This window comes from Dama dama, chromosome 14 (assembly GCF_033118175.1).
Source record: "Dama dama isolate Ldn47 chromosome 14, ASM3311817v1, whole genome shotgun sequence".
Taxonomy (NCBI): domain Eukaryota; kingdom Metazoa; phylum Chordata; class Mammalia; order Artiodactyla; family Cervidae; genus Dama; species Dama dama.
The window spans coordinates 11,048,249-11,111,607 of NC_083694.1; the positions used below are offsets into that span (position 1 = coordinate 11,048,249).

Here is a 63,359-nt window from a genome sequence, read left to right on the forward strand (position 1 = left end):
GCTCCTTTTGATCAGTGAGCGTTTTGGGTTGTCTTCCTGGGGACTTCCCACTGAGCTAACACTGGGCAAGGGATCACTGGTATTGATCTTTCTGTTTAATAGGTGTGGATGCTAAAGCTCAGAAGGGTGAAGTACTTGATTAAAGTAAGTAGACTGTGTGTTCAAATTCATTCAGTCTTTCTGCAAAGCACTATTTGCATATGGCTCTTCTGAGGTTTCTTTCTTCCTTCAAGGTTGCCTTGAAGTTGTTTGAACCTGATCCAGGGCTGTGTTATGGGCAGGGGAGAGGAAGGGGGTGAAGAGCATTTGTACCCTGTGTGTTGTCTTGACCACCTCTTTTAAGGGGAGGACCTAGACTTGGGGTGTGCCTGTTTCACCAGTTTGTATGGGAAACAGAGTAGCTCTGTGTCCGTGAGAATATGTAACTTAGACAGTGAAAGAGGCAGGTAGAATGAAGCCTCTGGTGAATACAGTCTCAGCAGGGGTGACCTTGTTCCCAGGGGATGAAAACAAGTTCTTGAGGGATCAAGAAAATCTCGGGTGTTACAGGTTTGTGGTCCTATAAAGGGCCATAGTACATAACCAGCTATAGGGTATCTGAGGTATTAAAATCTTCTGAGGAGGGGACGATAAGAAAAAAAGTCTAAAGTTGGGTGTTAATGAACAAAAGGTTGAGAAATACACCTCTAATGACAATTTCTTCTAGATGAGCATGATTCAAAAGACATCACATACTGTTCAAAGCTTGCAAATCTAATATTGGATCTGGTGCAGCCACTCATGGACTCAGAAAAGGCATTTAGTTTCTTAAAAACAAACCACATTTAAAAAGACATTCTTAAGTAGAAAGAAAAGTACATACATACAGTGACTGGGATCTCTTAGCACCTCTTAGTAGGTTTGGTTCTGTATGCTGTTAACTCTGAAACTAAAGTGTGTGTGTGTGTGTGTGTGTGTGTGTGTGACACAAAGAGAGACAGATAGACAAGACAGATAGCAACTTTTCTGAGATAGAGGACTCTGAAAACTTAGGTTCCACTAGCATGAACTTCACTTGGTAACGAGATTAAGTGGAGTCTAGAATCTCTGGCAGATTCCATCAGTTCAGTTCAGTTCAGTTCAGTCACTCAGTCACGTCCGATTCTTTGCGACCCCATGAACCACAGCACGCCAGGCCTCCCTGTCCATCACCAACTCTCAGAGTTTACCCAAACTCGTCCATCGAGTTGGTGATGTCATCCAGTCTCATCTCATCCTCTATCATCCCCTTCTCCTCCTGCCCCCATTCCCTCCAAACATCAGGGTCTTTTCCAATGAGTCAACTCTTCACATGAGGTGGCCAAAGTATTGGAGTTTCAGCTTCAGCATCAGTCCTTCCAATGAACACCCAGGACTGATCTTTAGGATGGACTGGTTAGATCTCCTTGCAGTCCAAGGGACTCTCAAGAGTCTTCTCTAACATCACAGTTCAAAAGCATCAATTCTTTGGCGCTCAGCTTTCTTCACAGTCCAACTCTCACTAGGTACAAATGAAGCAAGTCATTAGAGACCATGATTTCCTAGCCCTGGAAAACATAACAAGCCCCAATATTTACTGTCATCTATCACATTAGCAAGATGTACTAGTCAAAATTAATCACAGCTGCTGGAAAGCAGATAATTAACATGTCTCGTATTATTCATCCTCTCAGCTTGTGGAGAGCTGATAATGGGGTCTCCGTGTGCTACTTGATTGTTTGCATGTAATTTGAATTCTAATCAGAAAATGCTGAAGGATTCCTGAAACAGTAGATGGCATAATGTACTAGCCTGAGCTTATTGACACAAGATCTAGTGTTTCTTGCTAAATAATCAGTTTCCAAGAAATATTAGATAATAAAATAGATACTGTCTATATAAGCATACTCCCTTGTGGCTCAGACAATAAAGAATCTGCCCACAATGTGGGAGACCCAGGTTCAATCCCTGGGTCAGGAAGATCCTTTGGAGAAGAAAACGACAATCCACTCCAGTAGTCTTGCCTAGAGGACTCCATGGATAGAGGAGCCTGGTGGGATACAGTCTATGAGGTCACAAAGAGTCAGACACAACTGAGTGACCACACTGTCACATAACCATATTTACTGAAATAAAATTATCGTGAAACTTGGTCCTTCAAACACCTTAACATTGGTAGGTGTGATTTCAGAGACAAGACTGTTCATAATGTAACGTAATGTAGATCATAATAATCTGGATTTTTATGAGGTTATTTTGCTTTTTATGAAATCTTGGATGTAGGTTATTATTGTAAGCAATGCAAACTAGTAGGCCTATACTTATCACTCTTCAGTTTGCAGATTAATCGTTACTGTGTTTCATACTTCTCAGGTGATTGAATCATTACATTCTAGGCAGTTAACACTAATTTTATTTAATTTTTTTAGGGCAGTTTTAGGTTCACAGAAAAATTAAGAGGAACGTATAGAGATTTCCTAGTATACTCCGAGTATACTCCTTGCATCCCCATGCATACTCTCCCCCATTATCAACCTCCTCCCCCATAGTGGTGCATTTGTTGCAATTGATATACCTGCACTGACGTATCTTAATTGCCCAGAGTCTGTAATTTACACTACAATTCACTGTTGGTATTATACATTCAATGGATTTGGACAAATGTACAATGACATGTGTCATTATACTATCATACATGGTGTTTTCACTGTTCTAAAACCCCTCTGTTCTCTACCTATTCATCCTCCCTTCTTCCCCCAATTCCTAGAATCTTAACCTTACTGTTTCCATAGTTTTATCTTTTCCAAAATGCCATATAGTTGGATTCACACAATATAAAGCCTTTTAAGATTAGCTTCTTTCACTTAGTAATCAACTCTTAGGGTTGCTCCATGTCTTTTCATGGCTTGATAGCTCATTTCTTTTTAGCACTGAATGATGTTCCATTGTCTGGGTGTACCACAGTTTACCTACTGAAGAACATCTTGGTTGCTTCCAAGTTTGGGCAGTGATGAATAAAGCTGCTGTAAATATCTGTGTGCAGGATTTTGTAAGGGTATACATTTTCACTAATAATACTTTTAATCTCTAGCCTTTCTTTTTGGCAGCCCTACTTCATGCATTTTGCAATTGCATTTTTGGACAACTGCATTGTTGAGAAGTTTGCAAAATGACCAAAATATGTATACATTAAAAACTATTCTTTCTTTCTTTCTTTTAGACTCCTATTTTAGATTCCTGAATTTATTTATTGTAGACTCCTGAAGTAAGCATCTCAAGAGCTTATTTTAAAACATATACTATATATATTATATACATTAAAATAACATATTAGGGGTTGACAAGTGATGTGAAGAATAATGTCAGGGGAATAGAAAGAGGTGGTGATGATAATGTTATTTTATGTAGGGTGATCTGAGAATATCTTTCTAAGACATTTGAGCAGAGAACTGGACTGAGAGTATTCCAGGCCCAGGGATTAGCAAGTGCAAATGCCTCGGGGTATAGGGAGAAGAGAATAATGAGTTCAAAGAAGAGCAAGGAGATCCCAGTGTCTGGAGCAGATGGAAGAGTGATGGTTTTGCTGGTGGTGTTAGAGCAGTAGAAAATGGTAGGAGGAAGATTAATTAGCCTTGTTGTTGAGGTACTGGTGGGTCTCACTGTCCAAAGTAAAGATTTGGGGTTTTTTCCTTGAGTGCTACTGAAATCGCTGGAGAATTCTGAAGAGTGACATAATCGGACACATTTTTAAAAGAATATTCTGGCTCGTGTGTGTGTGTGGGGTGTGTGTGTGTGTGTGTGTGTGTGTGTGTGTGTGTGTGTTGGGGAAATGATGGCAAGTGAAGAGGCAGAGGCCGTACGGCCAGCTAAGAGTCTATTGCAATCGTGCAGGCAAGTGTGACAATAGCTTGGTCAAGTTGTGCCAAAGAAACTGATGACCAGACTGACTGCTGCGTGGCATGTGGGCGCTGACAGAAAGAGCAGAGTTCAGGAAGACTCGAGGATTGGGGTCTGAATTTATGGCCCCAGGGTCACATTGATGATGTCACTGTGGGCACTCAGCGGTGGGAGAGGGACAGCGCTCTAACCTGGAGTGATCATGAGGACTTTGGGAAAACATGGTGGGATTTGAACTGGATATTGAGGGAGGTGCAGAGTTTGTTTAAAGCCAAGAGGAAAGGGGCAGGACGTTAAGGCTAGTGAAACAGGGCCTGAAACAGGGAGGGGAAAGTGCAGAACTTGGAGAAGACAATGGTGTTTCCTGAGATGAAGAAAATTGGGAAGGAATAGTTTTTGAAAGACTGTTAAGAATTCATTTCAAACATATCAGTTTTGTAATGTCTTATTAAACATCTCAGCTATTATGAGTCCTTTCATATTTCATAGTCTTTTTATGTATAATAGTTCTTTGTCAGAAGCAATAAACCAAGAACAGATAGTGTTGTACTCAAAGTACTTTATAATCTCTTTGTCTTTATCTTCTTTAGTTATGATTCACATGTAGATGATGTCACCAATTCCAGATCCCATTAGGAGGTTTTCTAACACACTTTTCTCTCTCACAGTGATTTAGTTGACAATAATTATTTTATTCCATGTTGAACTTTTAAACTGCCTAGTTGTTTTTCAGAATTATCATTACCTCTAATGTTTAGAAAACTTTGTGTAATATTTATCATTTTCTCTTAGAGTCCTGGTTCATTATGTTTTCTTTTAATGTGATTTAGTTTTTGTTTTCCATGAAAATTTGTGTTACTTCATTAAAACCATGAAGCACCTTTAACAGCATTCACTTCTTACTTGTGGAGACCATTCCAGAGGGCCTTCCCATTGCCCTCAGGTGATCTAGATACTGGAATGGAGATCGGCTTCTGATGAAGAATACTTTTTCTAAAACAATGACATCAAAAAACAGATAATAAATTTTGTCCACCTGAGGAAGTCCTACATGTGGATTCCTATAAGTAGGAATTTAACATTGAAGATAAAGCTAAGTTATGATTTTTCTACTTCTAGCTGTGTAGCCTAGAACAAGTTAAATGACTTAACACTTTGGACTCTAAAGCCTGTCTTGTAAAAAAAAAAATAAAGCCTGTCTTGTCTGCTAAACAATAAAGGTAATAATGGAACCAAATTCCTAAATTTGTATGAGATTTAAAGGAGATAATCCACATGAAGAGACTCGCCCATAGTAAATGCTTAGTAAATTATTACTATAATCATCACCACCAAAGATAAAATACCATATCAAATGTGCTTTTAGCATTTACTCCTTGCAAACCACTGATGCGGTCTCTGGTGGATATAAAGATGGAAAATATATTTAGTTCCCTCCAAAAATTTATACTCTAGTTGCTGAAATAAGAGTACTATTTTCAAGAAGAATATGATAATAAAAATATTAAAATGTAGTTCAGTAAAGATAAAACTTATGGCAAAATGGCACAAGATTTATGGCCCATGGATTTCATTGATAATAGTGGTTGAGGGCATTCAGAGGTGAGAGAGATGGCTTTCTAGCCTGGGGTGATCATGAAGCACTTTAGGAAGACACAGTGGGACTTAAACTGGATATTAAGGGAGAAACAGGATTTATTTAAATCCAAGAGAAAAGGGACAGACATTTCATACAGGTGAAATTTAACAGGGAAAAGTGCAAACTGAGAAGAGTCAAGTATGTTTATAGAAACAGTGTTCATAATAGAGAGAGCTATGATTTATATCAAAGTAAAGTAGACTTTTCTGATGAGCTCTTTTTTAAAGGTCTATTGACAAAATAAAGTATAAAAAACTAGAAAGATAAGTGAATAGATGTATGACATAAACAAGAATTAAAGTTTCCCTTGCTAAAGACAAAAAGTTTCAAAATTGTCAGTAAAGAGTGATTCTAAGTACTCCTTATTAAATCTTTTATTTACTTTTCTAAAGGTATAAACATTATGCCTGGGTTTTCAAGACAACTAGACAACCATTTGAGAGTAGAAAAAAGCCTGTGCTTGCCGATAAAAATCTTTAAATTTAAGGTCTTTGGCTTTACTACAAGTTTCAGATCTTTATTTTGGAACTCAAAAGCCAAAACTTTGACCATTTCCTTTTTGGGCTCTGTTTTCTTGAGCTATTATTTGCTGCTGACAAAATAGGAGAGGGTCATAGAAATGCAAGTAAAATGTATTTTTAAAAATTGAGATATAATTGACACATAATATTATATTAGTTTTATGTATACAACATAAATATTTGATATTTGTTTATATTGTGAAATGACCAGCATAATGTGTTTGGTTAACATCCATCACCACATGTAGTAACAAAATTTATTTTTCTTATGAAGAGATCTTATAACGTTTACTCTCTTAGCAACATTCAAATACGCTGTACAGTATTATTGTTATTATTGTTAACTAGTCACCATGCTGTACATTACATCTCTGGGACTTATAAATGGAAGTTTATACCTTTGACCCCTTCACTCATTTCATCCATTTGCGATACCCACAAATTAAAAATCTTGGTTAATATCTCACATATTATTTTTTTGCTACAAATGCCACCTAGTAATGAAGGTCAGATCAACTAAAATATAAAAATAATAACAGATAAGAAAATAATTGGTTGTATTTAATGCAAGCACTAAATTTCCATATTTTGAATATGTAAAATTAGGTGCATATATTTTAATGGTTAGAAATTTTATGCAATGGATCACATGTTTAAGTACTATCACTTTGTTTTTTATTTTTATTACTTTTATTGAAGTATAATTGACACTATTATATTAACTTCAGGTGAATAACATAGTGATTCTACATTTATATATCTTAAAAATTGACCACAATGTCTAGTAACTATCTGTTACCATACAAAGTTATTACAATATTACTGACTATAATTCAATGCTGTACAGTACATCCCAATGACTAATTTATTTTATAGATGAAAGTTTATGCTTAATCTCTTCACCTGTTTCACCCAATTCCCCACACTCCCAGCCCTCTGGCAACCCCCAGTTTGCTTTCTGTATCTGAGTCTGTTTCTGTTATGTCTTTTCTTTTGCTTTTTAGACTCTACATATAAATATTGTATGATATTTGTACAGTATTTGTCTTTGATGACTTATTTCACTTGGCATAAACCCTCTAGATTCATGTCTCAAATGGCAAGATTTCATTCTTTTTTGTGGCTGGGTAATATTCCATTGTTTGTATATATACCACATCTTCTTTATCTGCTTTAAACATTTAAGTTGCTTCCATATCTTGGCAAGGAAATTGCAACCCACTCCAGTATTCTTGCCTAGAGAATCCTGTGGACAGAGGAGCCTGGTAGGCTGCTGTCCACAGGGTTGCATAGAGTTGGACACAACTGAAGCGACTTAGCATGCATGCATGCATTGGAGAAGGAAATGGCAGCCCACTCCAGTGTTCTTGCCTGGAGAATCCCAGGGACAGAGGAGCCTGGTGGGCTGCTGTCTATGGGGTCGCACAGAGTCAGACACCACTGGAGTGACTTAGCAGCAGCAGCAGCATATCTTGGCTATTGTAAATAGTTCTGCAGTGACCATAAGAGTACATTTATCTTTTCAAATTAGTCTTTTTCTTTTCTTTGGATAAATACCTGGAAATGGAATTACTAGATCATCTAGCAATTCTATTTTTAATTTTTTAAGGAATCTCCATACTTTTTTCCCTAGAGGCTGCACCAACTTACATTCCCACCAGCAGTACATGAGAATTCCCTTTTAATCTGCATCCTCATCAGCATCTGTTATTTGCTGTCTTTTTGTCTTATTGATAATAGCCATTCTGTCAGGTATAAAGTGATATATCATTTTGGTTTTGATTTGTATTTCCTGATGATTAGTGATTGTGAGCATCTTTTCATGTGCTTTTGACCATCTGCGTGTCTTCTTTGGAAAAACATCTATTTAGATGCTCTGTTCACTTTTCTTAATATTGAGTTGTGTAAGTTCTTTATATATTTTGGATATCAACATCATTTCCCTTTAAGAAGTTGCCTTTTTATTTCATTGATGGTTTCCTTCATGGTGCAGAAACTTTTTGCTTTGATGTAGTCCATTTTTTAAATATTTGCTTTTGCTTCCTTTGACGGAGGAGACAGACCCAAACAAAATATTTCCAAGACTGATGTCAAAGACCATACTGCCAATGTTTACTTCTAGGAGTTTTATGGTTTGGGTCTTAAAATTAAGGTTTTAGGTCTGTCTAGTCAAAGCTTTGGTTTTTCCAGTAGTCATGTATAGATGTCAGAGTTGGACTATAAAGAAAGCTGAGCACCAAAGAACTGATGCTTTTGAACTGTGGTGTTGGAGAAGATTCCTGAGAGTCCCTTGGACAGAAAGGAGATCCAACCAGTCCATCCTAAAGGAAATCAATCCTGAATATTCATTGGAAGGACTGATGCTGAAGCTCAAACTCCAACCCTTTGGCCACTTGATGTGAAGAATTGACTCATTTGAAAAGACCCTGATGTTGGGAATGACTGAAGGTGGGAGGAGAAGGGGACGACAGAGGATGAGATGGTTGGATGGCATCACCGACTCGATGGGCATGAGTTTGAGTAAACTCCGGGAGTTGGTGATGGACAGGGAGGCCTGGCGTGCTGCTGCAGTCCATCGGGTTGCAAAGAGTCAGATACCACTGAGTGACTGAACTGAACTGAGTCTATTTTTAGTTTATTTTTATATGTAATGTAAGAAAGTGGTCCAGTTTCATTCTTTTGCTTGTAGCTTTTCAATGTTCCCATTGTTATTTGTTGTCATTGTTACTTAATCACTAAGTTGTGTCCAACTCTTTTGTGACACTGTGGACCATATCATGTCAGGCTCCTCTGTCCATGGGATTTCCCAGGCAAGAATATTGGAGTGGGTTGCGTTTTCTTCTCCAGGGTATCTTCCCGACCTAGGGATTGAACCCATATTTCCTGCTTGGCAAACAGATTGTTTACCACTGAGCCACCAAGGAAGCCCTTGTTATACATTCAGTTCAGTTCAGTTCAGTCGCTCAGTCGTGTCCGACTCTTTGCGACCCCATGAATTGCAGCACACCATGCCTCCCCATCCATCACAAACTCCCGCAGTTTGCTCAAGCTCATGCCCATCGAGTCGGTGATGCCATCCAGCCATCTCATCCTCTGTCGTCCCCTTCTCCTCCTGCCCCCAATCCCTCCCAGCATCAGGGTCTTTTCCAACGAGTCAACTCTTCGCATGAGGTGGCCAAAGTATTGGAGTTTCAGCTTCAACATCAGTCCTTTCAATGAACACCCAGGACTGATCTCCTTTAGGATGGACTGGTTGGATCTCCTTGCCGTTGACCGTATATGCATGGTTTTTATTTTTGGGCTCCCTGTTCTGTTGTTTCCATTGATCTATGTATCTGTTTTTGTGCCAGTATCATATAGTTTTGATTACTATAACTTTGTAGTATAAGTTTGAAATTAGGGAGCATGAGAACTCAGCTTTCTTCTTCTTTCTTAAAATTTCTTTTTCTGTTCAGAGTCTGTTTTCAATACAAAATTCTGAGTTATTTCTTTCAATTCCATGAAAAATACCATTGGCATTTTGGAAGGTATGGCATTGAATCTGTAGATTGCTTGGAGGTAGTATGGACATCTTAATGATATTAATGCTTCTAATTCACTAGGACAGTATATTTTTCCATTTGTTTTGGTTGTTTTCACTTTCTTTTGTCAATATTTTATAGTTTTCAGCGTATTGCTCTTCACCTTCTTGGTTCAGTTTATTCCTAAGTATTTTATTCTTTTTTATACAGTTGTACATGGAATTTTCTTAATTTCTCTTTCTGATAGTTTGTTCAGTTCAGTTCAGTTCAGTTGCCCATTTGTGTTCAACTCTTTGCAACCCCATGGACTGCAGCACACCAGGCCTCCCTGTCCATCACCAACTCCCAGAGTTTACTCAAACTCATGTCCATTGAGCGGTGATGCCATCCAACCATCTCATCCTCTGTCACCCCCTTCTCCTCCTGCCTTCAGTCTTTCCCAGCATCAGGGTCTTTTCCACTGAGTCAGTTCTTCACATCAGGTGGCCAAAGTATTGGAGTTTCAACTTCAGCATCAGTCCTTCCAATGAACACCCAGGACTGATCTCCTTTAGGATGTACTAGTTGGAGCTCCTTGTAGTCCAAGGGACTCTCAAGAGTCTTCTCATACACCACAGTTCAAAAGCATCAATTTTTTGGCTCTCAGCTTTCTTTATAGTCCAACTCTGATATCCATACATGACTACTTGAAAAACCATAGCTTTGACTAGATGGACCTTTGTTGGCAAAGTAATGTCTCTGCTTTTTAATATGCTGTCTAGGTTGGTCATAACTTTCCTTCCAAGGAGTAAGCGTCTTTTAATTTCATGGCTGCAGTCACCATCTGCAGTGATTTTGGAGCCCCAAAATATATTGGAAATACAGTCACTATTTCCACTGTTTCCCCATCCATTTGCCATGAAGTGATGGTGCCAGATGTCATGATCTTAGTTTTCTGAAAGTTGAGTTTTAAGCCAGTTTTCACTCTCCTCTTTCACTTTCATCAAGAGGCTCTTTAGTTCTTCTTTGCTTTCTGCCATAAGGGTGGTGTCATCTGCATATCTGAAGTTATTGATATTTCTCCCAGCAATCTTGATTCCAGCTTGTGATTCATCCAGTCTAGAATTTCTCATGATGTACTCTGCATATAAATTAAATAAGCAGGGTGACAATATACAGCCTTGATGTCCTCCTTTCCTGATTTGGAACCAGTCTGTTTCCATGTCCAGTGTATAGAATTATAACAGATTTATGTGTATTTATTTTGATTCTGCCAGTTTACTAATTTATTTATTAGTTCTAATAATTTTTTGATGGAGTCTTTGGGGGTTTTCTGTATATAGCATCATGTCATCTGCAGAGTTACTTCTTCCTTTCCAGTTTGAATGCTTTTTATTACTTTCCTTTTCTGATTGCTGTGGCTAGGACTTCCAGTACAATATTTAATAAAAATGGAAATAGTGGGCATCCTCATCTTTTTCCTGATTTTAGAGGAAATGCTTTCAGCCCTTCACCACTGAATATGATGCTAGCTGTGGGTTTGTTGTATATAAGCTTTATTATGTTGATATATGTTCCTTCTATGCCTAATTTACTATGTGTTATTAACTTATTAAGAGTTTTTTTTAAATCATGAATGGATGTTGAATTATATCAAATGGTTTTTCTGTGCCTATTTATATAATCATATGATTTTAATTATTCATTTTGTTAATATGGTGCATCACATTGTTTGATGTGCCTATATTGAATCATCCTTGCATTTATGCAATAAATATCACTTGATCGTGAATAATCCTTTCAATGTGTTGTTGAATTTGGCATGCTAGTATTTTGTTGAGGATTTCTGAATTTATGTTCCTCAGGGATTTTCACCTGTAATTTTCTTTTCTTTTTTTTAACTTCTTCGATTTGGACAACTGTTTTCTTCGCCAGGTTGGGAAGGTTGTCAGCCATTATATTTTCAGATGTTTTCTGTTGTTTCTTTTTTTCTCTCCTTCTGGGACCCCTATCATGTGAATGTTAGCATGCTTGATGTTGTCCTAGAGAACCCTTAGATTATCTTCATTTTTTGGATTATTATTATTTTTGCTCTTCCAGTAGATTAATTTCCATTTCCCTGTCTTCCAGATTGCTGATCTGTTCTTCTGCATCCTCTAACCTGCTGTTGGTCCCCTGTAGTGTAGTTTTCATTTCAGCTATTGTGTTGTTTAGTTCTGATTGGTCCTTTTTTGTATTTTCTATCTCTTTGCTGAAGTTCTCATTGAGTTCATCCATTCTTCTTCCAAGTTCAGTTAGAATCTTTATGAATATTTATCTCTACTCTTTCCCTGGTAAATTTTATATTTCCATTTTGTTTAGTTCTTTTTCTGAAAGTTTTGTCTTGTTTCTTTTGTTTGGAAGGTATTGTTTTTGTCTCCTCATTTTGCTTAACTCTTTGTGTTTGTTTCTATGTATTAGGCATATGAGGTATGTCTCCCTCTTTACAGTCTTTAAAGAGTAGCCTCATGTAGATGTTGTCCTGTGGGCCCGGTGACAAAGTCCTTTAGTCACCAGAGCCAGCTGCTCCAGGTGTATCTCCTGTGTGGGCTGTGTGTGTCCTTTTGCCGTGGTTGGGCTGTGGTTGCTGCAGGTATGGTGTTTGGCAGGGTTGGCCCTCAGGTCGGTTGGCTGAGAGGTCTGCATGTGATTGCTGTGAGCTTGTTGAAACGTGGGACTGGCCCCCACTGCGACTGGCTCTGAAGCCTTGCTATGGTTGTTGTGAACATGCTGTGGTTGAGGGCTGACCCTCTGGAGCAGCAGCTGCTTTGGAGGGGCCACTGACGCTGGTAGAGGACACCTGCTGGGCGGGGTGGGCTGAGAGCTGCTTTGGAGAGGCCCCCTGGGATGGGTGTGTTGAGCAGGAGAGAACACCTTGGAAGAACACCTGGGTGGGAGCATTTGTTTAACCAAGATGATGGAAAGTAACAGAAATGGCATGTACCAGTGCCAGGCCAGGCAGGTGGAAAGAGAGCAAAAGAAAATGGCACCCACCAGTGCCTCTGTCACGAAGAAAGTTTTATCAGATCCCTGCCACTGCAGCACACTCCCTAAATTAGTTGATCTCCTTGTCTGACCCAGGCAGTTTTCAAGTTGCTTCTTCTGTGCTAGGACACTGTGTAAGTCTGTGCAGACTCTTCAGGAGCAGAATCTTGGTTTTCCACAGCCCTGTGGCTCTCCCTGATGTAAGTCCCACTGGTTTTCAAGGTCTGATGTTAAGGGGCTCATCTTCCTGGTGCAGGTCCCCTGAGCTGGGGAGCCCAGTGTGAAGTGTGGACCCCTTGTTCCTCAGGGGACATCTGCGATTGTGACGTTCCCCGCCCCCACCCCAACCTGTGGGCCACTGCATCGGGAGTGTGTGTTGTGATTATACTGCATCTCTTCTCTTTCTACCCATCTCCATATGGCCTTTTCTTTATATCCTTAATTGTAGAAAATCGGTCCTGCTAGTCCTCAGGTTGTTCTCAGAGATAGTTGTTCTATGTGTGGTTGCGGTTCGTGGTGTCTGTGGGGGGCAGCGCACTCAGGAGCCTCCTACTCTGCCATCTTGATCCACCAGATGTGAAGACTTGTCACTTTAAAAGGAGGACAAATTACTAACCTTTGACTGGCCTTTTATTTAGAAATGTATGAGGTTAGTAAATGGTAAAAGGGCATTTCTTGTGCAGGAAACCATACAGTGGAGAAAAGTCACATAGATCTAAGGGACTTATAAGCATTTTATAATGGCTAGACCATACTGTTTGTGTGTATGTGCCTGTGCGTGAACACACAGCTGTGGAGGGTGGGGAAGGGGGCCAGACGGAGGGAGGGAGAAGGCATGAGAGAGCCAGTAAATGCTGAGGTTAGAGTGGCTTGCAAGGGTAAGAGCTCTGAAGAGACATGTGTCATTGAAGAAGCGATGAGTTACTGCAAAATTGGACCACACTCAGAGTGTTTTTGATGGGAATCACCTCAGAGAGAAGATTGTTTCCATCATTCAGAAGAAAACTGGCAATCCAAGCAAGGGTGGTAGAAACCGTATCTAAGGCAGTCACGATGGAAAGCTGAAGACAGCATCATGAGACATTTAAAGAAGAACAGATGAGATTTCATTACTAATAGGTCTTGGGGACAGGAGAGGAATGAGTCTTGAATGACCTCTGGAGTTTTGGTTAAGGTGACTGGAGAGCATCATTTACTTCACAAATTATTATATATTAATGTGTCAAACTCTTTGTCAGCCTTTCTGAAAGGTTGTAGGCACACAAGGGTAACTGAGAACTTTCTGGAAGAGAAAGGTAAGTGAACATACAAATATATTACAGTTGGTAAGTGATGCAGTCCATCCTGAAAAAGAATTCAGGAGAAAAATAAAGCAGAGATTAATTATAAGGAGAAAAAGTGGCATTCAGTTATAGACACAAAAGTATCAGGAGAGCTCTGGAACTGCCGAATGGGAACTGAGAAATATACGGAGAGGCAGCCAGTATGTGGGGCGCAAGAATTCACCTTAGAATCAGAAATACCTGGGCTTGAATTGCTGCCTGGCTCCATCAGTTGTTAGGTTTATGACTTCAGGTTTCATCACCTAGGTTTATGATTTCAGTTTCATCATCTGAAAAATGGGATTCAGGTCGCCCCCTTTTCTGTGTTATTGAGGATGAGTGATAATAATCTCTTCCATCTTTAGTGCCGTAAGTGACAAAGAGGGTGCAGGGTACACAGTGGTTCTGAAGTGTTGGTGGCCTTGCCCAGTGCTGGTCTGGAGTTCAGGTGGGACTCTCAGCTGGGGGAAGCAGATGATTGGTGATGCTGCAGTAGGGGAGAGACCACTCCAGAGAAGTCTAGCAAGAAGAAAGCATGATGATTGCTAAACATCCTCCTGTTTTCTGAATGGTTGCTCAGTTCAAAAAATTCAGATTATTCAGTTCAGTTTATCTGAATAATTTTCTTGCTTTTGGGAAGACAGGGAATTACTAAAGATAGTAATGTCTTTTGAAATTAAGTCTTTATGTTTTTTTTCCCTTAAAATATGCACATATCAATAACTGTTACATATTGCATACAAAGAACTCTAACTTGTCCATCTTTAGGATGATGACTGTGACCATCCTTACAATATAATTTAATGATGACAGTATTTCGTTTGAGATCTACTTTAAAAATCAGTCATTATTTAGTCACAAAAGAGTCTCCTCAATTTCAGTGGCTGAGTTGTAAGCATGTGACTGACTGAAAGAGGTTGCAGTTTTGGTTTTTAATCGGCAAAATCTTGTTTGATTTATGGGAAAATCGGGTATTTCAGAGTCAGAATGTTCCTAGGTTTAGTTCTGGCTTGGTTTCCTGGTTCCTTGGGGGAATTTGGACAAGTTTCTAATCTCTCTGAACCTCAGTTTTCTCAGGCTTAAAATGTAGTTAATAATAACTTCATTGCACATTTATTGTAAGACTAAAATGAGATGAGAAATGCAGAATGGCCATCGCAGTGCCTGGCACCTAGTAGTGTCCAAGTTCTTTCCCTGGACACAGCACCTCAGCAACTTTTTTGTTTCCTCTTCTCAAAGAATAAGTATCGATGTCACTTTTCACCAATCCTTTGAGTTAATAATAACATTCATTTGTGGCAACTCTGGAAACAAACTGCCACACTAAGACACAGAATCTGAGCTAGCACGTATAGTCCAATTTTAGGTTTAGTTGCTTTGGAGGTAACTTGCGTGAGTCACTGAAGGGCTGGGGTGCTAACAGACAGCTTTACAGCTTAACAGCAGACTGTATTTACCTTGACTGTCTTTTATTATCCGTCTTACTAGCAGAGGTCGATGAGAAAGAACTCAGTTACTGCTGCTGCCAGAAAAACACATCCAAGTGTCTAATAATATAGCTAAATGCATTATTAATTAGAAGCAACAAGACGAGCTATAATCCTGTCAAGAAGTCAAATGATCCAGTAGGTTTTCCCACCTCCTAGGGAAACCCTCTTTCTGTATACCATTCCTTTTAAAGAGTAAGTTTCAAACTAAGTATGTTTATAGATCTGGCAGTTTCTTTTCTTGTATTGAGAAGTTTCCTTTCCTTATTAAGAGTGGAAGCTCTCTAATGAAGGGTGTTTATGACTGTTAGCGCTGCTTATTTACTATCATTGCCCTTCTGCATGCAGCTTATTTCTTCATTTCCCCTCCGCCTTTCTGGCATTTGCTGTCTGAGACCGCTGCTCCCCTGCATTTACAACACTGCTTCTCTTGTTTTACCTTAGCGTGTTTCATTTTATTTTTCTTCTGTATTCCATCTTCAGCTTTCCTCCATTTATGTTCTCACATGCCATTACTCTCTAAAATCCCACACTCTGTCTGAATAACACCCCTTTTAGGCTCACGGTGACCTGCCAGTCACAGTGGTCTGGGCGTCTGATCCATCAACTCACTTCACGCTGCACCTCTGTGGGGCAGTTCCAGGTACTACCTGCTACTGGGTTTTTGTTTTCATGTTAGGACCCCACCACTCAACCACAGGCCCATGTGCTCTTTGGCTCTCACCACTCTCCTTCTCTATACGTGAGGGATAAAAATGCATCGTGGTAGGATTGTTTTGAGGCTCAAGTAAAATAATGGATATCAATATTTTTCGTGAACTCTGAAGACTTCACTGATTATTGAAAAGGAGTTATTCTTTCTAAGCCATTCTGCCCATAAAGTATTCAAATTTGAAAATACCACTGGTCAAATCCTTTTAGTAAACACATCTCTTTGTAGTTAGGTAAATGATCTAACCCTCTAAGTGACTGGTTCCTAGTTTTAAGCAAGACCATAGGACAAAGTGACTGTTATAGGTGCCAGATGTTGGGTGGTGTCTTCAGAAAGTGGCAGATGCTGCTGCATGTATGGCTGACAGATTTTTTTTTTAATGACCGCAGGTGAGAAAGATGCTGCTTGTTAAAATAGATAAAATACACTCATGATTTCCTACTTTATTTTCTCTAAGTTAGTCAGCTGTAGAGCCTAGATTCCTTCAGCACTTCCTTTCTTTGGTTTTTGTTGCTTCTAAAGACATTTTTCACTGTTTGCCTACCTCTGTTCCTCCAGGCTTTCAAAGTGAAGACGCAGCTGTTGCTACTGACTGGCCATGGCTGTGGTCCTGAGCCTGGGCCTCCTGCTCGTTTTCCACCCAGGACAGCGGTGAGAGCATGGGATGCTGCACTGTGAGTACTGTGACCTCCCGCCTCTTGCCAGGCTGACGGCTTGGCTCCTCTTCAGTCTCCTGCCTTTGCTTTCCTGAATATATGCTGACTACTCAGTATGTGTGTTTCAGTTCCTGGCTTAAACATTATATTTGCTAACTGAAGAGAGGAGGTTTCTTCTTATTATTGGAACTTTGGCATCATTACATCAATCAGTTGCCCGGTAATTCTTCTTTCTAGAAGAGACCTAAGCCTCAGTGATGTTTTAAACCCACCTGTGTGAGTTTCTTAGTAGCAGTGCCTAGTGATGGCTATGACAATGTGACAGTGATCTTCCATGCTAAAACTGTCTGTGTAGGTAATGGCACTTTATACTTGAATGCGTATTTTAATATATTTATTGTGCACTTACTTGCCATTTAGCTTATTTGTGGGAGTCCGTACTTATTGTGGTTATGGTATTGGTTAGAAAAATCTTGATTCTAGTCAAGAGGCACTGAAAAAGTTATTTAATTTCTCAAAACTTTGGAGTCAGCCTCAATTAGGGTTGTTAGGACGGAGGAGCACATGAACTGTATAGAGAAGATTCCCTGACCTTTCTCCAGCTGTCCCTGTCCTACCTCTATTGTATTATTTTCTTTCCCTTTCTTTGTAGCATATGTCATAATCTGATGTCATATTCTTTATTTGGTAACGGTTTAAGACAATGCAAGCTCCATGCAGGTAGCCATGTGCTGCTTGGCTTGTTGGTGAATCTCAGGTTCTCTCCTGAGAACCACGTTGACAATTTGACAGGTGCTCTGTACCTGTTGAATGAATGACTAATGTAACCAAACACTTGGCACAATATCCACAGTATACACAGAGTAACTCAATAAATGATCATTATCATTACTGTAAATATCATGATGAGCTTACAGTGAGAATTTAGGAGTCATTTGTCTGTTATTTTTTTCTCTAAGGTTTATGTGAGTGCTTTGGGTTTCTACCCTCTGTTTCCCTGTTAAACAATCTCTGCTTAGGGACTCAGCCATACTAACAACCCCCAGATCTGCATTTCTGCCTCCCTCTGGATTCCCAGGTGTGGCTTGTGGACACTCATTCAGCAGGTCTCTCAGTCCTGCTCACCTTTCCCAGTCTGCCTCTCTCTGTTCATGGCACTGTACCAGCCCTGCTGCTCAAATTAGGATCTTCAGATCAGCCTTGATCTTGCCCTGATTGCCCTTGTCTAACCAGTTCACAGTTTTTCCCTCAAAAACATCTCTTTTTCTCACTTGCCTAGCTCTGACTACATTGCCTCTCATCTGGACTTTGAAGGCAGTTTCATAATATGATTAAATTTTATTGAACACAGTGTCAAGACTTGATATACATTTGAACATAGAGAAGCCTATGAGGTAAATTAAAGTGAAGTGAAAGTCGCTCAGTCGTGTCCAACTCTTTGTGATCCCATGGACTGCAGCCTGCCAGGCTCTTCTGTCCATGGGATTTCCCCAGCAAGAATACTGAAGTAGATTGCCATTTCCTTCTCCAGGTGATCTTCCTGAGACAGGGATTGAACCCGGGTCTCCTGCCTTGGAGGCAAATTCTTTACTGTCTGAATGCCCAGGGATGGGGTATATGTTATTAATGTTACTGTTATTATCATTTTACAGATGCACAGAAAAAAAGTTCAGTGAGGTTAAGTAGTTTCTTAAATTCCCAAAGTCACTCACTGTTGAATTTGAGCTTAGATCTGATTTCAGAGCCTCCACCAGCTTTTATACCTTCCTCATTGCTGCTGAATTCCTCATCCTGAGCACTTGTTTCTGTCTACACTGCCTTTCCCCCTTCCTCTGAATGTTCCCTTAATCACTCTTCAAGAATCATCTTAACACAGCATCTCTTCACCTCTTTCCAAATTCTCCAGGGTAGAAACAGATGTTTCTGCAGGGTTCCACAGCACTATGTCACGTGTCAACCTTGGCCATTATTTTGCATTTTAATTGTCAGCTTACATGTCCTTCATATCAGAAACCTCATCTAATTAGTGTCCATATGTATAGTATTTGTACTCAGTAGGATCTGGATAGGTGTTTTGATTAAAGGAATGCTTCTATAAATACTATTTGTTGGGGAATATAATACTTGGTATTTTATTTTTATAGGAACACTATTCATTTTTTTCTATTAAAATGTGAAATTAACAGTTGGAAATAACTGCCTTTTTTCAATCATTCAACATCTCTTTATTCAGTGGGAAATAGTATTTCAAAATAGCCTGTATAGGCATATTTTTTTCTTGTATATTTTATTTTATTATTAACTTTTTTTTTTTTTAACTGAGGTATAGTTGACATTCTTTACCAACTGAGCTATCTGGGAAGCTGGCTTCCCTGGTGGCTCAGAGGGTAAAGCATCTGCCTGTGATGCGGGAGACCCAGGTTTGATCCCTGGGTCGGGAAGATATCCTGGAGAAGGAAATGGCAACCCACTCCAGTATTCTTGCTTGAAGAATCCCATGGACAGAGGAGCCTGGTGGGCTTCAGTCCACAGGGTCGCAAAGAGTCGGACACGACTGAGTGACTACACTTTCTTTCTTTCTTTCTATAGTTGACATATGGAGAAGGGAACGGCAACCCACTCCAGGTTTCTTGTCTGGAGAATCCCATGGGCAGAGGAGCCTGGTGGGCTACAGTCCATAGGGTCACAGAGAGTCAGACACGACGGAAGCAATTTAGCATGGCACATAGCTGACTTATAATATTATATTACTTTCAAGTGTACGGTATTAGGGATTCAAAATTTTAATACATTCCATTCCATTTGAAGTTATCATAAAGTATTGGCCATGTTCTCTATGCTGTTCAATATATTCTTATAGCTTATTTATTTTATGTATAGTAGTTTGTACCTCTTAGGAAATGACAACCCGTTCAGTATTCTTGCCTGAAAAAAATCCCGTGGACAGAGGAGCCTGGCAGGCTACAGTCCAAAAGGTCACAAAGAGTCAGACTCACCTGAGCAACAGCACGGCACAGTTTGTACCTCTTAGAACTCGCTTTTTAAACTGACTCCCCTTCCCCTTTTGGTTAGCAACTCAAGGAGATTTTATTAAGAAATTCTTTTCCACTTGTCCTCCAAGTTCCCACTTGTGTTTGGTATGTGGTGACCTCTATTTATCCTGATATCTTTGTTCTCTCAGCCTTTTTTCCTGTTCGACTCTATATGCCTGGGCCTATTTTCTCAGAGTTTTGCTTTCTGCTGGTCAACAGGTAATATGTCAGCACTAGTGTTTCATTCTTCACTTAAAAAAAAAGGTATTGTTTAAAAAAAAAAAAAAAAACTTGAAAGCAGATGCTGTTTTTAATCTTTTATGATCATGATGGAAATTTCAGGCCCTAGATATGGGAGGACTATTTTGGGGCTGTGGAATGTTATGACTTTCTTCAAATCACACCCTATTACGTGTTGGAAAGCTTTGTACATTTCTTTTCTGTAATCATCCTTCTAAAATTGGTTAAAACGTCTTCTTTAGTTGATGAAACTATGGTGTGACTGATATATTATAAACGGGGAAGTGTTCATCTCTGCCAAGATGCTTGAATCTGAATTGTACAAATCTTTGTTGTTGTCTTTTTTGGAGATGATAAGACTTTATTTTTTATGAGGAAACAATGAAGGCTTATCTTGTGTCTCCAAAATTTGAAAGTATATATCTAAAAATGGGAAAAAAAATTTATAAATACATCCAGGTTCTTACATCAGAAATTGAATATATGTTTTAAATTTATTAACCTGAAAACACTGAGGATAAAACAAATGTGTAAAAATGCATGAACATATCCACATAGCCATTTAAGAAATATCAATTTTTGAATTATTTTAATAAAATAAAATATTTATTATTTTTTTGAATTCTGAGAAAAACAAGCAAGATTTAAAATATTAAGTTAAAATGGTATGAAAACTATTTTAACTTTCAGTCACATGAAACGTATACTTCCATTTACTCTTGAACGGATGGCACTTTAAATTCTCTGTTCCTAAGTAAACAAATTTAAAACTCCCTCAGCTGGTGTTAAACATGAAATAGTTCATTATCCACTTCCCCATGAAAATGTCAGTTTTTGGAGGAATTACTTTTCAAAATGACCTCAAACTTGAAGGAAATGATGAATACAGCAGTAATCAGATGTATTAAAGCATACTGCATGGGGTCACTCCATCAACTAGTCCCATTTCTTTATTTTATACTTGAGGAAACTGAGGTCTGTTGGTACTAGAGGTGCAGAGACTTCAGATGCATGAACAGACACTAGCCCTGTGGCTTTGGCCAAAACTTTTTGTTTCTTGTTACCATGTAGCACTGGGTTTCCCCAGCATGAGGTGAACATGCTATGAGGGCTGGGCAGAGGGAGTGTATTTAGAAGGTAATGTCAGCACATAACAGCCTTATCCTGTATTGGAATACAAGGGGGAAAATAAGTAGCAAACAATGCTTATTATTTATTTGTTAGTTACATTAGTGTCTGGCTGATTGAGTATAATTGTGTGAGAAGGGATCAAGGGGTCCTGAAACCACATGTCTCAACGGCATGGGTGTAAGACTTTTTTGACTTGTCCATAAATATATTCATTTGCCAGTGGTGAGTTGATGAGATTATTTGACACATGTGGAAGCATTTTTATTTTTCCTGGCTTCTTGTGCCTGGTGCAAGTGGTTTAGCCACTCAGTTGTGTCCGACTCTTCCATGACCCCGTGGACTGTAGTCTGCCAGGCTCCTCTGTCCATGGGGTTCTCCAGGCAAGAGTACTGGAGTGGGTAGCCATTTCTCTCTCCAGGGCATCTTCCTGACACTGGGGTTGAACCCAGTCTCCTGCATTGTAGGGGGATTCTTTACTGTCTGAGCCACCAGGGAAGGGATCTGTTGTGCCTAGGGATCATTATCAAGTTCAGATATCTAAGACTTAAATTTGAATTCTTATATTGGTATTTTTAAAAGAAATAAATTCAGTTCAGTGGATTAGACAAAATTGGACTACTGTGGTAACACCTTCTACAAGCAACTGCTGCTGCTGCTGCTAAGTCGCTTCAGTTGTGTCTGACTCTGGGCAACCCCATAGACGGCAGCCCACCAGGCTCCCCCGTCCCTGGGATTCTCCAGGCAAGAACACTGGAGTGGGTTGCCATTTCCTTCTCCAGTGCATGAAAGTGAAAAGTGAAAGTGAAGTCGCTCAGTCATGTCCTATTCTTAGTGACCCCATGGACTGCAGCCTACCAGGCTCCTCCATCCATGGGATTTTCCAGGCAAGAGTACTAGAGTAGGGTGCCATTGCCTTCTCCCTACAAGCAACTAAAGCCTCATTAATCAACTCTATACTTTCAAAGAAAAAATTTTCTCTTGCACAGCTAAACCTCAAAGTTAGTAGAAGGAAAGAAATAATAAAAATCAGAGCAGAAATAACTGAAAAAGAAATAAAGGAGATTATAGCAAAAATCAGCAAGATTAAAATCTGGCTCTTTGAGAAGATAAATAAAATAGACAAACTGTTAGCCCGAATCATCAAGAAAAAATGGGAGAAGAATCAAGTCAATAAAATTAGAAATGAAAATGGAGAAATCACAACAGACAACACAGAAATACAAAGGATCATAAGAGGCTACTATCAGCAACTATATGACAATAAAATGGACAACTTGAAAGAAAGGGACAAATTCTTAGAAAAGTATAATCTTCCAAAACTGAACCAGGAAGAAATAGAAAATCTTAAACAGACCCACTACAAGCATGGAAATCTAAACTGTGATCAAAAATCTTTCAACAAACAGAAGCCCAGGACCAGATAACTTCACAGGTAAATTCTACCAAAAATTTAAAGAAGAGCTAACACCTATCCTACTCAAACTCTTCCAGAAACTTGAAGAGGAAAGTCTCAAACTCATTCTGTGAGGCCACCATCACCCTAATACCAAAACCAGATAAAGATGACACAAAAAAAGAAAACTACAGGCCAATATCACTGGTGAATATAGATGCAAAAATCCTCAACAAAATTCTAGCAAACAGAGTCCAACAACATATTAAAAAGATCATACATCATGACCCAAGTGGGCTTTATCCCAGGGATACAAGGATTCTTCAGTATTCACAAATCAATGTGATACACCATATTAACAAATTGAAAGATAAAACCATATTATTATCTCAATAGATGCAGAGAAAGCCTTTGACAAAATTCAACACCCATTTATGATAAATGCTCTCCAGAAAGCAGGCATTAGAAGGAACATACCTCAGCATAATAAAAGCCATCTATGATAAACCCACAGCAAACATCCTCAATGGCAAAAAATTGAAAGCATTTCCTCTAAAATCAGGAAAAAGACTAGGGTGCCCACTCTCACCACTACTATACAACATAGTTTTGGAAGTCCTAGGCCCAGCAATCAGAGAAGAAAAAGAAATAAAAGGAATCCAGATAGGAAAAGAAGAAGTAAAATTCTCACTGTTTGCAGATGACATGATCCTCTACGTGGAAAACCCTAAAGACACCACCAGAAAATTACTAGAGCTAATCAGTGAATACAGTAAAGTTGCAGGATATAAAAGTAATACATAGAAATCCCTTCCACTCCTATACACTAACAATGAGAAAACAGAAAGAGAAATTAAGGAAACAATCCCATTCACCATTGCAATGAAAAGAATAAAATAGTTAGGAGTAAATTTACCTAAAGAAACAAAAGACCTAGATATACAAAACTATAAAACACTGATGAAAGAAATCAGAGATGACACAAATAGATGGAGAAATATACTATGTTCATGGATCGAAAGAATTGATACAGTGAAATTTAGTATACTACCCAAAACAATCTATAGATTCAATGCAATCCCTGTCAAGCTACCAAAGGTATTTTTCATAGAACTAGAACAGATGATTTCACAATTTGTATGGAAACACAAAAAACCTCGAATAGCTAAAGCAGTCTTGAGAAAGAAGAATGAAAGTGGAGGAATCAACCTGCCTGATTTCAGACTACACTACAAAGCTACAGTCATCAAGACAGTATGGTACTGGCACAAAGCCAGAAATATAGATGGAACAAAATAGAAAGCCCAGATATAAATCCATGTACCTATGGACACCTTTTCTTTGACAAAGGAGGCAAAAATATACAATGGAGAAAAGACAGTCTCTTTAACAAGTGGCACTGGGAAAACTGGTCAAACACCTGTAAAAGCATGAAAATAGAACACTTTGTAGCACAATACACAGAAATAAACTCAAAGTGGATTAAAGATCTAAATGTAAGACCAGAAACTATAAAATTCGTAGAAGAAAACATAGTCAAAACACTCTCTGACATAAATCAGAGCAAGATCCTCTATGACTCACCTCCCAGAGTGATGGAAATAAAAGTAAAAATAAACAAATGGGACCTAATTAAGCTTAAAAGCTTTTGCACAATGAAGGAAACTAAGCAAGGTGAAAAGACAGCATTCAGAATGGGAGAAAATAATAGCAAACAAAGCAACTAACAAAGAATTAATCTCCAAAATATACAAGCAGCTCATGCAGCTCAATACCAGAAAAATAAAGGACTTAATAAAAAAATGGGCTGAAGATCTAAACAGACATTTCTCCAAAGAAGACATACAGATGGCTAACAAACACATGAAATATGCTCAACATCACTCATTATCAGAGAAATGCAGATCAAAATCACAATGAGGTATCGTCTCATGCCGGTCAGAATGGTTGCCATCAAAAAGTCCACAAACAATAAATGCTGGAGAGGGTGTGGAGAAAAGGGAACCCTCTTATACGGTTGGTGGGAATGCAAATTGTACAGCCACTTGTACAGCCACTATGGAGAACAGTGTGGAGATTCCTTAAAAAACTGGAAATAGAAATTCCACATGACCCAACAATCCCACTGCTGGTCATACACATCAAGGAAACCAGAATTGAAAGAGACACGTGTACCCCAGTGTTCATTGCAGCACTGTTTACAATAGCTAGGACATGGAAGCAACCTAGATGTCCATTGGCAGACAAATGGATAAGAAAGCTGTGATACATATATACAATGGAACATTACTCAACTATAAAAAAGACTGCATTTGAGTCAGTTCTAATGAGGTGGATGAAACTGGAGCCTACTATACAGAGTGAAGTAAGTCAGAAAGAGAAACACCAATACAGCATGTTAACACATATATATGGAATTTATAAAGATGGTAATGCTGACCCTATATGCAACACAGCAGAAGAGACACAGATGTAAAGAACAGACTTTTGGACTCTGTTGGGAGAAGGCGAGGGTGGGAGCGTTTGAAAGGATAGCATTGAAATGTGTATATTACCATATGTGAAATAGATGACCAGTCCAAGTTCAATGCATGAAGCAGGGCACTCAATGCCAATGCACTGAAATGACCCAGAGAAATGGGATGGGGAGGGACGTGGGTGGTGGGTTCAGGATGGGGGACACATGTTCACCCGTGGCTGATTCACGTCAGTGTATGGCAAAACCCACCACAGTATTGTAAAGTGATTAGCCTACAATTAAAATAAATAAATTATAAAAAATAATAAAAAAGAAATGAACTCCTAAATATTGATTCTATGTTATAATAATTCTTTGTTTAATGAGAATGATTCCAGTTAATCCTTACTTTCATGTGATACAGCTTAGGTTTACAGGCATTTTAAAATAAATGCTATTGCAATCAAATTTGAGACCTGAGAAATACTTTTCCTACTAAAGCTAAAAATCTCAATCAAAACTTTCCTACAGTTAATTCTTTGGAATAATGGTATTAAATATTTTAAGGAACTTATTCTCGATCAAAAGTAAAGAATGTTTATCCATTCCTATGGCACATGTATCCTTTTGCTATGAGCTGAACAAAGCAAGTCAAACAGACATATGAGTTCTTTCTCTGGAATCTCCTGACAGAGTCTAAGAAGCTTCTATAACAGGGCAGATAAAACAGTCTTTTAACTGGAAAAATAACTTGATCATGTCTTTGAAAAAAAATAGCATACTTATAAAGTTTTTAGTTTATATTTGTATTTATTGATTTTCAGGATTGTGATGTTTTCACATTGTGAGAAAAAAATTATCAAAATATAGGAACCAAATTTCCTACCCCATAGCAATATAAGTACAGAAATAAATGAGGAAATTCATACATTTAAATAGCTTAGACTCATTTGGAATTTTTCACATGTAGAAGATCTATATGATATAGAAGTAGAGTTATGCACATAATAGCAGGAAATTTTTAAAATATCTTTAAAGAACACATCTTTTTATATTGCTCATGATATAATACCATTGATTATACTCTGAGTACCAGGTTTGTCTACTAGTTATTAATAAAGTTACTACAAGCACTCTATTTAAAGAATACATTCATGCTAGAGACACAACTCATATAGCTATAATTTTTAAAGAACTGAACTATCTGTGCGTTATGACAGCAAAATTTCATTAATTAAAAAATCCACTTAGTTGATTTGTACAGTAAAAACTTTATCATTTAGTTGATTTGTACAGTAAAATCCCTTGTTCACGTTTATTTATTTATGTTACATATGTTGTTTATGAAGAAAGACCTTCCTTCTCTGTATATATTAAGTCAGCTACATAGGTATGCCATAAATTGTATTATTCATGTTGTAAGAGTTCTGCAGTCCATCCGTTTCTATTTGAGAACCAGAAATCAATTTATGGCTTGATTTCTTCTACTTCTTTTCTACTCTATTTCTGATTTTATTTATTTAGTTTTATATGAGAAGAACAAAACCAACACTTTCTGTATACCATCTTCAATTTAAACTTTTGAGTGGTGGTCAAGAATTGTTGTTGGCTTGAATAGTCTTCAGAAGTTTCTGGTACATTTCTGACTTCAGAAACCTGGGATAGGAATCCCTTTCCATGTGCATGTACACTATTTTTTGAGCCTCTTCAAAACATGTTTGAGTGGGTTCTTGAATATTTTTGATGATAGCTTCTCTTGTTGAACTGTCAATGTTAATCTGCAGAGTGAAATTACATGTGAAGCATAAGTAGGCATAATTGAAGATGAGAATAGAATGGAAAGGTTTATTTCCTGCTGTACTTTTCAGTGGAATAGGGTAATTTTGTCTGCACTTTCATTGACATCTTAAAAGACTTGTATGAGATAAGCTCCTTGCTTTTTAAAAAATAAACATCCAACTCCACATCCCAGATTAAAACACACACACACACACACACACACACACACACACACACACAAAACATGAAGCCCATGACCAGAGAAATCTCAGAAACCACTGCTTACATAGGCGGATGCAAGTGGTTTGTTAGTGGAGTCTGCAAACAAGGAAGTTTATGAGATGGAGTCCTCTTTTAAAGGAAAGGGAAGTTGGTGCTATTTTAAAGTTTACCTTCCTTAAATAGTCATAGATGTTGATTTAACTGAACATCTCCTGAAATGGGAAGACAGTGAAGAGAAGTAGAGAAATAGGGGAGAGAAGTGGTTATTTCAATAAACCAAATATTTTCCAGACAAGAGTTTTGAGGAACAAGTCAATAATGTCGGACTCTCCTGAGAGACAGGAATCTCATAAACCATCCTCTGTCCTCATCCTCATGATCAGAATTTTCACTCCTCCACCAGGTTCTCTCTCCACCAGGAGGAGTCTCAGTGTATCTATTTCACTCCTAACTTTTTATTTTCTTTCTGCAGTGGTAAGCGATGGGCAGTAATAACAGTGTGACCCACCTGCTGGTTTTAAACTAAGCAGAGCAGGAGCCCTGGTGGGGTGCTCCAGACTCTGCCCACCCTACTAGGGAAGTCACCACTATGGTATGTGTATCTGTAGGTCCTTGTAGCAGAGTCAACTCTTCTTATAAGGACTTCTTTTTATACTTTCCTGAGAATTAAGATAATTTAACGAGGAGAGGCTTTGGAGCCAGGCAGGCCTAATTTTCCCTCTTAACTGCTGTGTGATACTGGAGAAGGTATTAATAAGTTAACTTTTCAGATTCTTAGGCTTCTTATCTGTAAACTCAGGTTAACATTACTGACTTCATAGCATTATAGGAGGTATTGCGTGTAGACTGCTGGCACATATGTGTGCTTGACAGACACTAACGCTTTCCTGGGAGGTATTGATTTCCAGTTTCTGGCATAGTCAGGTGTGGTTACCTCTCTAGGGGACTGTGGCTGGATGTAAACCTTATAAAGCTTCTTTGCTCTGGAAGTTCTGCTCCACTGTGAGGCAGTTTTCTTATAGGTTTCACATGCCATCCAGAATTTAATATTCTCATCACTGTGCTCTGTTTTTAAGTATGCTGCATAGACCACCGGACCATCTAGAAGTAGAGGAGAAATCAGTTTATTTTCTTGGGTCAAAATCATAAAAAAAAGTCTGAACAATATGTAGTACAATTTAAAACTAATGCCTGAATCAGAGTCCCCAAATTATTTAACAATATATTATATATTATATAATGATACACACACACATCCCACATCTCACTTAGTTCTATGCATCGGAAGCATGTTTTGACAACACCAGTCAGTGGTGGGGTCATTCCTTCATCCCTTTATTCTGTGTAACTCAGAGCAAGATGCCTACTGGTGTGGCTGGGATAGGTCACAGGGACCCAGAAACAGGACTTAAATGGGATCAGTGGACAGAGCGCTGATCATGAAACTGAGATGAAAAATCTAAAACCTCTAGACAAACTGGAGGATAAGAGCAAGGTTTAAAGCTAAACAGGTATGTTCAGGTTGTAAAGAGAATATCCAATCCATGTAAAGATGATAAAGTGATCAGGCTGTATAGTCTGGGATGTGTCTCATATGCAACTAAAGCGGGAGAACAAGGATAATGAAAAATTCAACTTCATGTTCATGGTTTATGGTTCACACCAGAAATGAAGGACTAGGCAATGACTGGAATTCAGATGGGGTGTTGGAAACTATCCCAGAATCTAGAGCAGCACTGTGAGGATGTGCAGAATAACCAGTAAGTGACACTTGATGCCAGAGATGGCCGTCCTGTGCTCTGGTCTTTCCTGAAGTGGGAAGATAAGCGCAGACGTGTGGGAGGAACTTTTTCCATTAAGCCACTATTCTGTGGGTTCTAGTGTTTGAAGAAGAGAGTTAAGTGAGCTTTCACAAATCTAACGCTTTAGTAAGAATCTTTGAGGAGGTCAAGTATTGTGAAGATTAAAGATGAACGCTCTGAGAAAAACATTACACTTCTTTTGGTGGCTAGGAAGTCTCTTGGCACATCTGAGAAACTGAATTGCTAAATGCAGATAATGGAGTAACTTTCCATTAATAGTGATAGAAACAGGTATGTAGGCACATTGAACACATGAAGAAACATAGGCTTTTGATGAACAATAACTTACAATCATTAACTGTTACAAGAAATAATAGTAATCAGAGGGAATGGCTATGGTGAGTAAAATCATATTTTCCTAAATCTTCACATGAGACAGTGGATCTAATGAGTTCCCTAGCATAGAAACCAGGCTCCTTGACTCCTGAATTCTACTGCTTGTTAGCACAGATACAAAAATGAAGATAACAATTAAGGTATTTTGTGTTCACCAGAAAAACTCAAATGGAGACAGATTTTAATAATGCCTTTTGAGGAAGCTTTAGGGTTCAGGAAAGTTGGTGATCTGCAAGAAATGTGCTATCCTAGGAAGACACAAAATTAGAGCTTAGTTCATTATTATTATGGAAGCAAGTGTAGCATTCAGAACATTGAGTGGAAGATGGTTCAAAAGAAGCATGTTTGAATTGAGAGGACAGATGAGATGGGTGTAGGGCATATATAAAAATGTAACACAGGAAAGGATATGGGATTCAATATTTCTACCCAATGGGGAATATGTTTTACCTTAAACTTAAAACAAGAACATTTATTTTCACAGCAATTTACTTTAAGATGTGCCTAACCTCATCACAGGCACAGAAAAGTGGGCTCAGAGAATACAGATGTAGCAATTGGCATTCCTGTTGGAGAAAGAGCTGAATGGGTAGGCACATCATGAAACGAAACAAATCAAAATAGAAAACCATTTCTGGCCTAACAAGTAAAGCTGGAAGCCAATAATTTGCAGTATGCATTGAAAGAACTAGAATTCTATTTAAGAAAATAAAAAGCAATTTTTTTATACTTGGAGAAATTTTGACTGAGTGCTTCATTAGGAACAGAAAACAGGATCCTAAAATAAACGAGTTGGGGAATAGGGGAAAAACGAGCTGCCAGATGAAATCTACAGACCCTGGAAAGACTTAGCCACCAGGCTGGTTGCATGGGTTGAGTGGATGGGGTGGGGTGGGGGGATAATTTGGAAACCAGTATGAGATTCCGTGTTATAGTATTCTGAATTTGTGTTTGTCTTTATGTTTAGCTTCATTTTATAGTGAAAAGTTTATTCTAGAACTTGCCGGCATCTGTGTCTTCCTTAACTTCCCTCCTGATTGAGCCCAGGAAGGGTCTTTTGGGGCCAGCCAAGTAGTTTAACAATTCTCAATATTCCCAAGTCCTCTGCTGATGAAACCACATGTATTTTTCTATAGCTATCTAATGTGGTAGATGGTGGTATTGTTCTCAATTATCCCTGCCCTTCTTGTAGGAGAATTGTTCTTTCATGTCCCATTTGTATCAGCCTTGCTCACTGAACTTGTTTCAGGGATGCACAGTGCCATGGGCGGGTCAGACAGAAAGCTCAGGGACCATCTGGAGGTCCCACCACTGCTTCTCTCCCCACTGTGAGCAGGACACATTCTGGGAGAGCTGCTCCTTTAGTCAGAAGGCCAGAGTAAAGACCTGCACCAGAGCTACAGTCGACCCCAGTCCCTGTGTAGTGTGCACAAGAAAGGCATTTCTCTTGTAATAAATCAGGGAGTTTGCATACCATGTGTTACTATATCATAACCTAGTGAAAGCTGACTGGGACCACTTGAACTTGTCTGAGATTTCTGATATGACTGATGTGTACAGCAAGTGCTCACATGATGGGTATGTTTTATAGGATTTTGTCTTAAATATGACAGATTTTTTTGTGTTAGGCAAGTTAAGCAGCCTACAATGCATTTGTACAAAAGAGTTCCAGGAATCCAAGCTATTAGTAAAGTCAGACCTGAGATGCTCACTTTGGCCTTTCCACTGACTCTACAACAAGAGGGTTACAAGGTGGGAAAGCCTCTCCCAAATCAGGTGAGGCAGCTCTGCGTGGCTCGTTCTCCTCCATTCTGAGCAGAGACCTTGATTCTGCTTGAGCAGGGTAACAGGGATACACAGCAGAACTGCTCATTAAACTCAGAAGGTGGAAGAACTAGGTTCATCTCACACGTAGTGTACACTGTTTTCCTTGAAGCATGAGAGCAGTGCCTTTGGTGCTCCCTAGTGTGTTCCTTGGAGAAGGCAATGGCACCCACTCCAGTGCTCTTGCCTGGAGAATCCCGTGGACGGGGGAGCCTGGTGGGCTGCGGTCCATGGGGTCGCTAAGAGTCGGACACGACTCAGCAACTTCACTTTCACTTTTCACTCTCATTCGTTGGAGAAGGAAGTGGCAACCCATTCCAGTGTTCTTGCCTGGAGAATCCCAGGGACAGGGGAGCCTGGTGGGCTGCCATCTATGGGGTTGCCCGGAGTCGGACACGACTGAAGTGACTTAGCAGTAGCATTGTGTTCTTCACATATTAGTCACCACAATTAGTATTTCCACGATACACAAGGTGACACATGCTGGTATCTCCATGTAAGAAGGAAACGCAACATTGCTCTTGTCTGGGTCAGAATGGTGGCCCATCTATCCCAGGACCATTTTCTGCAAGGGGGCAAGGCTCATGGCATACATTAAATCCTAAGAGTGAGCTGTGCGGCTGTCTGCCGTCAGAAATGTTTCTAAAGCAATATTGAATCCATTTTATTTTTAATATAAACCACCAGGGAAAATGAGCTCCATAATTCTACCAGCCTCTGCATGAGGTTTTAAAATAAGTCTGTTTTATTAAAATTCTCTGATTTGACTTCAATGACATTAATCATTTCTGGTTTTTCTCCTAACTTCTCTTTGCTGTATTATTGTATAGCAAAAGAACTTAAAGTACTATTAAATGGTTTTTAAATAGAGAATTTAACAACTTGATATACTTCCTTTTGCCCTTTTAGTCTTTTGCTCATGTTTAACTTTCTATTTAAACAGTATTCATTCATCTTCACAAATACAGACACACTCTCAAATTACCTTACTGGCATTTACAGTGAAAGCAATTTTGTATCATTCTTGCAAACACTTTGTCTTGTTTGCTCCTTTTTTTCTCCTGTTTACTCTTAAAATTAAAAGACACTTAAGCGATGACCAACCTAGACAACATATTAAAAAGCAGAGGCATTACTTTGCCAACAAAGGTCCTTGTAGTCAAAGCTATAGTTTTTGCAGTAGTCATGTATGGATGTGAAGTTGGACCATAAAGAAGGCTGAGTTCCAAAGTATTGATTCTTTTGAACTTTGGACCATAAAGAAAGCTGAGTGCTGAAAAATTGATGCTTTTGAACTGTGGTGTTGGAGAAGACTCTTGAGAGTTCCTTGGACTGCAAGGAGATCCCACCAGTCCATCCTAAAGGAGATCAGTCCTGGGTGTTCATTGGAAGGACTGATGCTGAAGCTGAAACTCCAATACTTTGGCCACCGGATGCAAAGAACTGACTCATTGGTTGTCTGAGGAGGCCTTACAAATAGGTGAGAAAAGAAGAGAAGCTAAAGGCAAAGGAGAAAAGAAGAGATATACCCAGTGAATGCAGAGTTCCAAAGAAAAGCAAGGAGAGATGAGAAAGCGTTCATCAGTGACTGAACTGAACTGAACTCTTAAAGGTTGCAATGGTACTGCAGGGGCCGCTGCACTATATTATATTTAGCCAAGTTTTCATTACTGAACATTTAGATTATTTACCCTGTATATGTTGTAACTTGTACTACAATTGAACATTTTGGATTATAAATCTTTACACCTCTAATTATTTCCTTAGAATTGAAAGAGTAGAATTACTAGATTGATGATGTATTATTTTTGGAGATTCCTGATACCTATTCTAACATTTCTTTCAGAAAGATTTCATTATTTTTCATTTGTAACAGCAGTGTTGACATGTCTACTCACTCCTTCCATTCCAATCAGATTGTGTAAAACCAGTGACTTGCAATTACTTAAATTTGTATTTTAAAATGTTAACGCATATATATGGAATTTAAAAAGATGGTAACGATAACCCTATATGCAAAACAGAAAAAGAGACACAGATGTACAGAACAGACTTTTAGACTCTGTGGGAGAAGGCGAGGGTGGGATGTTCTGAGAGAACAGCATTGAAACAAGTATACTATCAAGGGTGAAACAGATCACCAGCCCAGGTTGGATGCATGAGACAAGTGCTCAGGGCTGGTGCACTGGGAAGACCCAGAAGGATGGGATGGGGAGGGAGGTGGGAGGGGGGATTGGGATGGGGAACACATGTAAATCCATGGCTGATTCATGTCAGTGTATGGCAAAAACCACTCCAAAAAAAAAAAAAAAAAAAAATTAACGCTTAAGCATGTTTTCTTTCTTCCAGATCATTTCTTTTCTTTCTGTGAATTTCAAATCTTTCATCTACTTTTCTTTTGCACTGTTAGTGTATTCTTGAATTTCTAGGTCTTTTTGTATATTAAAGATACTATTTGTTTTATTTATGGCATTATCTTCTGTTTACTTTTATATGTTACTTTTGTTTATGATTTGAGGAGAATATTTGTAAACTCTCTAATCTTAAAAAGTCTAAGTTCATCCATCTGATCTGCTTTCAGTCTTTTCTGCACTTTTATTGGAGAAAAATCTCTGAGACAAACATCTGGCCATGACCTGTTATTCACAGCCTTCGGCCTCTCCCATTGCTCTCATGGTGAGTCCCCACCTCTCCAGCCTCTTGTCACCCCTGCACACCGTCCTGATGTGGGCCCTGCTGTTCTGGCCAGCTAGTGTGTGACCACCATGCTGCTGCCTACGCGGGCTTTGTACACGGATCTCAGACCAAGTTCGGTATCTCAGTTTCTGAAAAGAAATCTCTCAGGAGCCCCTGTCCCTCCAGGAGGTTGGATAGGTACTTCCTGTCATTTGACAAACAGCACATCACCCATGCTTATTTTCACTCTCATTCCATCTCCATCTGTGTCAGGGTCTGTCTGGTTGCTGGGTTACTTCTCCGTCGCCCCTCACCTGCCAGCCCCTTGAGAAGGAGGACTGCAGCGCCCTCAGCTTTGCATGCCCTGTGCTGACCTGCTGCGTCACAGATAGCAGATAAGGAAATGTTGGTCCCAATAAGAAAATGTTGGCCCATCCAGGCTTTTGGATCCCTCATGCGTCTGTATTTTAAAGAAACTCTCTATAGGTTTGGAAAAGTAAAGAGACCGCCTCTAATTATTCAGCATCCAGGAAGCACTAAAGACCAGAGGCTTATAGGAGGCACTGTTGCTACTTTTGGTTTATTGAGAGAGAGATAGAAGATGTACTAACTGAACAGAGAGGTCTAGAAAAGGCCAGGTTTTGTTCGATTGTTTTCCCTGCAAGGTGAGGATTTACATGAGAAGTTAAAGAAAACAAAAGTGCCAAGCAGGAAGGACTGGGCGTGGCAGCATCGGGAGTATGAGCTTGAGGAGGGAGACCGTTGGCAACCACACTGGGTAGCGAAGCAGAGGATAAAGGATGGTGTAGGAAACTGCCAGTCTCCAGGGAGCAGCACAGATGCGGAGAGCTGAGGGGACACCAGGAGGGACGACAGTGTCCCTCAGTGACTTGCAGTGTCCACCCTCTGCTGTGATGAAGCTTCCCCAGCAGCGCAGGCCTTCATGGCGTGGAGCAGCTACTGTGCCTCCAGCCCTGCGATAAGCCTGCACTTTCCCCCTGGCGTTCCCAAGGCTGTCCGCGGTGGCTGTAACCAGTGAGAAACCGAGGGAAGCATTCAGTACATTTAAGGATGATTCTGACCAAAATTAAGATTGATGCCATCTTAATTCAGAGTCAGAACTCATGCTGATGCAAAAGTGCTTAACTACGTGTCTATTCTCGTGCTTGTGCCCGAGTGAATGGCAACAGGCCAAGGAAAAATACACAACGTGCTTTCTCGCTTGAAATCATCGCTGAAAATTTTAAGATGGGCACTCAGTATCACCCTTAGTGATAGTCATCCTGCTATCTTCTGCTAATATTGTGCCTCTCCAAAATCTTGAGAAATGATTTCCTACCCGTTTAAACTGATGCTTTTGAACTGTGGTATTGAAGACTCTTGAGAGTCCCTTGATTGCAAGCAGATCCAACAAGTCCATCCTAAAGGAAATCAGTCCTGAATATTCATTGGAAGGACTGATGCTGAAGCTGAAACTCCAATACTTTGGCCACCTGATTCGAAGAACTGACTTATTAGAAAAGACCCTGATGCTGTATAAGATTGAAGGCAGGAGGAGAAGGGGACGACGGAGGATGAGATGGTTGGATGGCATCACCTACTCGATGGACATGAGTTTGAGCAAACTCCAGGAGTTGGTGATGGACAGGGGAGTTGGTGATGGACAGGGAAGCCTGGTGTGCCGCAGTCCATGGGGTCACAAAGAGTCGGGCACGACTGAGCGACTGAACTGAACTGACCCTTTTAAAATGCCAACTCTTCCTCTCCTCCGTTTGCTGCCTCAGACTTAGCTGAGAACACACGTTTAATCAGGCGGAGGTTCCCTTATCTTCCCTCCAGCAAATCAACCAAGCCCCCTCCACTGTACCTGCCCTTTCTAACTCTCTTCCCAAGAGGAAGGATCCCAGCTCCTTTTTGGGTTGGCCAAACAATTCTTTTGTGGCTCCTACCTAACTGCTTTCTCGGTTACCTTCTGTTTCTCCTTCACTCTTACAATGGCGCCCCCCTCTGTTCTATGCCATCCGTTTCTTCCTCACTAAAGGTTGCCGTCATCTACAAATGTGCTGCTCTATTTTCCAAGTAAAACCAGTAACAACCCCCAGACTGCTCTGGTCAGGGCACCATTGATCTCCATGTTGCCACTCCCTGTGGTCACCCTTCCTTCTGCCTCTTCCCTGACTCCCCTGCAGGCTCAGACAGTGCACACCTCCAGAAGTGCTCTCTTCTTTGCCTCCAGTGAAGATAAGCCGCCCTGGTCACCCTCCACTCACCTGACCCTTCTTTTCCATCTCCTTCACAAACCCCTGCTCATCTCTGGATTTGGAAATATTCCTGTGCACCTAAGCTCCACGTCTGGATCTCTGCTTACCTCTCTGAACTCTCCCTCTAAGTGATCTCATAGCCCTGTGGCTTTGATTAACATCTATATGCTAATTACTCCTCGTTTTGTCTTCCCCACTGAATTCCAGTCCTAGCTGGTTTATTGAAATAGCCTTCTAACTAGTCTCTCAGCTTCCTTTCTTCAGAGGAGAACCAGTGGGTACTTTTATTAACTTTTTAATTGACTTGTTATATTACTGTCAGGGATAAAACATAATGATTTGATATTTTTATAGATTGTACTCTGTATCAAGTTATCATAAAATATTGGTAATATTCCCTGTGTTGTACATTGCATCCTTGTATCTTGCGTATTTTATACCTAGAAATTTGTACCTGTTAATACCCTTTCCTCCCTTACCTACCCGCACCCCCCCAAAAGGGTATTTGTAAAAGTACATTAATGCTCATTACTCTGCTGTTTAAAGTTGTTCATGTGGCCTGTAAGGCCTTGGTCTCCTATCCTACTAAATTTCTTTTGGTTGATTTAAGGTGCTAACCTCCCTCACACCTCAGGGCCTGTCTTCTGCTTGAGTTTCTCTGACCCCAGTGCTACTGGCCACTCCTTGTCATTCAATTCTTAGCTCAAAGCTTTACACTGTCCTACAGTTTGTCTCTAATCATGTCATTGAATTTCCTTCTTACTCCTGCCTTTCTTTGTCATACAGCCTGGCTTATTTTCTTCAAAGCACTTAACTGCTTTCTGGAATTAATTTATCTATTAATTGGCTTGCCTGTTTGTCTCTCTCCTCCCTCTAGAGGGTGCACATGAGCTGAGCACAGTGACCCTCTGGGCCTCTCACTGGTGCCTGGATTGAATGACTCATCCAAGGGCATTAGTCGCAGTTTTAAACTTATTTTTATTTATGTTTACTCAAACATAAAGAAACATAAATAAACCTCTATCCTCATCTTTTGAGATTTGGTCAGTAAATACATGTATGAGCCTTCTGCACTCTTTTCTAACATTTTAATCAAAATAATAATAAAAACTTTGATTAAGCAAAGTGATCATTGGCCCCCTGGTCTTTTTTTTTTTTTTTTTTTTTTTTAAGGCTTAAACAACAGAAATTTATTACAGTTCTGGAAGCTGGGAACTCCAAGAGCAAGATACTGGCCAACTTGGTTTCTGGTAAGCCCCTGGTCTTTTTAAATGTACATTTCTGTGTCTTTTCTAGTTCTACTGGATTTAGCCTTCAGAAATACCCACAGGGTTTTCCTTCTACTTTACATCTTAGTGATGCCTCTCACTCTGATAATAGTTTGGGGTGCCATGACATATTTTAGGTAAGCCTCACTCAAGGAAAAATCTTTGATAATACTCAGATATTTTTATGGGGCAATGAGTAATACCTCAGACAGTTTTTTTCCTGACCCATTCAAAAAGTTATTACTACTTTATGCCCATTTGAAAATAATTTTTTTTTTTTTCATAAAATTGTTGATGTTTGGAAACTTGAAGGACTTTCTATCATCTTTTGAAGGGTACTTTCTATTTAATTCATTGTGGAGATTTTTTAATGAGACCAGTTTTCACAGCAAATCCTGAGGAATCCTACACCTTCATTGAAAGAAGCACTCATTAGTCTTTCAGTTCAGTTCAGTCACTCAGTCGTGTCCGACTCTTTGTGACCCCGTGAACCGCAGCATGCCAGGCCTTCCTGTCCATCACCAACTCCTGGAGTTTACCTAAACTCTTGTCCATTGTGTCGGTGATGCCATCCAACCATCTCATCCTCTGTCGTCCCCTTCTCCTGACCTCAATCTTTCCCAGCCTCAGGGTCTTTTCAAATGAGTTAGCTCTTCACATCAGGTAGCCAAAGTATTAGTCTTTACTTCTTCTAAAACTGTTCCCTATCTTTAACATACTTAGAGTCAGAACTTTATCAAATAACAAAAATTTGAGTCATTTACATCTCAGCTCAAAATTTGCCCCTTGCAAGAAACTTTGCCCTGTGGATTTCTGAACTACATGTTGTTAGAAACTGTCTTTTAATCTGTATGGAGGCATCTGCATGTCTTAGCTAGAGGAAGCATTTTATTCCTGTCCTTGGTTAATGTAAACACACACTATTCTCTGGCACATTTAATGTTTATATTCTTAGTTTTATCTTTGTAATTGCATGTCTTAGAAAATGATTTGTTTTTTCAACTTTTAATTGTGTGATTTTTGAGTTTGTACGTGAATTTCACAGGAATTCAATTTCTGGTAAGATTCCTACCCTATTTTGGTGATTTCTGTAAAGAGCAGTATGCTGTCTCCCTGTGCTTGTCTTTTCTTTAGACTTAGCCTCATGATGCTAGATCTCGAAATTGCTAAGTCTAGCCAAGATCCCACTTGAAATTTTTTTTCCAAGTAATTAACTTCGTTTACTTTGTTTATAAGGCTGAAAAGACTGGCACAGAAACTCTTACATAATATAGTTTGGTGTTTTGATCTTTTCTTAGTAGCATTTGCCTCGTATTTATTCATTAAACATTTATTGCCTGCCCATTAGGTACAAAGCATGCTTTCAGCCTCTGGGAGGAAAGATGAAAGGTGAATGAGAAGTGATCTGTGCTCCTAGGAATTTATAATCTAGTGAGAAAGGGGATATGGGAAAAAAATCCAGTACACAAAATAGCTATAATTAGAAGCAAAGTAAATAATGATATTAACTAACAGAAGAGAGAGAAAAAAATACTTCCAGGAGTTTTCCAAGAGGAGAAAGTGGCAGTTGAACGTTACCTCTAAGGATGGGCAGAGTAGATAAAGGAGCCAGAGAAGGCCTAGTGCAGAGCTGGACCAGGAGTCATGGATGTAGAAGATGGAGTAGTCATCACACGGGCAGAAGAGCATGTATGTGAAGGGGCAGAGCTGGAGGTACGTGTTAGCAAGAGCACTGGGGTAAGGTACAGAGCTGAAAACCAAGTTGGAGATTTTGGACTTCTGAGTAGGCGGCAGAGAAAAAGGAAGGATATTCAAAACAAGCACTTTATTACTAAGAGAAAGAAAGAGAAGTCGCTCAGTCATGTCCGACTCTTTGCGACCCACGCTCCTCCGTCCATGGGATTTTTCAGGCACGAGTAGTGGAGTGGGTTGCCATTGCCTTCTCCAGAGGATCTTCCCGACCCATGGATCGAAGGATTGAACCCGGGTCTCCCACATTGTAGGCAGACGCCTTACCGCCTGAGCCACCAGGGAACTCTCAATCACTATGTGCCTCATCTGTATCAGGCATTGAGCAGGGGGGTGTATATCTAACCCGCGCAGCAGTGCTGAAGGGAGAGATGACCTCAGACCATTCTACAGATGAAGAACAATAAACTCTAGGAGGGAAATTAATCTGGCAATGTTGCACCGTGTGGATTGCTAGTGGTTGGGAATGAACTCCAAATTATTAACAGAGGATTAATCAGTGTAGTCAACTGAACTTACACCTTGGTCTCTTCCTCCTATACCAGTGTCCTAAAATTGACCGGAAAGATTATCTTAAAGTCGGCAATCATGCTGGCAAACTGGATCACAGACTGTGAGGTGCCCCTGAAAAGTGAGAGGCGGGGGCGAGGGCATCAGAGAAAGGAGGGGCGGGCCTCCCTGCTCGCCAGGCTGGGCTGCTGCATCAGGCGGGCTCAGGGGGCGACGGAGCCCGGGGCGGCGGGTCCCAGCCCTGCGGGGCCGTGGCGCGAGAGCCCGCGCCGCTGGCCGAGGGCCCGGGAGGCGGGGCCGGGCCTCGCGCCTGCGCCCTGGCCCTGCAGGCCCGGCAGCAGCAGCCGCCTCCGGGCCGCGTGGGGCCCTGCGGTCAGAGGAGCATGGCGGGGCCCCGGGACGGGAAGTACCCTGCCCAGAATAACTGCAGCGCGCCGGGCTCCTCTGTCCGTGGGGTTTCCCTGGCAAGCATACTGGAGTGGATTTGCATTTCCTACTCCAAGGGACCTTCCCGACTCAGGGATTGAACCCGGGTCTCTTGTGTCTCCTGCATTGGCGGCAGGCGGATTCTTCACCACGAGCACCACGTGGGAAGCCCAAATTGGGAGCACAGCCAACTCCACTTCCACAGTCAATAGGTGTGAACAGATTCAACAGTCACAGAGAGGCGAACAGGGACTCGCAGGTAAAAGAGATATAAATCATTGGCAGACATTTGAGGGGAACAAATGGCATTTTGAAAAAATTGCCACGTTCAGCAAACAAAGGAATTTTCTTTGCGTTTCCCCTAGTTGTTCTTTGTACCTGTCTTCTGTGTTTATCATTTCTTCTGTGTGTGTGTGTGATCAGTCACTCAGTTGTGTCCGACTCTTTGCAACCCCATGGGCTGTAGACCACCAGTCTCCCCTGTCTGTGGAGTTTTCCAGGGAAGAATACTAGAGTGGGTTGCCATTTCCCTCTCCAGGGGACCTTCCCGACCCAGGGATCAAACCCACATCTCCTGCATTGGCAGGTGGATTCTATACCACTGCACCACCTAAGAAGCCCCTTATCATTCCCTACAGCCTCCCAACTTCCCAACCAAACAGTTGACTACTCACTCCTTCAGTTTCCTGTGTTGAGCCTCTGACTTTATCTTTCTGACACCCACTGCTGTCATCTTCCATTTATGCCATCTGAATGCCGACACATTTAACTAAATATGGACTTATTTCCATTTATATGACCTGAATGCTGACACATATAACTAAATATGGACTTATTTCCATTTATGCCATCTGAATGCTGACACATGTAACTAAATATGGACTTATTTCCATTTATACGATCTGAATGCTGACACATATAACGAAATATGGACCTATATAAAGTCCCATTTCAGTCAGACACTGATAAAGTTAGAAGCAAACTTTGAGGAGTTTTAGAACATCAGAACTCAAATTTATTCTACTTCTCAAGACACTGAAAACAGCAAATTGTCAGGGTTTTTTTTTTATTATAACTTTAGAAAACTGCTGTAAGGCAATATATTTCAGTATGTGTTTCTATTTAAGCATATTTCCATGAGATTTTACACATATACTCGTGAAGAATAAACATTGACAGTGACTAATCTTGCTTTAATTAACACCAAACAAAATAATAGTGGTTGACACGACAAACTATTTTCAGGTTTCTTGTTTTAACTGGCAGTTGCCATTTAGAAGGGTGTGAGAAGAGCAGCACATGTACATCATCAAGTGCCTCCTTTCCTCCAAGCATAAAAGTGACTAGATATTAACAAGTAACATACACATGATACTCACATTTTGTAGCCATCAATGTTTCAAAAGACTGGGCCCACTGTAATACCTCTTCCAGAGTAAGGCTTTGAAAAGAAGCAAAAGGTTCTCATTGCACTAAAATATTCTCAAGCTTTTTTTTTTTTTTTTTTTTTTCTGTTGAGTAGAAATATGCTATCTTGAAAATAATGTCACAATATAGTTGTATTCTCTTTTTGTATAGTTTTGGATGGAAATCTGTTTCCCAGTGATCTTTTACATTTTATTTTTACTATGTGGTTAGAATGATAAAAATATAAAAGTAGAATAAACTTGAAATTCTGATAAGATGTTTTAAGATGAATTTTAAAAAGATAAAGAATCAGTGTTTTACAGTCTATAGTCTCTGTACCCCAAATTGCCATTGTTAATGTTTTGATGTATTTCTTTTTAGTATTTTGGTTGTAGGCATGTTTGTGTGCTTTTAACTAAGAAGTAATCATTCTGAGCATGTGTGTATGTGTGTTTATGTGTGTGTGTGTGCATGCTTCATGTATGTGTGTATATATACATGTACACATACATATGTGTATATATATACACACACACACACACACCCTTTTAATCAGCCTTTTCTGTCTTCACAATTGTCTTAGCAACCATTTATTTATAGTATTATAATTTATAACTGTAAATTTATAATCACTGATCATCACTATCATTTGCAGTGATCATGCAGTAATCTACAAGGGGGCACTCCATAGTATATGTAATTATTCTCAATGAGTGTTTTGATAAATTCTAATTTTTTACCAATAAAACCAAATACACCCCAGCTGTCATTGAGGCTTGCCATGCCCACGGGTAAGGTAATTCCTTCTGAGATTAACAGGAGTAGAACCAATGCTTTCAAAAGGATTGTAGGTCTTGTGCTGCTGCCACCAGCCATGTGTTTGCCCATGTGTTTGCTAGAATCTTAGAGTTTATCCACAAAGCCTATTGGCCTGCATTCATGTGATAAGGTTAGTACTCTGTATTTACAGTGTATAAATATTTCTTGGTCAGTTATTGGATTTTTTAAATATATTGAGTGTTTTAGTTTTTATTACTCTGAATGATATATCAAGTTACATTTGATCCAAACAGTATGAGAAGAGTTTTGACAACATCCGTGGAGGATACTGGCTTCAAGACTTCATTTCTGTTCATTTTAGTGGACTTTTTGAGGTCAACTGGTAAGTGACTGTTCTTACCTGTGAGTCATTTTATTTCCCCTCTTTAAAATACTCAATGCATTCATTGCCATTCAGTTTATGATACATTCTTAATTTTCCTCATTTTAATGACTGCATCTAATCAAAGGCCACTACAGATACCGGCAAGCACTGCCCATTGGCTGTTACCTGGTATAGTTAGCTCAGTACTCAGTGTTGAGGGGACAGCCATCAGCTTTAGTAGGTATTTAACACAATGAAGGCAGATTAAAGAGGCTAAAAAAGTAATCTGGGAAATGGAAAATGCTGAGAGTCCTAAAATGGTCCGATATCCTTTGTTTTCTGAGCCTTCAGATGACACTTGCTAGCTCTAGATGGACTGTTTGCATCATTGCTGAGGCTTAACAGTACACTGCCGTGGAGATCGCTTTCAACAAACATTTCCATGAAATGGTGTCTGACTCATTGTTCTCTTCTCTTATTAGAACTCTAAAAACAGAAGCCGAAAATAACCTTTTCAATCCAGTGAGATGAAAAGTGTTTGCAAGGTGTAAAGCAGACCTAATCGTCATGTAGGAAAGAAGATGACCTTCATGATGGGAGGAGATGCTGTTGCTGTCTTGGGGTAGCTCAGAGTTTGGTGTTGGTGATTGTTGGCAAGGGAATTCCTGTGCCTCCAAGGAGCATGAGATTTATGGAGATACATCACATTTAGGGTGATTATGGTTAGGGGTAAAGTTGTGAAGCTAAATTTGGTTTTGGTTTAATCCCAGTTTTGCTTCTGGTTTTTCCTATTTCATGCTCTTCCATGGCTACAATTATCCCTTATCAGAATAATCCTAATCAGATTTTTTCCCTCATCTACCGAATTCTCTGATAACCTGCTCCACTTCTGTGCTCCCTCCTCCTTCTGGGTAGAGAGAGAGAGCAGGTACCAAACAGATACGGGAACATCTGAGCCATTGCAACGTAGTGCAGAGAGGAATGAGGAGAGTTTGGAGTCTGACAGTCCTTGGTTCTAATCCCTATGCTGGACTCAATAGCTATTAGTCTAAATTAAAATTTACAAGCTTCAGTTTTATTATCTACAAAGTTATCATGAAAATTAAGTCAGGTCAAGAATGTAAAGCATTTATCAAGTGACCGTTATCTCCTGGTTTTTGAGGAACATGAATTCTCTTTCCTTGACCTTCACCTTCCCTGATGGTGGGTCTCCAGGGCAGGTAGAAGGAAGCCAAGCATTGATGGCGATGCTCTATGAAAATTATCAGCAGACCCGAAGGAAGCTGTCCCCAAGCCAGCCTTCTCCTCTTTCTTCTCACACAGGTCTGTGCAGTTCAGCAGCATCAGCTGGTCAGTTGAAATGCTGAGCTTTGGGTCTTTCCGCTTCTCCCACCCACCACCAGAGACTCTCCATTCCCCATAAATGTGGTAGTTGGTCAGCATCTTTGGATGTTTGGGCACTTCAGGGTGGGAGCCTGCACGCCAGGATCTCCAGCGGTGATGGGGGTGGGGACGTGTGTCTACAGCTGAGTCTCCATGCAGGCTGTCGGGCTCCCTGGCTAACCTCACAGGGGTCCTCCACCTGGGGGTTCTTTGAGGTGAGCAAATCCACTGAAATGGTTTGTTACCCTCCTCGGGCATTACACTTTCCACTTTAGTGTAGCCACTGCCCCATCCAAACAGCTGCGTTTTGAGTTATGACAAAATGTAGAAGAGACCTGGACACTTGATGAGCATTTGGTTATCCCTCCAGTCTTACCTTTTCCAACCAGGGATAAGGTTTGGCACTTTGTGGATAAAGGACTTGAACTATGTAAATATTTTGGATCAAAGAATCTCATCTTAACATGTAAAGTTTTAGCTATATAGGACTTTTAAAAAAATCTAAGAATATTTGTTCATAATAGACTCTCTAAAAACATTAACTTGCTGAATTCTCAAGTGTAAACCATGAATAAGGAAAATGGAACTTTAGTGTAATACATGATTACCCTTCTGGTGGAATTACTCATGTGTAAATGCAAATTTTACTTTCTGAGCAAAATGTATTGACAGAAGTTGAATACACATACCCCTACTTATCATGTGAAAAATATACATTAAAATGGTAATAGAATTTGCATGTGACTTACTTTGAAGGGGGTCTCTTAGATTCATCTCTGCACACCTTACAAATCCAACACTTCCGCCTGCTCATTTTTCTAGAGAAATGCAGCATTTACTTAGTATAATTTAGTCATTTAAAAGTACTATATGTTAGAGTCTATGTCTAGAGAACACACAAAGTTTAATCATTAAAAATAAGGATGGGCTCTTGAAGTTAATGGAACACAACTACTATGGGAATGAGAAGGAGGGATGAGAACAGAATGACTCATAAATACGTCATAAATAATTTTGAAAACATGGGAATATAGGCACTTTGAGTTGTGACTTTAGAAGCCATCTGGCCCACCTATTCTCTAATAACATGTTTAAAAAATATATAGCTCTTCCAAAAAAATCTTTCCATGTAGGGCCTCCCAACAATGAATTCACCAACTCTCAAGTCTTCTCATGTCAAGTAATTCATTTTTATAGGAAGATCTCTCACTATACGGAACAAGAGCTGGTCTCTTTGTAGTTAACCAAATAAAACATTGTAAATAGCCAAGTAAAAAGTAAGATTTCTTTTAAGAGCAAATTCTGAGTGGAGTGTTGCTTACCTGACTTTCCCCACTCTGGTCACTGTAACTTTGACTTTAAAATTCAGGTAGAGTTTAGTCAGCCCAGGCTTTATCTGACAATGTATTGCATAGAAAGTTTTTAGTTCTGGATTTTGAGAAAACACTCAAACGCTTGTTAAGAATAATCAAATCTACATCTTACAATGAGGGCTGGAAATATTTTGCTAAATATACATTCACACTTAACTACAGTGAGTTGTTAAGGATAAACATTTTTATATCGGTCTTTATTGACTCATGGGTAGCCTCTGTTGAACACTTGTTATGTGCCAAGTTCTGGCTGCCAGGGGTCTACATAAATCCTGTCTTTCCTCTTCCCATCCTCACTCACAGGCAGTGAAAATTTGTGTCGTGGGGGCTCTGCGACAGAAAGTATAGGGTACTCCCATGAGTACACACGGGAGCAGAACCTAACCGGACCTGGAGGTGGTGGGAGAAGGCATTGAGGTGAAGTGGCAGCTGGGCTGGAACCTAGAGGATGAGCTGGAACTGCTGAGCGAAGGAGAGATGCAGCTTGGGTCCAGGTCAGGAGCCAGTGGGTCAAATCCTCGCTGAGGAAATGAAAGGATGTGGTCACTGTGTGAGTCCACGTGTGGCAAGGAGGGAGCTCGAAGAGGTTCTGAAGTGTTCACTGCAGCAGGAGTGTGGTAGGAGATGAAGTTCTTAGGGAGGGAGAAGCCAAGCACCATAGGCTTTCCATGCCATCAGTTTCATAGTAAGAAGCTGGAAATCAGTGAAAGTTTGAAAATATGGAATAGGCGTGTTAACATCTGAGATTGGTTTTGTGGAAGAATGGATAGTAGGCTGGCCAGGGTGGAACTGGGGAGACCAGTTAGGAGTCCAGGAGAGGGACGGTACAGGCTTAGATGAGGAAGGTGTCATCAGAAATAGCGGGAAGGGATAGATTTCAGGTGTTTGGGAGGGGGAATTACCATAACGTGTTGATGTATTGGCTCTTCCGGGTGGGAGAAAGCAAGGAAACAAGTTCAGGTAAAAGAGATTCAACCTCAAGGTAAACATGGGCAGTTTTCCTAAAACACATAGGAGAAGCCAAAAGAAAAGGGGAGATGGTCCAGAAGACAGTGTAACCTGAGAAAAGCAGGTGGCTGCAGACAGATGAATGAACACACGTATTTCAGAAGGAGACTGATAAAGAGAGGCTTGCAGGAGGAAAATCAGAATAATAGAGTGTCACAGAAGCCAAGGCATGAACTGTCAAAAGGGGAAAATGGCTAACTCTTAGGACCTGGGTAGAGATTCAGAGAGCAAAGGACTGAAACTGTCCATCAGAAGTGAGAAGGTCATCTCTAACCCCAGGGAGAATGGTTTCAGTGGAGTGGCAAGGGCAGGAAGAAGGAAAAATATTAGAGTCAATGGAGACCTGGACAGACATAGGGCTGCTTGTACAGGCTGTTTGCACTTTCTTTCCCTCCTTTCTCCCTTCCTTCTTTCCCTGCCTCCTTCTCTCCTTCCTTCCTTCTGAGAGCTGTAGATAGAAAGGCATACTGGAGATGGAGACGCAGCGCTATGCTGTGTGGCCATCGTGACCCACACATCTCTGGGGACATCATTCACGAAGTCAACACTGTGAGTGGCTCAGCCTGAGGCTGGCCGTGGTAACCGTGGACAGCAGATGAAGACATAGGAGAAAGAGAGAAAATCAGTAGAATTTCAGGTTTCTGAGAAATGAGGTGGAGGAGGGATTCAGAATGTGGGAGCTTGGACTTTGAGACGTCTTGGTGGAAGCACAGGAGGAAGTTACTCCCTCCTTGTAACTGGGAGGGGTGGGGAAAGCAGGAGCAAATCTAAGGGTATTTGCAGGTTTGGGGACGAGAACTTATGGGTGCTGTGGTCTGATGGACTTCACTTTCTGTATGAGTCTCTGCTGTCAGGGGGACCAAGGGACAGATTGTTAAATATCTCTGTAGGATGGGACAAAATTAGGACTCTTGAGTGCAAATATAGATACATGCAAATTAAAGCAAAGGGAGAGTTTATTATAGGGATGTGTTCGCTCATGGATTCTGGATGGCCTTCAGTGCTGGGTTCTACTCTGATGGTAGGAAAAACTCACTGAGGACTTTAAATAATAGTGTGATGAAAAGAAGTCTTTTTCCAGAAGAACAGATCTGACTGAAGGTGATTAACACTGAAATAATGGAGGCCGAGAAAACAATTGCAGTGACTGGCTGTACTTAACTGATCCCGTGTGTAAATCAGACAGACCCTGAACTGTGTTCATGTTGTCCAGGTTCCAAGATTCTCCATCTCTGTGCTGGCCCCCCATGACTGTCTGCCTGTCTTGTAAGTGGGAGGATGGTGGAGGACTTCTTTCCTTCGTGTGCCTTTCCTGTCAGTGTTGCTGATCGTCTCTGCCTTCCACTGGCCTGGACTTATGCTCCCAGCTCTACTTTACCCATAGTTTTTATTCCTCACTGTTGCCTCGCTTGATCTACTGGCTCTACATGCACACATTGGTGATCTGTGTATCTAAAGTTCACGTCTGTTGATAAGTCGTCCTATTTTCTTTTAAAAATTCGATGGGCCTGTTTGACAAAAGCAGAGCAGTTCTAGTGTGCAACACCCATGAGGTCAGAAGCACAGTAAAGGTTAATTTTCAGGCACAACGGCGTTTAGGGGGCTCCTGCAGCTCCTGAGAGGCGACAGGGCGTATTAAAGTAATCCTGGGCTCTGAAGCCAGACAGACATGCGCTTGAGTTCAGGCTCTTACTAGCTGTGTGAACTTAGGTATATTAATAAAATTCTCAGTTGCCTAATTTCCTTTTCTCTAAAACGGAACTGCAAATATTAGAAAAAAAAAAAAAACACACATGCACAAACTTTCTGTTCCAGTTAATGTGATTGATCCTCCTTCGGCTTCTTATAACCCTGCCCCTCAGAAAGTATTTCCTAAGGCTTCTGCATGCACAGGAAGCATGCGTTGTCAGACTGCATTCCTTCCTCTTTTTCAAGTTCAGCTCAAACTTCGTAAGTTGTTCCAGTTAATCTTATTCATGTGTCAGCATACATTCCCTGTAATCTTCCTTTGTAAATATTTAGTGACAGAGTTATGCAGAAGATATATTTTACATAGAAAAATTAGATCACCAAAGCTGTGTTTGGTGACGTTTTCTGGTTTTCTAGTCCATTAAGAAATGGAACTTGTTGGTTACTGTCCTGGTGACTGGAATCATGATGTTCATCTTGTAAGATTCCTGGGACTGCGTGTCCCTTGCATGCCTGCATTCTCCCTTTCCATTGCTGCTGGATTCACTGTCAGTATGCACCTCCTCTTTGCTGGAACATCACAGAACACTCCCCATGTCCTCGTGATGCCTCCGACATTGAAACCAAGAGATAGATGCGCAAATATTTAACCCAGTTTCTAGTACTAGAACAGATTGAACTTCTAAGATTATTACTTCTTCCAACCAACACTACTAAAATTATAGTGAAGGAATGTATGAGGCTTCAACATGAAGGAAAAGGGAGATTAAACAAGGAGACAGAAAACAAAGTATTTCAAACAAATTCTGGAAGATGGAGAGCAGGTAAATTTCAGAAATTATAATTCTCATACCTCTAAAAAGAGAATAGAAAAGGCAGACTTTGGAACTTCATCTGACAAAATGAAGAAAATACAATTCACAGTGTGAGGACAAAGAACTTCCAAAGTAACTAGTGGTTTAAAGAGAAATGTCTGCAGTCTTGCATTCAACAATATTTATCATTAAGTAGCGTATCCATGTCTAGAGTTACCAAAACGTAGAGTGACAGAGTGAAACACTTTCCTATTTACAATTGCAAACTTTTAAGGAATATTTTTGTTCCCAAAAGGAGTAAATTCTAAAGAAAATTTAAAGTATAGTTCTTGACAGTTAGAATTTGATTAAAATATCCTGTTGATAAATCATATTTGTCTTGATTATAGTTAAATCCAATTAAGAACATTTTTGGTGAAATTAGACCTTTGAATTAGAACATACATGGTCATTTACTGGTAAAAATAAAAATGAGCCTCAGCTATTCCATAGAACAACAATTCTGTTTTGACAAGGAAAAGAGTTTCCTGTGAAAGAATGACTTAAACTGAGAAGGTATAGAATTGATTTAAATTGGAGAAACTCACCAAGCTTCTCAGCAACAATAATCATTTTTTTCTCATATTGGTGGTAAGATATGTGGAAACATTCCATTGACCTAAAAATGAAATAATAACAAAAACAAACAAGAAATTATCATGTGAGTTATCGAGAACACATATTTGGCAAAGATATCTATAAATACCCTGCCTTACATTTTAAGCAAATATTTTTTCCACTTTGTAAGTACTGGATTATGATTATCCCCATTTTTTATTTATTAACTCCTTATTTAGTTTTTTTTTGTTTAATACATTGATATTATAAAAATTCCTATACTTAAAAGTATAAAATTATATAATTATATATTATAAAAGTATAAAATTAAAATTTATATTTTCCATTGCTTTATTAAAATTATTGTTTCTTACTTAATATTGTGTTAATTTACCTATTATTTAATATCCTCTGGGTAAAACTAGTGTGCACTTTTGCTATCTAAGCATAGAATATTTAGAATAAATTTAGGTTTCCATTTGATTTTGCCTCCAACTTTTTTCCTGATTATTTTAAAGAAAGACTATTTTTTATCTATGAGATTGAATTTGTATAGTGGTTTTAAATGCATTACTATTAAGAGAGATATATAATATGCCAGGAATAGATTCAATTTCCTCTAATACTTAAATGAAATTTCTCAAACTAATAGGAAAATAAATACATTTTCTTAAATGGAGGCTTTTAACATATTTAAAAACATTTTTATTATCCTGATAGTCTTTCTGTTCATTAGTTGTTTTGGCATTTAAATGCATTTATTTTACAGTGTAACATGTCATATAAGATTTAGAAAATTTTTTATCTCAGTGAGATTTTGTTTGCCATAGCACACAAAGTTGTTGCCTTTTTTAAAAAAAGTAATATGTGTAGTTGTGCTTAGGTATAACATTAAAGAATGAAGAAATGTCATAAAATCAAGTTAATGGTTTTTAGAAACTAACAACCTACACCTGGAATCAGTACAGCTTATTATATGATGGAACTAATCATTTAGTAATGCATGGTTTTTGAAACAAACAATTTTGAAATACCTAACTTTATGTCTTTATCTAAACATATACACACATTCACTCAAAAAAACACATAAAATGAAAGACCATACTTTAAAACTGTAATATTTCCTTTACTGCTCAAGTTAGAAGCTTCATTTATACACATATCACTTTAAGTTTTAAGTATTCAAAACCTAGGCCACACAAATGTGTGTTTGCAGGTTTGCTTCTTTGTTTCCGTAGAAGGAAACTGCTAACACTTCTGCTGTTGAAATAAACATCCAGTAGTCATTTATATCAAGCAAACATCATTGTATTCAACTATTTTACAGAATGTCATACTTACAAATATATGCTGTAGAGGAGTCCACCATGCTAAACTTTATTTCCTCCCTGTATGATCCTTTTGAAATCAGGTTCTGAAATTCCCTGAAACACCCAGCGTTTTTGCTGGCGTATAAGAACTTTACTGTCCCTATAATTACCTTCGATGGCACTCTGGCCTCTGTACTGAATGTTCTGTTTTTACATACATATCTATGCAAAGAGAGGTTTTGTCGACTATGGAAATTAGTGCTGTGGGGTGCGATGCATTGCTGATAAAGAGGTTTTATCTAACATTGTCAGCCCATCTGAAATGATCAGATGATTGGAAGCCATAGCTCCATGAAATCTTCAGTGTAGTAGTCAACTTTTTTTTCCCCATTCATTTTCCTAGTTTTAGAAAATGTATAGCTTAAAGTTAAAATACCCCTTTTAAAAAAGACAGGGAACTGAATGCCAGCAAGTCGGCTACCACAGCAAACACTTGCTATCAAACTATCAAGAACTATTAAAATCAATCTGGAACAGTCAAATTACTAGAGACTTAAAACAAGGGAAAGATCTAAAGAGGGCTGTTTTCTAGTTAAGTCTTTCTAGTTCTTTCAACTGGTCCTCACAGGGTAGTTTTGGGACTTCCCATTATTCTCCAGTTTGTTAAAACACCTGTTAAAATCTAAACAGCCCAGCGCTGCAGATGAGGACTGGTGAATTTAAAGGGTGGTGAGATTACCAGTGTCCCTGTCCTATGTCTGATATAAATGTGTGTGTCGGGGGGCAGCAGAGGAATAGGGTGATGGGGGAGAGAAACAGGGGGGGAGGGGGTGGAAGAATGCTAAATAAAACTGTAGGAAAGAAGAGCAGGCTGTGGTTGATGGAGTGTTTCTTAAAGTAATTAGGAGCCTAATGATGTAGAAGTTTATCTTTATGTGTATTTTATGATTTTGAGGTTTAAACCCGGGGAAATGAATATGTCAAGCCGAAACGGTAAGTGTGGGAGTAGAAAAGGCAGACAGACTTCAGAAAGTCAGAATCTGAATAGATGTAGCAATGTTGCAGGAAATAAAGGGTGAGGTTTGGATTAGTTGGGAAACACCCAGGTCGTTTGCTGAATGCAGTCATTTTCACTGGCTTCTAGCTATGCAGTTCCTTACCCAGCTTAGAACATTTGAGACTCTCTCCAGGCACCCAGCCTGGAATTCAGGAATGACTCCTCTTTCTCATTGTTTGGGTGCAGAAAGCAGGCAGGAAGTTTCTGAAAGTAACACTCTGAATGAGTGGCAGTTGCACAGACTATTTCACTGAACAAAACTGGAGCATCTTCCTCTAGAGTGAAAACTGGGTATCAACAGGGGCTGGGGACCAAAAAAGCCCGTGGAACAAAGAGTAACAGAGTGGGGAGGTAGAGGGCAGGCCTGGAAGAATTCCAGAACAGGTGTGGATACTTGTGGTAGATTTCATAGCATTTGTGCTTTCTCTGGAAAAGTGTACGTCAGGACAATTAATGGGGTTGGAGCAGGGCAGTTCTTGGTGCGTTAGAGGGCGTGACTGATTCAGTGGTGGCAGGTCGAGGCGGGTACAAGGATCCTGGTGCTTCTAGTGGTGCAGCTCTGGATCGCCATTGCCTTTGAAAGGCTTTTTTTTTTTTTTTTCCTGATTAACTTCGATCTGCATATTCTGCATAATCACTTTTACTCTATTTCTATTTCAGCCAAACCAAGTCCAAAGTAACACAAGTTCAAATGTGTATGGTCAGTTAATATTTAATATTTTTGTATGGTTAAAATCCAAAATGAAGTTTATAGGAATAAAATAATGAAATATTGGATACTGATTGGTGGTGGTGGTGGTGGTTTAAGAAATAAGCCTACTGTTTGCAGTGCGTCCTACTTACGTGGTTGTTGCCGTTCGTTCATAGGGTAGCACTTCTTAGTCTATTCTAGACGCAAAAGAAACGCCTAGTGTCTTGACCGCTGGGCACTGGTGAGTTTGTCAGAGCAATGTACCCAGTAGTCGACAGTTTGTGGCAGTGTTTTCATTCCCATGTAGGAGATTTTCTGACATATTCACAAAACCTGCTTTGAGAGCTTATGGAACGGTTACTACACTTACTGCTATGGAGAACTGCTATGGAAGAACAAACTTTTATTTTCTACCTGCCCACAGAGGTATATTTCTTTTCAAACCAAATTTTATAATCATATTCAGCAGTTATTTCTAGCTGTGTTCATCTGATACTTAGAAAAACTCAATTAGAATGTTTTTGTTTCCTTTAAACTGAAAATTAAATGGTTAGATAATAAGTTATAAAAACATTTACAGTGATACTTAGTACTGTATAAAAATGCTCATTCCTGTTTGCTAATTTAAAAAGACAAATGAAATGAAAAGTGAGTTGGAACCATCTGTCAAAGCCAGTCTTGGGTGGTGTGAATACGCCAGACATATCCTCTTTAGTCTTTCACAGAAGCATTTTTTAAGCAATTGTTTTAGCTCTACATTCCTTCATTAAATAACTTAAAGACATTTTATTCAAGTTCTTATCTACAAAGATACAGAATTTTTACTAAAAATTTAGGAGACGTCTGAGTTCTCTGTCATTCACACGTAATACCTTGCTCTAAGAAACTGCCCAGACTACTAGTCTCTTAGCCACGGTCCTCACTGTATCACCAAGTAAGAGATGAGGCCCTTTTTCTGGGGTGAGCACATATTCATGATTTGCATTTCAGGAGGGATTTCATTGCATTGCATTGCATTGCATTGCATTGCCTCTCCCAGATCCCCTTGGTTTCTGGGTGGATTTCTGCCCGTTCCACCTGTGCCCCAGTCAGGATAACTGGAGTCTGCTCCTGCTTTCTTTCAGCTCTGGATCTGCCTCTAGCCTGGCACCCGTCCCTCTCTGCCTGCACTGCCTTCCCGTGTTGCATCCTGGCAGAGCCAGGATCTGTCGTCATGCACTCAAGGTCCATGTCCTAGTGTGTAGCCCCAGGTCTGCCCCCGAGCCCTGATTCACCTCCTGGTCTTGTTGGCTCTGGCTTGCTGCCAATTTAGACACACTCTGACTTTGGCTTCTCCCCTGTGTGAGCCAGAAACACAGTGACAACATATATTAGAAGCAAGTCAACAGAGCATTGGACACTGTTCCCAGGACAGAATACACTTAAATAGCAATTAAAACTAGCTTTCAGTGTTGTCTGCATTCATTCAAGTGACTGACGCTAAAGATGCCTTTGTTACAATCATGGTCCTGCCAGCCTATAAAGCTCAGTCACTAATGTGCGATCGTTATTGTTTCCACGTGGCGACTGTTCCGAATCTGTTCTCTTGGCCTTCCCAGGAAATCAGCAATGCTCTCGGGACCCTGATCTCCAGTTCATAATTGCACAGCGACAGCAGCCTTGCTTGGTTTCCATTCTCTCCTGAGCATGTAGCAAGTGGTCTCATTCTGTTCTCACCAATTAGGCTCCAGGGACCAGTAAGAAGTTTATTGTTTTCCCTGCTGTATTTAAAGCAACATTAACTTAGCTAGGAAACTGATGTTCTTTTCCTGGAAAAAAGAAGACATTGCAGAGTTGCTTCATTTGGACTGGGATGCATCTATTAGCTTTATTGTACGTTCACGTTATCTGTGGAAGCCTCTGCTGGGAGCTGAGGGTACACCCCTTTAAAGAGGATTTGCATTGGGCTCTGTCAGGGGGCCCAGGCCCTTCCAATCCAGGACAGCTTTGTTAGTTTTTGACTTGGGGTTTGGGGTGGGAGTTGGGGGGATGTTCCTGGACCACACAGATAGGGTAAATTTAAATGATAAATCCAGCAAAGCACACACCTGGTAGTGGGCTGAATCCAGCACACTTGCTCAGTCTTATCCTCAGTCTTTTCAGCTAACTGGCCTTTCCTGTCCCTTCTCTCAATGAAGATACAGTATGTTGAGGGTCTTTGACTCATCTTCCTACCTAATACAGACTGGGGTCTCTCTTTCTGGCTTTCAAAGGACTCCTAAGAGCTGGCCTTCTAGATAAATGAGATTAGCAAATGTTAAGCTCAGCTGTACATTTCATTCTAGTTTACTGCCCTGCTCTGGTTTGGAATCGTTTCTGTTTTTCCTTGGGGATTTCTCTTACCTTTTGTGAGCTCAACTCTGCATTTAAATGAGGTTATTTGTTATAGAAATATTTTTTTCCCCTCACATTTCTATGTGTCTGGTAGCGAGAAGATCTTTTCTTTTGTATGTATATATAATATATAATGTATTTATTTTTTCACAAAGTTAAATGCAATGAAATAGCAAGGAAGCTGGAACTCCAGTATTTCCTTGTTGTCACAGATGGAAACACCATCATTTGCTTCTTTAAGTGAGAAATGCCTGAGACAAACTGGGCGTGCTGGACATGGTTGCAGAGCTGAGGCCCATCTGGTTTCTCATCATCTAAACAATTCACCTCACTACCCTTATTCTTTATACAAGCTAGGGATTTCCTGTGAGGTGTGTGAATTTTCTGCTCTAGATGGGAGGAACAAACACACCTGGGCTATATTTCCTGTGCTTTGTTTAATTTTTTTTTTTAATTGCAGAGATTAAAATGGCCCATGTGCAGATCACTACTGCAAAACATGCTGACACTCTGGAAACAAAACAAATCTGTCCCCAGGGCAGTGCTGAGTGGTGATGAAGAGCTCCATTCCCCTATTGGCTGTCTCTGTGGTGTCCAGGGACTCAGGGAAGCAGCTGGCTAGGTAGCGGCTCAGAGGAAAGGTCAGTCTGAGAAGAAATAACTCCTTCCATGGTGGGGAGGGAACTTCAAAGGGTAGAGAACTCAGGTTCAGCTTGCATGCCTCTCTTTCCTTGACCGAAGGAATCCGGTCTTCTCACCCAGGCTTCAGCTGCACGTGTGGATGGGGCCCTGAGACTGCATTGGATGCTCAGTCAGTATTTGAACGATTCATGAATGTATTCCCTTTCTAACAAGACTCATCAAAAACAAAAACCACCCTTAACGTTCTTTTAGCCAAGGTTTACTTTTGTAAAAATTGTGGAATTTAGGGAGAAGGATTATATTGCATAAGTTTTCCCATCACAAACCTTCCTTAGAGACAGCCCTGTGTCTTCCCTGTAACCTTTTTATAATCTATAATTAGTATAGTAGTTAATGACAGATGTCAGCAGATTCTGAGCTTTGTAAGTATAATTTACTCAAATATGTATTTTTATGCAACATGCAAATTTGAACAATAGAGTCCTTGTGAGTCTATCAAATAAGGAAGTAGAATAAACACAAAGCAAATGTTCGTCTTTGGATCTGAAAAATGAAATGAAATGACATAGTAGAACCTTTGAAAGGATATTATAGGCAAATAAAATGAGTTAAAATACATTTACTTTTTAGGAAAAGCAGGGAATTAAAAAAATTGCAATCCCAGAGCTTTAGAAATCTACTTTGATATGCCTTCCTCCATAAAAAAATACATATTTTCCTCCCTCAAGTTTGAGTATGTGGGGATTGCTTTAGCAACTGTAGAACTAGTCAATTAAATAAAAATGTTTTTTCAAGATATAGAAAATCTATGCTTAAAGCAGTTTTATACAAAGGAAAAATAACTTGGCCCAAAGAAAATTATATACAAAGAAAAATCAGAAGTATTGCCATTATAAAAAATATAATCCTGGGGACCTAGAATCATTTGAGGCATTCTGAATATAAACATCATGACAATATAGATTATTGAATAATTTTTATAGATGAAGTCGAGGAAAGGGGCAGAATAGGAATTAAATAAGAGGGACTGAGGTGTGACAGAGTCTGAAAAAGAAAAATTTCTGGGTTGTCATCACAAACATCCATTTTCCCCAGACATATTTTCAAATAAAACAGAAAATAATGTTTACTAAAAGATGAAATTTGTTTAACTACTGAAAGCTTTCAAATATAATAGGGAAGATGGCATTTTTTTTTTTTTAGGTTAATGAACATGTACCCCATTTTATTGCTTTTCTAAGTAGGCAGAGGGTAAATAAAAGTGTGAAAATTATATTAATTGGTTGTTTTATTAATACCTTTGCTGAACAGCTTTGTGAATGAGACTTTTACAACAAGGGTGAAACTTCAATGTTTAAATCTTGGTGTTCTCTAGGTAACGAGTTGCAGAGCTTGCACCAGAGCTGCTTCTCCATCCTGTTTTAAAGCAGAAGTTCTATCAAGGAAATTTAGAGTTTAAAGGAACCTTGGAGATAGTCAAGTTGAAAGCTTCGTTTTATTGACAGAGAAACTGATCTATTTTTCATTGTTCCAAATCAGAAAAAACCCAGGACTCCTGACCCCTAAACTCTGTGTTCTTTTCGCTGTAAGGTCTCACATCCCTTTTTGGATTTACTCCTGACTGAGAACTAGAGAATTGCACATATCTTACATTTTTATTTCAAGTTTTATGTAGTAACTGAGAGTTTTCAGACACGTGTCCAGATGTCTTTCTTTACCAGAAAGACATGTGGCACAGATGCTGTAGCTACATAAATCTTGTCCTATTCTTGCTGCACTGTATTCACTGTAGTTGATTCATTTCATATTGAGAACTTGGCCTCTGCACTGAAGTCTTAGTAACGAGGTTTCATAAGTTGAATAAATAGAACGCAGTGCTTCAAATTTTAGTTATCTGTCTCAGATGATGCAGCATGGGCAATGAAGCTTTGACCAAGCACAGTATATGCTGCCTACTGCCAGAATATGTAAAATATCTGACAGAAAATATAGATTATGGGATGATTATTCATACTGAAAGAAGTGGTTTATTTTACAAAAGAATTCTGTAATGATTCCTTTAGTGAATTTCTCTAGTTTAAATTTCTGAAACTCAGTTGATGTTCAGTATTTCAGAATGTAACATAAAGCAAAATGTACTTGAATTTGATGACACATGAAAAACACCAGACTTTTCTGAATAATGCTGGCAGTTCAAAATGCTGGTCATATTGGATGATGTGAGTGGTGATAGACAGTACTTATTAAAATATGTGTGTTAAGTCTCTTTAAGTCGTGTCTGACTTTTTGTGAACCCACAGACTGTAGCCCACCAGGCTCCTCTGTCCATGGATTCTCCAGGCAAGAATACTGAAGTGAGTTGCCATGCCCTCCTCCAGGGGATCTTTCTGATCCAGGGATTAAATTCACATGTCTTTTGTCCTCTGCATTGGCAGGTGGGTTCTTTACCACTAGTGCCACCTAGGAAGCCCTCTTCTTCTTCTTCTTCTTTTTTTTTTTAATTTATTTTTTATTGAAGGATAATTGCTTTACAGAATTTTGTTGTTTTCTGTCAAACCTCAACATGAACCAGCCATAGGTACACATATATCCCCTCCCTTTTGAACCTCCCTCCCAGCTCCCTCCCCATCCCACGCCTCTAGGTTGATACAGAGCCCCTGTTTGAGTTTCCTGAGCCACACAGTAAATTCTCGTTGGCTGTCTATTTTACACATGGTAATGCAAGTTTCCATGTTACTCTTTCCATACATCTCACCCTCTCCTCCCCTCTCCCCATGTCCATTAGTCTGTTCTCTATGTCTGTTTCTCCATTGCTGCCCTGTAAATAAATTCTTCAGTACCATTTTTCTAGATTCTGTATATGTGCGTTAGAATACGATATTTATCTTTCTCTTTCTGATTCACTTCACTCTGTATAATAGGTTCTAGGTTCATCCACCTCATCAGAACTGACTCAAATGTATTCCTTTTTATGGCTGAGTAGTATTCCATTGTGTATGTGTACCACTACTTCTTTATCCATTCATCTGTCAATGGGCATTCAGGTTGCTTCCATGTTCTAGCTATTGTAAATAGTGCTGCAGTGAACCATGGGATGCATGTGTCTTTTTCAACCCTAGTTTCCTCAGGGTGTATTCCTAGTGTTTTAAGAAATCTCCATACCGTCTTCCACAGTGGCTGTATCAATTTATATTGCCCAAACAGTGCAAGAGTGTTTCCTTTTCTCCACACCCTCTCCAGCATTTATTGTTTGTAGACTTTTTGATGATGGCCATTCTGACCGGTGTGAGGTGATATCTCATTGTGGTTTTTATTTGCATTTCTTTAATAATGAGTTATGTTGAGCATTTTTTCATGTGTTATTTAGCTATCTGTATTCTTTTTTGGAGAAATGTCTATTTAGGTCTTTTCCCCACTTTTTGATTGGGTTGTTTGTTTTTCTGGCATTGAGTTGTATGAGCTGCTTGTAAATGTTTGAAATTAATCCTTTGTCAGTTGTTTCATTTGCTATTATTTTCTCCTGTTCTGAGGGTTGTCTTTTCACTTTGCTTATAGTTTCCTTTGCTGTGCAAAACTTTTAAGTTTGATCATGGCCTACTTGTTTACTTTTGTTCTTATTTTCATTACTCTAGGAGGTGGGTCATAGAAGATCTTACTTTGATTTATGTTATCAAGTGTTCTGCCTGTGTTTTTCTTTAAGAGTTTTATAGTTTCTGGTTTTACATTTAGGTCTTTAATCCATTTTGAGTTTATCTTTGTGTATGGTGTTAGAAAGTGTTCTAATTTCATTCTTTTAAATGTAGCTGTCCAGTTTTCCCAGCACCATTTATTGAAGAGGCTTTCTTTCCCCCATTGTATATTCTTGCCTCCTTTGTCAAAAATAAGGTACCCATTGGTGCATGGACTTATTTCTGGGCTTTCTATCTTGTTCCATTGGTCTGTATTTCTGTTTTTGTGCCAGTAACATACTTCCTTGATGACTGTAGCTTTGTAGTATAATCTGAAGTCAGGAATGTTGACTCCTCCAGCACCATTCTTCTTTCTCAAGACTGCTTGGTTATATGGGGTATTTTGTGTTTCCATATGAATGTGAATTTTTTTGTTCTAGTTCTGTGGAAAATGCCATTGGTAATTTGATAGGGACCACATTGAATCTGTAGATTGCATTTGGTAGTATAGTCATTTTCACAGTATTGATTCTTCCTACCCAGGAACATGGACTATTTCTCCATCTGTTTATATCATTTTTTATTTCTTTCATTAGTGTCTTATAATTTTCTGTGTACAGTTCTTTTGTCTCCTTAGGTAAGTTTACTCCTAGATATTTATTTCCTTTTGTTGCAATGGTGAATGGGATTAATTCTTTAATTTCTCTTTCTGATTTTTCATTGTTAGTATATAGAAATGCAAGTGATTTCTGTGTATTGATTTTGTATCCTGCAACTTTGCTAAATTCACTGATTAGCTCTAGTAATTTTCTGACACTATCTTTAGGGTTTTTTATGTACAGTATCATGTCATCTGCCAAAGATGAGAGCCTCACTTCTTCTTTTCCATTCCGATTCCCTTTATTTATTTTTCTTCTCTGATTGCTGTAGCTAGGACTTCCGGAACTATGATGAATAATAGTGGCAAAAGTGGACACCCTTGTCTTGTTCCTGATCTTAGGGAGAATGATTTCAGTTTTTCACCATTGAGAATAATGTTTGCTGTAGGCTTATCATATACGGCCTTTACTATGTTGAGGTAGGTTTGTTCTATGCCCATTTTTTGAAGAGTTTTAATCATAAATAGGTGCTAAGTTTTGTCAAAGGGTTTTCCTGCCTCCATTGAGATGATCATGGTTTTTATCTTTCAATTTTTTATGTTGCTGAATTTTGTTTGCTAAAATTTTGTTGAGGATTTTTGCATCTTATTTCATCAGTGATATTGGCCTGTAGTTTTCTCTTTTTGTGTTGTCTTTGGTTTTGGTATCAGGGTGATGGTGGCCTCATAGAATGAGTTTGGAAGTGTTCCTTCCTCAGCAAATTTTTGAAAGAGTTTTAGAAGAATAGGCATTAGTTCTTCTCTAAATGTTTTATAGAATTCTCCTGTGAAGCCATCTGGTCCTGGGCTTTTGTTTTTTGTGAGGTTTTTTATGACAGTTTCAATTGCAGTGCTTGTAATTGGGTTGTTGATAATTTCTATTTCATCCTGGTTCAGTCTTGGAAGATTGAACTTTTCTAAGAACCTGTCCATTTTTTCCAGGTAATCCATCTTATTGCCAGATAGTTGTTTCATAATAGTCTCTTATAATCCTTTGTATTTCTGCATTGTCTCTTGTAACCTCTCTTTCATTTCTAATTTTGTTGATTTGATTCTTATCTCTTTTTTTCTTGATGAGTCTGGCTAAAGGTTTGTCAGTTTTGTTTATCTTCTCAAAGAACCAGCTTTTAGTTTTGTTAATCTTTACTATTGTTTCTTTCATTTCTTTTTCATTTATTTCTGCTCAGATATTTATGATTTCTTTCCTTCTACTAATTTTGGGGTTTTTTTGTTCTTCTTTTTCCAGTTGTTTTAGGTGTAAAGTTAGCTTGTCTATTCAATGTTTTTCTTGTTTCTTGAGGTAGGATTGTATTGCTATAAATTTCTCTGTTAGAACTGCTTTTGTTGCATCACATAGGTTTTGAGTTGTCATGTTTTCATTGTCATTTGTTTCTAGAAATTTTTTTATTTCCCTTTTGATTTCTTCAGTAACTTGTTGGTTATTTAGAAACATGTTGTTTAATCTCCATGTGTTTGTTTAATCTCTGTGTGTTTCTTACAGTTTTTTTTTCTTGTAATTGATATCTAGTCCTCATAGTGTTGTGGTTGGAGAAGATGCTTGATATGATTTAAATTTCCTTACATTTACTGAGGTTTGATTTGTGACCCAAGATGTGGTCTATCCTGGTGAATGTTCCATGTGCACTTGAGAAGAAGGTGTATTCTTCTGCATTTGGAAGGAATGTCCTGAAGACATCAATGAGATCCATCTCATCTAATGTATCATTTAAGACTTATGTTTCCTTATTAATTTTCTGTTTTTTTTATTTTTTATTTTTTTAAATTAGTGGTCTGTCTGTTTTATTGACAGCTGGAAGCTCAGGCCTTGACTGCGTACTTCCAGAGCGGGTACAGCCGCTCCTTCCGCTGCTGCTTCTTGGTCTTCAGGTTCTCTTCATGCTTGTTGAGCCAGCGGCACATGGCATGTGTTTTCTTAGGCCGCAGATCCAGGGGCTTGTACTTCTTGCCCTTATAGAATTTCCTGAGGTTCTCTTTCTAATTTTCTGTTTTGATGATCTGTCTATTGGTGTGAGTGGGGTGTTAAAGTCTTCTACTCTTGTGTTACTGTCAATTTCTCCTTTTAAGCCTGTTAGTGTTTGTCTTATGTACTGAGGTGCTCCTATACTGTGTGCATGGATATTTACAATTGTTATATCTTCCTGTTGGATTGATCCCTTGATCATTTTGTAGTGTCCTTCCTTATCTCTTGTAATCGTCTTTATTTTAAAGTCTGTTTTGTCTGATAAGAGGATTGCTGCTCCAATTTTATTTTTCTTTCCATTTGCATGGAATCTATTTTTCCATCCTCTCAGTTTCAGTCTATATGTGTCTTTAGGTCTGAAGTGGGTTTCTTGTAGACAGCATATATATGGGTCTTGTTTTTGTATCCATTCAGTCAATCTGTGCCTTCTGGTTGGAGCATTTAATCCATTTACATTTAAGGTAATTATTGATATATATGTTCCTATTCCCATTTTCTTAATTGTTTGTCATTGATTTTTGTAGATCTTTTTTCTTCTCTTGTATTTCTTGACTATATAAGGGCCTCTAACATTTGTTGTAGAAATGGTTTGGTGGTACTGAATTCTCTTAACTTTTGCTTGTCAGGAAAGCTTTTTATTTCTCCATCAGTTTTGAATGAGATCCTTGCTGGGTACAGTAATCTTGGTTGTAGATTTTTCCCTTTCAGTATTTTAAGTATATCCTGCCATTCCCTTCTGGCCTGCAGAGTTTCTGCTGAAAGATCAGCTGTTAAGCATATGGGGTTTCCCTTGTATGTTTCTTGTTGCTTCTCCCTTGCTGCTTTTCATATTCTTTCTTGGTGTTTAGCCTTTGTTAGTTTGATTAGTTTGTGTCTTGGCATGCTTCTCCTTGGGTTTATCCTGTATGGGACTCTTTGTGCCTCTTGGACTTGATTGACTATTTCATTTTCCATGTTGGGGAAATTTTCAACTATAATCTCTTCAAAAAATTGCTCATACCCTTTCTTTTTCTCTTCTGTAGAAGGAATCAATAGCAGAATATCTGAAGCAGAAGAGTGAATCAATGAGCTGGAAGGTAAAATGTTGGAAATAATTTCCAGAGCAGAATAAAGTAAAAAGAATGAAAAGAACTGAGGATAGTCTCAGAGACCTCTGGGACAATATCAAACACACTTATTATTATTTTATTTTTACTTTCTGTCAAGGCCCTGGGTTGTTTGGTAGGATGAACAGTACTATCTGGAGATTAGAAACAGATTTAAAATTGCTGAATTGCAATGCCTAGAAATACCCTGGAGAATCAAACATGCCTGAGAAAAGAGGGTCAAAAAAAAAAAAAAAACTATTATGAAACAGTGGTAATTAAGGAATATTCCACTTTGGTCTGTTTTGAGTCAAGCAGTACTGCAAAGGGACTGTGTGGCTTTATTTTTAGGCTGCAGTTTATTGATTCAGGCTGTGGCCTCTGCTAATTGGCAGAGCTGTCCTTAGCTGACAAATGTGCATTTGGTTGTAGAGAATGAGAAATTAGACGTTTTGTCTATCTTCCTAGAGAAAGGAAACTCTGCTGAGGAGAACTTCTCCAGGCTTAAGCCTCTTTCCAGGTGGGCCATGTGCAAGGTCACTTGACTAGCGCTGGGATTCACACTGCACAGACACAC

The 63,359-nt window shown here is 39.3% G+C and overlaps 1 protein-coding gene and 1 long non-coding RNA gene across 6 annotated transcripts; one reads left to right on the forward strand and one right to left on the reverse strand.

Annotated features, from left to right (window-relative positions):
- Nucleotides 1-25,360: 25,360 nt before the first annotated feature.
- RGS13 (regulator of G protein signaling 13) lies at nt 25,361-50,851 on the reverse strand. 5 transcript variants are annotated; one of them, XM_061160025.1, is made up of 8 exons: nt 50,680-50,851; nt 49,329-49,399; nt 45,620-45,750; nt 45,179-45,252; nt 44,606-44,674; nt 41,302-41,363; nt 27,945-28,111; nt 25,361-26,787 (listed from the first exon to the last, which is right to left on the reverse strand). In XM_061160025.1, the coding sequence occupies exons 5-8, from the start codon at nt 44,668-44,670 to the stop codon at nt 26,602-26,604; spliced, it is 480 nt and encodes a 159-aa protein (XP_061016008.1). In that variant the 5' UTR covers nt 44,671-44,674; nt 45,179-45,252; nt 45,620-45,750; nt 49,329-49,399; nt 50,680-50,851; the 3' UTR covers nt 25,361-26,601. The 5 variants fall into 5 exon arrangements, with proteins under 5 accessions (XP_061016008.1, XP_061016006.1, XP_061016007.1 ...); XM_061160023.1 differs by lacking the exon at nt 45,179-45,252; XM_061160024.1 differs by lacking the exon at nt 45,620-45,750 and having other exon boundaries at nt 50,680-50,850.
- Nucleotides 50,852-52,385: 1,534 nt separating this feature from the next.
- Nucleotides 52,386-55,404, forward strand: LOC133069008 (uncharacterized). The gene is made up of 3 exons (XR_009695753.1): nt 52,386-52,405; nt 52,704-52,822; nt 55,230-55,404. It is a non-coding gene; the product is annotated as an uncharacterized LOC133069008 (long non-coding RNA).
- Nucleotides 55,405-63,359: the final 7,955 nt, after the last annotated feature.

Bases quoted from the DNA above. Each gene is read 5' to 3' on its own strand.
- RGS13 (XM_061160023.1), bottom strand. From the start codon at position 45,642: ATGCCTTCTCCCACCACCTCCAG. The intron at 44,675-45,619 runs GTCCGGTTAGGT...GCATTTCTCTAG, and splicing joins CCTTCTCCCACCACCTCCAG to AAAAATGAGCAGGCGGAAGT. The intron at 26,788-27,944 runs GTAACCACACCT...TTCACTCTGCAG, and splicing joins AGCCACAGTCCCCTAGAGAG to ATTAACATTGACAGTTCAAC.